The 69,102-nt window shown below is 49.6% G+C and overlaps 4 protein-coding genes across 4 annotated transcripts in view; all 4 read left to right on the forward strand.

The window, feature by feature from the left end:
• LOC140706430 (papilin) overlaps positions 1-6,067 on the forward strand; it is a 10,131-nt gene extending 4,064 nt beyond the window's left edge. Inside the window, exons 5-10 of the mRNA XM_078391735.1 lie at positions 955-1,101; positions 1,647-1,880; positions 3,737-3,874; positions 4,036-4,218; positions 5,519-5,686; positions 5,904-6,067. Of these exons, the coding sequence (XP_078247861.1) occupies positions 955-1,101; positions 1,647-1,880; positions 3,737-3,874; positions 4,036-4,218; positions 5,519-5,686; positions 5,904-5,923 (890 nt within the window). The 3' untranslated portion in view covers positions 5,924-6,067. The remainder of the gene's footprint in view (positions 1-954; positions 1,102-1,646; positions 1,881-3,736; positions 3,875-4,035; positions 4,219-5,518; positions 5,687-5,903) is intronic.
• A 23,446-nt stretch (positions 6,068-29,513) lies between these two features.
• Positions 29,514-34,618, forward strand: LOC144588626 (uncharacterized). The gene is made up of 7 exons (XM_078391736.1): positions 29,514-29,701; positions 29,836-29,973; positions 30,590-30,733; positions 31,896-32,039; positions 32,174-32,311; positions 33,495-33,638; positions 34,569-34,618. The coding sequence occupies exons 1-7, from the start codon at positions 29,686-29,688 to the stop codon at positions 34,616-34,618; spliced, it is 774 nt and encodes a 257-aa protein (XP_078247862.1). The 5' UTR covers positions 29,514-29,685.
• Positions 34,502-53,011, forward strand: LOC140706432 (uncharacterized). The gene is made up of 12 exons (XM_078391737.1): positions 34,502-34,689; positions 34,824-34,961; positions 35,578-35,721; positions 36,884-37,027; positions 37,162-37,299; positions 38,483-38,626; positions 39,534-39,677; positions 39,812-39,949; positions 43,088-43,231; positions 48,186-48,329; positions 48,464-48,601; positions 52,531-53,011. Exons 1-12 carry the CDS (start codon positions 34,674-34,676, stop codon positions 52,797-52,799), a joined length of 1,701 nt encoding a protein of 566 aa, XP_078247863.1. The 5' UTR covers positions 34,502-34,673; the 3' UTR covers positions 52,800-53,011.
• Positions 53,012-60,665: 7,654 nt separating this feature from the next.
• LOC140706453 (papilin) overlaps positions 60,666-69,102 on the forward strand; it is a 19,184-nt gene continuing 10,747 nt past the window's right edge. The window contains exons 1-9 of the mRNA XM_078391738.1: positions 60,666-60,768; positions 60,957-61,100; positions 61,235-61,372; positions 62,614-62,757; positions 63,436-63,579; positions 63,706-63,873; positions 65,428-65,595; positions 67,198-67,365; positions 67,583-67,750. Coding sequence (XP_078247864.1) covers positions 60,666-60,768; positions 60,957-61,100; positions 61,235-61,372; positions 62,614-62,757; positions 63,436-63,579; positions 63,706-63,873; positions 65,428-65,595; positions 67,198-67,365; positions 67,583-67,750 — 1,345 coding nt within the window. The remainder of the gene's footprint in view (positions 60,769-60,956; positions 61,101-61,234; positions 61,373-62,613; positions 62,758-63,435; positions 63,580-63,705; positions 63,874-65,427; positions 65,596-67,197; positions 67,366-67,582; positions 67,751-69,102) is intronic.

The following is a 69,102-nucleotide window of genomic DNA, read 5'->3' on the forward strand; positions in this document are numbered from 1 at the left end:
CCCCCCGTTGAACCGCTCTTAGCATCAGGAAGGTCTTCTTCAGCCCACCAAGCACAGAACCCATGGCCAGCAGAACCAATGCTCACAAAGCCCCCAAGCGTGGCTTGACTGAGCAGGGCTGGAGGTCTTGCTCATCTGTCCTCGCTCATCTACAGGGATGAGCCACAGTCGGTCATTATATCACCATTTGAGCGGGAGGGGAAGGAACTGCCTTAATCACCAAAATCTTGCTTCAGCTACATCATTTCTCAAAATTCATTATTATTATTTTATTTTCTTGTATCCTATGAAGGCCAGAGAGGGGAGCCAAGGCATCTAAGAGTCCTAGCAGTTCTTTAGGCAAATGGTTTGGCAGCCACAGGTAGGACCCCAGGCTTGTGTGTGCTAGGATGCTGCCTCTGTTGCACAGATGACAATGTCCAAAAACCAACTGAGAGTCCCAAATGCAGTGGACCCACTGAATCAAGGGGAAGCTTAAGTAGGAGCAACTGACTCAATGGGTCTACTTTGGCTGGGACTAACAATTGGATTGAAGCAGATGCAATTGAAAACGAGAGCACCAGAGGGTGGGAGTTTGATTCCCCACTGTGCCTCCTTGATGGGGCTGGACTTGATGATCCGTAAGGTCCCCCTTTCCAGCTCTGCTGTTCCAAGAATATCCAAAAGGAACGAGGGCCATTAAGAACTCAGTAAGGGCAGAGAGTCCATGCCTGGAGTGAGTCTCCCATCAGCAACAGGTGGAAAAGAGAGGAGAGAAGGACAACCAAGAGAAGAAAACCGGTTCTCCCGGCTGCTCTTGGGCATGTGTGACTCACCCTTCCAGAGAATTGACCATTGCGTGTCAGGAGGTGCCAGGGTCCTGCCGTCTCATCTGCGGAGAGGAGCCGATCTAACCTCTCCTTCTTGGAGATCAGTGGAAGGCTCAGCCTGTCCGAGGTGTGCTTTGTGTTTCAGCCCAAGTCAAACCTGGCACGTGTCCCATCCTGCTTCAACGCGACAGGCGGCTGTGCGGCCAGTTCTGCTCCTCCGACAACAGCTGCCCGGGGGCCGAGCGCTGCTGCAAGAGCAGCTGTGGCCAACGGTGCCTCCTCCCTTTAGAAGGTAAGAGGAGGAGGAGGAGGTGGTGGGAGGGAAAAGGCCGGCCTGGGACCTCCTTGAGACTCTGCCTCTTGGCCGAAGCATCTCTTCTCAAACAACAGCTTTTCCTCCAGCCCTGGAGCCTCCAGCTGCTCCTGAGGTGCAACCTTGGCCTGCAAAATGGGTTGGTTCTGGAAGAGGACCAGTCCAGGACAGAAGGAAACCACCCAACAGACAGGCTTCAGGACGTAGTGAGACCGAATAACAAAAAGTATGCTGTTACTATTCCTCTGATGATGGGCTTCTGATGATCCCATGGCAGATATTTATCCTGTCCACTCTGGAAACAACCCGTCATGCTGTGGTTTTGGCATAACACCACCTTGAAGTCACGGCTATTGGATAGCTTGGTGGTTTAGATCCTTGGCTGAAGAGCCAGAGTTTGGGACTTCAATTCCCCACTTTAGATCACAGGAGAGCCAGCCTGGGTGGCCTTGGGCCGGTTGCACCGTCCCGGGGCACCCCAGAAGAAGGGAAGGGGGAACCCCTTCTGAGTCCTCGCTGCTTAGAACAATCCCCCAAAGGCTCACCCAAAGTCAGTGGACTCTCCTTCATCCTGACCGTCTCCTTTCTCTCCGCAGTCAAGAGGGGATACTGCCCGAGGCCAGAGGTCAGGCCTGGCTCAGGACAGCGCTGCCTGTCCTCTTGCGACAGTGACGGGGACTGTGGCTGGGGCCTCCGAATCCCCAGGAGGAAGTGCTGCCGAGTCGGGTGCCAGCAGATCTGCCTGGAGGCTGAGGAAGGTATGGCTTCCCACGGAGGCTGCAGGAGGCTGTGCCATGGAAGGCGACGACAGCCCTCCAAGGAAGGAGGGCCCCAGAAACCCAGCTTTGGCAGGACTCTGCCTTCCAAACTCCCAACCTCTGCACCCAAAGTTATGGCATGGCTGGGTGGGTTTGCCCAAGAGGAGGGGGAAAGAAACTGCCCCCCCCCAGCCACCGAGAACTGGCAGCTCTGGTTTTGGGGTGGTCATAGACCTGCCCTGGCTTTCCATTTTTGAGGGGAATTGGGTCCAGTTCCTTGGACAGCATCTGTAGACAGCAAGCCAGTTTTTGGGGTGGAGGCATGAGGGCTAAACATGGTCCCCATCACTCTCTGGATGGAGAGATGCTGTCCGACTTACATGTGTCATTATTGCTGATGGACTCCTTGAGCTGAATTTAGCCTTGAGCCCTGATTTGGGTGATGCTTTTGGAATGACATGCATGCACGCACGTCTCTCTCTCTCTCTCTCTCTCTCTCTCTCTCACACACACACACACACACACACACACACACACACACACACACACACACACACACACACACACAGAAAGAGAGAGAGAGAGAGAGAGAGAGAGAGAGAGAGAGAGAGAGTTGTGGGAGTACAGGAACTGCAATAGCCATCATTTCAAAACCACTTCAGTTGCAACAACGCTGGATCTTCTGCCCTGTCTTGAAAGGATCACAGAATGGCTCCTTTCCTTTCCCTGGGCAAAAGATCAACTGGAGATTGATTTACTACAAGGATTTCTATATTTCATCTTTTGGGCATCTCGAGGAAACTTTTCCAGGCAACCTTTTAAAGAAAGCTATGGGAAAAAATACTGAGATACCGAGTATGGTGTTGGGCAGCCATGCTTGAGGGGGGGGACATATCGTGGGGGGGGGGGGAGGCTGACACATTTGAAGGGGGACCACAGACTGGAAATCAGTTCCTTTAGACACCACTTTATAAGGTTTGTGATGTGATTTATACAATCCTGATTTGACCATATTTCTTTTATACTTTGTTTATGGTGGTGGCCAAAAACAAGAGGCTGAGAATACCTGGTGTAGCGAATAGAATAATGGATGAGGGTGCTAGAGGCCTGGGTTCAAATCCCTTGCTCCTTCACAGAAGCTCATTGGGTGTGTAGAGTGGGTAAAACCACTCTTTAAACCTCTCGTTTACTTTAAAAGCCCTGTTAGGGTGGCTACAAGGTTGGTTCCAACTTGGAGGCACATAGAAAAACAAAAAAACAGAGCCTACAAGAGTCAGGATGGAATGAGTCACCACCACCAGGCTGGTCGTCGAGCCACCAGGTGAGGTGTAGAAAAACTCCAGCCGGGTCCCTCCCTGGGTTCTTCTCTGCCTGCCCGTTTGACCCCATGGCCGGAATGGGAGCCTTCTCCTGCTCGGGCCAAAATCAGAGGCGTGTGTGTGTGTGTCTTGAATGCTGCCTTCAAACAGCTGGGGATGGAAGGACTCAGGGAGGGGTCCACACACCAAGTGGGTGGGGCACAGAGCTTTCAGATGCACCCCAACCTTTTGAGGAGAAGAGTTTCCTGTGCCCCTTACCCATCAAACGGGTTTGGGAGATTCTTTGAGGTTCCACCGGGACAAGGGGCTTTCTCCAAGTTCCATTGGGGGTCAGACCTCATTTTTCCCCGCATGGGCCTTTCCTCACTGCCTTTGCAAAGGACATGAGCGAGCCCCAGCGGAGCCCCTTCACAGGCAGCAAACCAGGGTTCAGTCTGCTCAGCCGTCCAACTTCTGTACCAAACCGTCCACCAAACAGAAAGGGAGCCGGGCCTTTCCTTGTCTTTCCTTCTTCTCCTTCTCCTCCCTTTCCCCCAGAACATCCCGGTGTGTGCCCAAAGAGGGAAGTGGTGCTGACATTTGTGCCCTGCAATGACACCTGCGCCGATGACAGGGACTGCCCGCTCCACCAAAAGTGCTGCTTCACTGGCTGCAGTCTAGGCTGCCTGAATTCAGGTATGAGCAAAGCACCCTGATTCCCCGTGGCTCGGCATGGCCTGCTTCTCCCCCAGCTGCTCTCCTCTCCGTGTGAGGATTGGGCTCTGGGAGCATGAGCACCACCAGCAGCCCAGCCTGAGCCGGGAAGAACTCAACGGACTCCCTTCTCCTCCCAACAGTCCGCAGTGACCAGTGCCAACTGCCGCCTGAGAAGGGGCCATGCCGGGCCAGAATTCGACGTTTCTACTACAGCCCCTCCCAGAAGAAATGCCTGCAGTTTTATTATGGGGGCTGTGAGGGCAACAGCAACAACTTCAAGGCAAAAAAGGAGTGTGAAGATGCTTGCGGGAAACTTAGCCCCAGTAGGTCACCCTTCCTCCATCAGTGAACCCACTGGCATAGAAGGCTTTCGGGGATAAACCGATGGGCCAGGGAAGGTTGGGGGAAGGTCCTTGGAGATGAGCCCATGGGCTTCTTGAGCCTGGCCAGGCACTGCAAGTATGAGAGATCAGGGAATGAAGCTACTCTGTCAGTATAAAAAGTTGCCTTCTCAGATTAAAACAGACCCCCAGTTAATTGAGTTTAAAACTACAGTACATAAAACAAGAACAGCAACAACATGTTCTATGCCTTTAAAAGGCACAGTTGGCAAAGGCCTGCCCACACTGGCATATGACATATGGATCGCTGATGGCATGGTTTGCATCAGAAAAAAAAGTCCTTATTCACAAGTGTTTCTACTGAGAGTGATCCATCTTTTCCCTTTAAGAGCTGTCCCATACCTTTCTGGCCCAGTGGTAGGGCATGCACTCTTTTTTTCTCATGCTCGTTGTTCAACCAGTTTAGCCAGCAGATGGCAGCCTCCAGCAACCTGCCTGTAGATTGAGGGAGAAGCAGGGACTGAGAGGAAGAGATAAAATGGAATGGCACCAACAGAGGGAGAAAGGAGTGATGTAAAAAAAAAATAATTTCACTTTCCTTGACCCACCGCAGACAATCAGGGGAAGCACTTAATTGAGCTACAAAGGGTCGTTTGCTGTTCGGATGGAAGGAAGTGCCAAATGGCACATCGCTCCTCCCCATGACTTCAACAGACCGTTTGTAGCCTGATCCACCATACACCCAAAACAGCTACTCTACACAGACTCTAAGATGTCTTGGGCTGATGATGGAAGGACTTCAAGGAGGAGCCACTCTAGCCTTTCTCAACAGGAAGATCCGGGGCCTGGGTGCAGCCACCAAGAAGGCCCTTCATTTCACCTTGAACATAAAATAAATGTTCTTGCTTTCCATAAAGTAATCCAGAAGTGACGCAATCTGTTCTAAAGCTGTACTTTAGGAAAGAGCAATAAAGCTGGGATAAAACACGGGGCACATACATGAGGCATAGTCAACTTGGAGCCGGTGGATGGGATGGATTGGAAGCTCCCCCAACCCCAACCCCACAACCACTTACAGTGTTCCATTTAAGGTCCAGATTAATAGAGTTAGAAGTCTGCTTTATTGCAAGAATTATTCCAGAATGGGCTCTTTTCTTAGAACAAAAGCAGCAAATAGTTTTCTGGTCCTTGGAGAGTTTTCTGTCACCCTCATTTCCTCAACCGACTTCCTCCTTTCTCTTCTCTGATTCTCCTCACCCTTTCTTGTTCTCTCCCCACACAGACATTTGCAAGCAGCCTGTCGAAAACGGCAAATGTCTGGCTTACTCGGAATTCTTCTACTACAATGCCAGCAGCAGGAGCTGCGAGACGACCACTTACTGTGGCTGCAAGGACAACGCCAACCGGTTCGACACCAAGCTGGAGTGCCTGATGGTTTGTGGAAACTCAAGTAAGAGACAAGAAGTGTGTCTGAAAGGGTAACCCTGTCTTGTCTTCTGGGGCTGTGAGAAGGGGGCAAAGCGGAAGGGGAGAAAGCTTGCCCAGCAGTCTCTGCAAGCTACATTGTGGGCATCAGCCACTCCTGCTCACATGCCAGCTTGAGGAAGGGGTGCTATTCCTACCTACCCTGAGCCCTGCGTTACCTTTACTCTCTTCTCTCTCCACAGCAAAAACTAGTGAGGATTGAGACCCTCCTCATCCTCATTGGAGGACAGCAGGACTCTCCCACCCAGCCCTGAAACCTGGAGGTCACGCTGCCTCTTCCTTTGCCCTGTGAACTGGGCTTCCCTGAACCTCTTGCCCTCTCCAAAATAAAGACAAGAGTCTTATCTGCGCCTTCCATGTCTGGTTGAATCTCTCTCCAGCCTCTTGCCAGGAATCGGCCTGCTGTCGCCAGCGCGCTTCAGACTGCTCTGATGACGACCTCATCCAGACCAATCCAACCCAGCCATCTGGTCCAGTGGGTCCCCAGTCTGGATCAGTCTCACCATGGGACTGTACTGGGGGGGGGGATGTGGAAAATGCTATGAGCTTTGAGGCAAGCTAATTAGCATTTTTCCATCGACTACATGATATGAAGAGTTTCTCCCTCAAAACTATTTTCCTGTATATTGCCTCAAATGAGTTTATTTGCATCGGTTCAGACCATGTGATTGCTTGAACTAATGCAGAAGAATCAGCATGCCAGCACATATACATAAGGATAGCAAGCAAGGCCCATCTGCAAGATTTTGTTTTATTTTACTTACTTTGAACAGCTAAGGATGAGTCAAGTTTCTCTCTCTCTCCTTACAAGACTTTTCTTTTTTTAAAAAATGAACTGTTTGGTTCCAGTGCTATTGCCTTAAGGGATCTAGACAGCCCCTCCTCCCCAAAAAAGCTAACAAGAGGAGGAAGCCTTTATTTACAGCTTGTTAGGTCTTTCCCTCTTAACTGTGCACCCTACAGGGCTTTGATAGAACTACAAACAAGTTGCAAACAAGGCTTTTCTCCTCTTTCCCTGTGGCCAGCTCATGCCAACAAACCCTGGGAACACCAGAATTACTTCGTGCAATTTCACAGAGGCTGAATGTGGAAGAACTGGCATTTCCCTTGCGGTCTTGTTGTACCTGGAATCAATCTGATTCCATTCTGGCTTTATCTACATTTATTTCATTGCCCTAACTCACACTGGAGTTTGATGACTCACCCAGTGAAGGACTAGGATCTTTCACACGCCTGGTCACAAAAGAGAACATCAGCACCTTTCATGGAAATATTATCCCTTTACATCTAAACCTTTCAGAAACTGGATTAGCAGCTCTAGAATCCTGGCCTTGCTCAGCAAAACAGGAACAGCCAAAAGTGATCCTAAATGTTGTGTCATGACCAAAGGTTGCAGAAAAGCTCAGAACCAGTCCTCTCTCTCTCTCTCTCTCTCTCTCTCTCTCTCTCTCTCTCTCTCTCTCTCACACACACACACACACACACACACACACACACACACACACATTTTAGTATTTTTGGGGCTACATTTTCAAAGTTCTGCACACACACGTCTGTCTACTCAGAGACAGATGCTATGTCTAATTGTTCCGTGGCCACAACGAGATCCCAATTAGTGGCACATAAATCCTACTGTCTCTGTGAAGCAATCAATAGTTTTGTACAGGATCAAAGCTGCTTCCAGAACAATGGAAGAACTTTCAGGATCTGGGCAAAACCAGGTTGGAAAATGCTGCAAGTCAAGTGGAAAATAGCTCCTGCTTGTTTGACCCTTCTCAGAAAACCACAGCAACCATTTGACTAGCACAGACCTCAAGGAGGGCAGGAGTCGGTTTCATCCTCACAGAAAAGCTGCAGTCTTGGGCACTCCGTGCACATGGCCCCCCCGGGGAGATTAGAAATATCCACAGACATTAACCCAATCCCCTACCTCACAATGCAGTCCTGAGCAGTGAGTCACCGAACAGCAATGTAGGAAGGGGTCAACTAGTCCTACCTGATGTCCATGGAAGGAAGCCCACCCCCTGTGCCTCAATGACAGACGGCCGTCCTCTGCTTAGGAATAGCCAAGGTAGTGGAGCCCTCCGTCCTGCACGGCAATCCAATCTCCCTCAAACTTCTCTTGACATCAGGAGGCTCCTCTGAATATTTAGTCAGAGGCTGAAATCTTACTGCACAACTCCACATGTGCAGAGCACGTGATGATGCAACCACAGTGCAAATCACCACTGTTTTCCTACTGAGCCGATGCAAGTGCCATTTTCTCCAGCCAGCTAAATTGTGGGCCTTTGTTTGTCTTTTTATTTCTTGATTTATTAATTAGAATATCTATAGCTTGCCCTATGTCACGAAAACCCAGAACAGCACCCAATAAGAACAGTGGAAATAGTTCAAATCGCATACCATGATTTAATAATGTAAACTATTTAAAAGCAGAGCCTCGTGGCGCAGTGGTTAAACTGTAGTACTGCAGCCATAACTCTGCTCACAATCCAGGTTCAATCTCAGATAGCTAGCTCGAGGTTCACTCAGCCTTCCATCCTTCTGAGGTTGGTAAACTGAGGACACAGCTTGCTGGCAGGGCAATGTGTAGCCTACACAACTGAATTGTAAACCACCGAGAGAGTGCTTGAAGCGCTATGGAGCGGTATATAAGCAGAACACTTTGCTTTGCTTTTGCTTTGAAACAGTTCCAGCAATTGTGTATGTCCCAGGAGAGGTGGGTGGTGAACGGGCAGTACTCTGAACTAAGCCAGGGAGTGAGTGGGGGGCCTTCCTTGGCAGGGCAGCCTCCTCACCAGAGACGCTAAGGGAAGATCCACCACATGCCTAGAGTTGGCAGTCTTGTGCAGGGCTCCCCAGCCCAGGCCATTATTCTGTAACTATTTTCCACATTTGAGGTGGGTTTTTAAAATTACTTCATTCATTCATACGCATCCTTCAGTCTCGAGAAACTATGGTATCGTGCTCTGCATGGAGGACTTGGAACAGCGTCTAGTGTGGCTGAGAAGGCCAACTCAAGAGGGACCATCCCTTCCACACTGAGGACAAATACAATCTGTGTCCTGTCTAGCTCCCTGAAATTTGCTGTTGTTGGGACTGCCTCTTGGCCTCGGCCTGCTGGACAAGGGTCTCTTCGAATTGGGAGAGGCCATGATGCACCGCCTGCCTCCAGGCTGAATGCTCAAATGTCAAGGTTTCCCATCTGTTGATGAGCCTCATGGTGCAGTAGTTAAACTGCTGTCCTGCAGCCAAAACTGTGCTCACGACCTGGGGTTCAATCCCAGGTAGCCGGCTCAAGGTTGACTCAGCCTTCTATCCTTCCGAGGTCGGCAAAATGAGTACCCAGCTTGCTGGGGGGGGGGGGCAATGTGTAACCTGCATAATTAACTTGTAAACCACCCAGAGAGTGCTTGAAGCACTATGGGCAGTATATAAGCAGCACAAAATTACTTACCCAATCAAAAAACCTACAAATATCTACAGAAACTAAGAATGCATTAGTTCAGCGCTCCTCCAGATCAGCTCGGGGGAAGTTGGTTCCAATTTGTATGGCAAATATTTGAACTCAGATCCAATTCCTGGCTCAGATTTCAGGAGCCATAAATCTGATTTGGATTCCTGCCTTGAGCATCCCAATAGCATCCACCCAAATATACAATTCACCATGGAAAAAGAAATAGAGGACCCACTTCCTTTCTTAGATGTCATGGTCATGCGCAAACCTTACCTCCTATTGGGACGCAAGGTCCACAGAAAACCCACCAACACAGACTGGTATCTACACAAAACTCCAACCACCACCCACAACAAAAAAAGAGGCATAATCAAAACATTGGTGCACCGTGCAAATCGGAACTGTGAAGCTCACTTTCTCAGCCCCAAACTCAACGATGTGAATTGGGCTCTGCAGGCAAATGACTACTCCAAAAATGAAATCACAAGAGCCATCAAACCAAGAAAACAACACCACATTGAAAAGGAAAAACAACCACCCACAAATAAAGTATTTCTGCCATACATCCAAGGGGTCATGGACCGCATGGGGAAACTTTTGAAAAAACACAACTTACAAACAGTATTCAGGCCCATCACAAAACAACAACAACAAATGTTATGGTAAGCAAAGGACAAAAGGGACCCCTCTCACCACTGCAGGAGTATATCAGATACCTTGCAGTTGTGGCCAGGTATATATTGGAACCACAACACACAGCATCCACACCAGAATCAAAGAACATGAGAGACACTGCAGACTAAAATCAGCAGAACATGCCCTAAAACAAGCTGGACATGAAATTCTATTTCAAAATACTGAAGTACTGGACAGCACCAGCAATCATTATGTTAGACTGCACAAGGAAGCCATTGAAATCCACAAACACCAGCAGAGTTCCAACAAAAGAAGAAGAAAGTCTAAAACTCGACAAAGCCTGGCTTCCAGCACTGAAAAATAGAGCCTGCAAAAAGTCAACAAACTCTACCCAGCCACAACAACCAGTGACTGCGCACAAAAGACCAGCTAAAGACACCCATCAATAACAGTGACATATCATCTTTCCCCCTTATCACAACAATGAACCAACAAAAAAAAAACCACCCTGATCACCCACAGCTAAAAATATTCAACTATCCCACAAAAGAGCACCAGAGCACAGACAGAGTTCTGACTCCTGTCCTCTGAAGATGCCGGCCACAGAGACTGGTGAAACGTTAGGAAGATAAACCTCAAGAACATGACCAGACAGCCCGAAAAACCTACAACAATCAGCCATAAATCTCTTTGCTGCTCTTGAATTTGAGGCTTCCTGTAGAGCCACTTTTGGCAGGAATGATTCCCAGAACTAGGGACAGTTTTGAGGTTCTGAATCCTTTCTCCACCCCTTCTAATACTGGCCTGCTGCTCTATCTTGGAAAAGTTGATGCTCCGGGCCCTGAAATCCCAACCCCCCCCCCTCAGTCCTAGAAGGTTTGTTGTGTGGCTGTTAATAAATACACAGCATGACTACAAGGAAACACACACATGCAATGGAACCCATGACGTTGGGAGGTGGTGAGCGCTCCAACGCAGGAGGCATTGAACAGAAGTTTAGACAATCCTTTGTCAGATCTGCTTTGATTGGGATTCCTGCCTTGACCATGCCTTGACCAAAGAGTGGGACTCAATGGCCTTATGGGCTCCTTTCAACTCAACCATCCTATGATTCTGTGTCCTTACACAGTGGGGGGGGGGGGGGTACTGAATTCAGCCAGGTGTGGTCCTTGGAGGCCTGGTACCTCATAAATGGTACCCTCTGTCTCAGGGCAGAGGGAACTACCTTAACCTGGACAGTCAAAGGGTCTTTATACCTTTAACCTCCATAGATTATAAAGCAAGTAAGAATGAGAGATGCTTCCCTTCCAAGGAAGGAAAAAAATAGCTGCTCTGAGACTGCCGCTTACAGCCTCAATAACTCACTTTGAGGCATTCGTAGGAGAAAGAACAAGAGCATTTCATTACAGTACTTGCAGTTGCCAACAGATCAACAGCAAATAGCAACCAACAAATAACTGACTTCAACAGACTTCTAACACCAGGCTAAAGAGAAGGAATAAGAAGAGAAGCTCTCTTTGAAATCAGAGGCGGGAGGGAATGATTGGCTAAGCGCTTGACTGATTGACAGTCACCCCATCCCAGAAAAGTTCCTCCCAATCACTCAAACCAGGGACAGCATGCGAGGTTGTAAAAAGTCCAAGACAAACACCTTCTGGGTCAGGACGTGGCCGCCTTCTTCAGAAGAGCTACTCTTAGAATCGGAGGTTTGTCTGTTCAGGAAGGATTCTGCTTGGGCTTTCTATTTATGCTCAGAGCCCCCAGTTAACTAGTGACAGTTGTGAGGCTGTGCAATTGCGTTTTATGCAGGAAATTCTCCATTCAATGCATGGGAACTGTATTCCCAAAGAGGGACTTTCTGGGCTCCGTCTGCTGTGTGTGCAAGAACCCAAGAGGAGCCCAGACGGCTCAGTTCCTCGTCACAATCCAGGCCCCCAACCTGATGTCATTTCCAAAAGGGCTTTCTTTGTTCCTCGGAATTACGTCTCTTCCATTGTAACGGGAGAACGGGCTTGTGTTCAGCGTGCGATCATTCTTCTAGAGCACTGGATCAGAACACCCATCTTCATGGAGAAGAGCCAGTTCTCCAAATGGAGCTGGGAGCCACGCACCCGGCTGGCAACAAACGGGGGGGGGGGGATGGCATTTACAGCCGTGGATGCGCTCCATTGTCTCAGAGCCCTCTTGCCTTTTGGATGCCTTCCCGCGGGCTCAGTTCCATCTCTCCGACAGCTCTCCTCCTGTTCGTCAGCAGAAGCCCAGCTTAGCTCAGAGGGAGGTTACAGCTTGCCCGATGAAAAGAGACGTGCCAGATAGCAACAATGGCAAAAATGGAGGTAAAAACACCCCAAATTAAACCCAGCCACATTTTGCCTCAGATTCGACCCGGCTATGACCCTGCACCCCAATCTCAATCGCGGGGAAGTTTTCCGTCCCCTCAATGATTTGGTGGACCTGCTCTCAGCTGGGGAGGGGGGGAACCCTGGCCCTCTCCATGTGGTGGGACTCTAGCAGCCCCAGACAGGAAAAGCCAATGGTGAGGCATGATGCTTTTGAATTAGTGATTAAAATTCTCCTTTTGACTCACAGCAGAAGGACAGGGACTCAGAAGAGAACAGCTTCGAGTTCCTCCGATGGGACATGCTGGAGGCGGCTCATTCATAGTGTCGCCATTAAGTCAGGTGTGTGTGTGACTGGACGGCGTGTGACCGCTGCAAACGTCTGCTACTACCTTCACCAGTATTACTATCTGCTCTAAGCAGGAGTTTTGGGGCCAAAATCATGCCGCCACCCCTGACTTTTTCCCCCAGGGATGTTGGCAAGTCTGAGTCTTTGGTACCAAGTCCCAAGGGCCAAACCCCAAGTCGGGTCCCTCTTAAAAACAAGCTTTCCCCCCCCCCAGAAAACATGAGGAGGGGTGGGTGGGTTCTGAGTCCTGCAGCAAGTCCAGCTCATTGGAAAAAGAAGACGGGGCTGAGGCTGAGTCGGGTCCCATGTGCGACTTAAGTCTGGCTTGAGAGCAAGTCCCACGACTCAGGTCCCCCTCCCTGCTTTTTTCGCCCAGTTGCCTCTCCTTGTTCCGGACTTTTGGGTGCACCGAGGTTGGGCCTGTCCTCCCGTCTGGGGCAAGGCAAGGTGAGTGGAGCGGAGCAGAGCAGAGCCACTGTGTTGTCATGCGCAACCCCTTCTCCCTGGAGAAGCCTCAGCTGCTGTGGCTAAGTGCCTACAACCTGTCCTTTGAAACAGCCCCTCTCCCCTCTCCATCCTTGTCTGCTCCGTCTCCATGGCCTCCGAAGGGTCCCCCCAGCTGGTCCCAGGTGATGAGGACTCCTCTGCAACTCCATCCATCCATCGCAGGAGGGGAGGCCGGTTCTCCTTCCAGCCAGGGTGGGGCCAGCTGGTTGCTGGGCGCTTCTCCCCTTCCTCCTCCACGCCTGCTCCTTCTGACGTAAAAGTGTAAAACAAAAGGGCTCTGCCAGCTGCCAGCTGCCTGCCAAAAGTTCCCCGGGGAGATGAGGGGGAGACGTCCGATCCTCCTGCTGGCCCTCGTGGCCTTCTGGGCTGGGGGGCTGCCTGCATCTGCCCAGAGGCACAGAGGTAAGCCTATTTCTGCAGGACCCCACTTGATGTACCTCCTGGGAGAAAGCCCATTTTGTTGTGCTTTGTGGAAATGCAAACAGATAACGGAATTGCAGCATTCAGGGAGGGGATGCGCGGGTGTTAATCCAGCCTCCCTCTCCCATTTCTGTACGGGGTGGGGCACGGCACTGCTCTTATGTCCTCTTTTAATACCAGTCCATCTGCAACCCACTTCCAGCCCACAACTTGGAAGAGTTACTTTTTCCAGTGCAACTCCCAGAATCTCAGGGCCATCTCTGACCACGTTGGCTGGGTTTTTCCTTTCCTTTCCTTTCCTTTCCTTTCCTTTCCTTTCCTTTCCTTTCCTTTCCTTTCCTTTCCTTTCTTTTCTTTCTTTCTTTCTTTCTTTTGTGGTAGACAATGATAGTCCAGTAAAGGAACTTTTCCCGGAACTGGCTCTTTTCCCTCCCACTGCCACCGATTTAGGGATGTTCTGTCCCATGTCCTGGAGCAAACAGGTACAGCTGCCTCTTCAGGTTCAGGGGGTCTGCAAAAACCCCTCCGGCTGTTTTAACCGTGAGATGGTCAGTCCTGGGGCTGGCTCTTTGCCACATGGAACTTCCATATGCAAAGGTACCCTGCTTTTCCCTGTTGGCAGCTAAGGACAAACAAAGATGGGTGAGTGGCAATTATTGATGTACCTTGGATGCTTACAAGAAGCACCTCAGCTGATCTTCTAGCCCTGGGTATAGACTCCTAGAATGGGTTGGAAGGGGCCTCGAAGGCCATCAAGTCCAACCCCCCTGCTCGAGGCAGGAATACAATTCAAAGGAGATCCTCCAGGGTTCTCTTGAAGGCCTCCAGTGTTGGAACCCTCACCACCACCTCCTGAGGTCACGGGTTCCGTTGCTGTACTGCTCTAACAGTTAAGAAGTTTTTCCTGACATTCAAAGGAAATCTTGCTTGAGCCCACTCTGTACAAGAGCCCACTCTTGTCCTGCACTCTGGGATGATGAACAATAGCTTCTGCTCCTCCTCTGTAGGACTGCCTTTCAAGTCTTTGAAAAGTGCTATCCTATCTCCTGCTGGTCTTCTTTTCTCAAAATTATACATGCATAGGTCTTTCAGTCCTTCCCTATAGGGCTTAGTTTCCAGTCCTGTGATCATCCTTCTTGCTTTCCTCCGAACTTGTTCCAAATTGTTAGCATCCTTCTTGAAATGTGGTGTCCAGAACTGGACACAAGACTCATGGGGAGTCCTAACCAGTGCTGAATGGGGCAGGGGGGGGGCTAACACATTGCAGGAGTTGCTAGAGTCCAGCTCCTGAACAGCACAGAACCAAGGTGGAGCCCGCAGTGGATTCTTCCGCATCAGTGCCAAACTCAAGGGAAAAGAAAGGCACCCAGTCGAAGCAGGCTTCCCTTTGGGTGACAGAATCATCCACCAGCATGGCCACCTGTCAGCCTTAGAGATGTCCTGCTTTTTGAAAAGCAAAAGTATGTTTGATTGAAAGTCTTCCGGTTCTGCACTTTGCCCACAGAGTTCTTCTCCTCCTCCTCCTCATCGTCTGAGGAACATCTGCTGATACGTCCTGGTACGTCTTCCTGACCTCCCCTCCCAGGTCCACAGGCTGGCTCATGATGTTCAGGGACACGAGCATCGACACCCACCTACACCCCAATGAACTGAACCACCAAGGACCCTTTCCTCTTTCTTTTCCAGCCAGGAAATGCCCCCGACACGTGAAAGGCAGAGTCCGGCAGTGCGGTAACATGTGCTCCTCAAACGCCAATTGCCCAGGCAGTGAACTTTGCTGTAAATATGGCTGCCGACGGGAGTGTTTGCTCCCCATTGATGGTAAGGCCCCTTCTTGGCCCCAGCTCTCCCCTCCCCCCCACACCTGTTAATAAAGGCCCCTTCCTGCTTCGTGGTGGCTTCACAAGGATGTATTAAGAATTGGCTCACTATTGATGAGCTTTCTTGGAGATGTCCCTCCAAAAACTCTTTGAGAATTCTCTGCTGACTTGGAAGAAACATCACATGTACAGATGATGAGATGCTTCTACATTTTATGGTGTTACTCCATGAGAATTGTACCCTATTCCCACTCCCACCCCCTGAAACGACATCCCTGGGGAATAAGTGGAGTTTCTCTGGAAAGGGGCAGCCACATGAAATGACAATGCAAGAAAGCAGGAGAAACAGTGCTGTCTTCACAGGCCATATTTGCTAGTCTGGCTTGCCTGAGTATGTAGTTTCCCAGTGATCAAGTGAGGTTCAAACCAGACGTCAAAGAGGGGATGGCATTTCCACTGATTGGCATCTGCGACCAGTTTTCCCTCCCAAAATGGGGTTTCCTCAGAGGCAGAAACTTCAGCACGCGGGCCTGCAAATCAAACCTGTGTTTAACTTCGGGTAACCAAGCAAGGACACTAAATGCAAGATTTGCATATGAGGAACATTGCATGCTGTGACACCTTTTGCCACAAGGAGGAGCAGGCTGAGAAAATAATAATTTTAAAAAGATGATCTATGTGAGAGTTTGTTCATCCCATTGGGAGAGCGTTGCTGCCTCAAGAGAATTTGTAGTGTGTGGGATAGTTGAGTATTTGTAGCTGTGGGATCGGCTTTTCGTCCTTTTCAGGAGACTGGGTGAATATGGTGATCAGGGAGTTTTTTCTTATGGGTGTATTGTTGTGATAAGTGGCGAAGATCATCCGGGGGTCACTGCACACACAAGACTAGCTAACGATACCCATCAATCACAGTGACAGATCATCTCACTCACTTATCACAACAATACACCCATAACAAAAAACTCCCTGATCACCATCATCACCCAATCTCCTGAAAAGGACAAAAAGCTGATCCCACAGCTACAAATAGCTATCCCACACATGACACTAGAACACATACAGAGTTCTAACTCCTGTCCTCTGAAGATGCTGGCCACAGAGGCTGGTGAAACTTTAGGAAGGAAAACCTCCAGAATACGACCAAACAGCCCAAAAAACCTACAACAACCATCGGATCCCGGCTATGAAAGCCTTCAAGAATACAACATGGTGATAAGGTGTTAACGATCTCTAATTACCAATGGGGCTTTTGAAGTGTCACTGGTTAGTGAGGAAACACATATAGCTGGGAATTACAGTAGATACAATATTTTACATTTGTTAATGGCCTAAGAAAGCTTGGCTTATATTGAGTCTCCTGAGGTAGGTATTAAGCATATGTATATATTTTATCTCAGCTGTCCCTCTCTGGATTCTTGTGCTGTGGTTTTTTTTCTCTAGCATGGTATCTTTCACATCTTGTGCAGAGTGTCCAGGTAAATTAAAGGATTTGCCCACGAAAGCTCATATTAAAATACAGCAGTTAGTCTTTATGGAACCACAACATTTTTGTCTTCTTTATTTATTTTCTTTTCTTTTGGTTTTGCCTGATGTGCTAGCACAGACTGACACAGCGGCCTCTGCTAAAATTATAGCACTTGTGTACAATCAGGAAACTGAGTGGTATTGCTCTGAGCTTAGAGGAGGAGCCACCCTGATGATGGTTGTGGTGGTTGTGATGCTGCAGCATGGCTGAATAAGCTGGTCTTTGGTTTTGTGCCTCATTCCCAGTCCAACACCCTGCTTCCTGGGTGCAGAAAGGCACACGTCGGATCCCTGGGGCTGTCCACTGCCTCTGGGGTATGGCTTTGTAGGTTAGTTTGCTGACCCACGGAGTCAGTATGATGCTCTCTCTTTGCCCCCTCCTCCAGTGAACCCTGGCTACTGCCCCAAAGCCAACCCCACCGCCGTCATAGGCTGCGCAATCAACTGCACCACCGATGTTCAGTGTGGGAAGCGGAAGAAGTGCTGCCAGTGGGGCTGCTACTCCACCTGTGTTGACCCAGAGCCAGGTAAGCTGGATCCGAGAGAAGACCCAGAGGAGGAACAGGAAGGGCATGGAATACATTGGCACCATGCAGAAGCTGAGCAGGGAGGGGCGGACAGAAGCAAAACAGGTTGTCTGAAAGTGCCAGGAAAGGCTTTCTCTGGAAGGACTATGTGAGAATGGGGGAATTACCCTGGAACCAGATCAGCCTAAAAGCCAATATACTCCTCCAGCATTCACTTCCAGCCACGGCCCCTTCTTCCCAAGGCAGGGAAAACTTCCGCTTCTGCCAACAGCAAGCTGAACGGGTGGGAGCCATTCTCTTTGGACTACACATCCCAGAATTCTCCAGCCTACATGAAAACACAACCAGTTTTTCCTTTCCAACACCAGCTGCAAACAAACCAGCATTCCCACCGCCCACAGATGAGCCTGTGCTTGGTGTGGAAAGGATTCCTTCTTCAGTCTTGTTGCAAATATTTTGAGGTTCATTGTCCTCTGGCAGCTCCTAGTGGGGGGTGGGGGTGGGAAGCGTACTAGAGGGAGAGAGAGAAAGGCGCACAACAGAGCAAAAAAGTTTTTAAAGTCCCATTTATTGAAATACTCTGCAGATTGGGTGACAGATGGGGTACAGAACCCAAAGCAGTTGGTCTCCTTGAATCTGGACCAATTGGGTTCTAAACTGGGATTCCCCTCTGGATTTAGTAGGACATTTTTAAAAAATGGCACTGTAAATCCTCTGAGGGTCAGAGCATGACTGCATAGTGGGTGGTACATGTTTTGGCCAAAACAGCCTGCAAACAAAATCCTTTGGGGTTGCAAAAATTGAATGTCACGGCACCGCTGTTCCCTGTGTGCTTGGAGAAGACTTTTTATCAAAGTGGGATGAAGCTGAAGTCCACTGGCCTCCCAAGATTGTCAGGCCCGAGTGCATTTATAAACAGATTTACACTCCATCCATGTTTGTATCATATTCAGATTGCATCAATTCAAGATCCTTTGGGGCCTGTTTGTTTCTTGGCCCTTACGTTTATATAATGTCGCCCCCTGGGACCAAGGTGGTCTGGAAACGAGGCAAACAAATAACGTCATTGTTCCGAAGCAGCCTTTACCTTTGGTGCTGCAAAATAAACAGAAAGGCCATAGGTTACAGAAAGGGAAGAGAAGGGATTGAGTCCAGGTGATGGTGCCCAATGACACCAGGTGGCATGGCTACAGGCTGGGTACGATCCAGGAAACTGGGAAATAGGGCAGCCCCATCCGTGGCAAGGATTGACTTTCTGGCCTGCATCTCCCAGACCGACATGGCCACAGCAGAGCGAGTGTGTGTGTGTGTGTGTGTGCGCACGCGCACGCGTGCGTGCACATGCGTGCGTGTGTGAGTGTGTGTGTGTGTGTGTGTAAACCTGTGGAGGCCATAATTCTGAACCTACAAAGGCTCAAATAAATAAGTACATCTTGACTTGGCACTGAAATGATGCCGATTCTTCCAAGGGGAGGACATTCCACATCCTGTAGAAAAAGCCCTCCTCCACATTCCCTCCCTAATGGACTGTTCTCGGTGGTGGGACACGAAAGAAGGCAGCCCCACAGATCTTAGTAATCAGGCAGGCTTGCACGGGGAGAGGCGGACCTTCAGATGTCCAGGTCCCAAGCGGTTTAGGGCTTCAGAATTCATCAGTCCACACCTTGAACTCAGACCAGAAGAGTTATGGCAACCAGTGCCAAACCCTTCAGGACTGGTGCCATGTGGGCTCTCATTAGGATGCTCCTATTAGCAGTCCAGCTGCTTCATACTCCAGCTGCTGCACCATCAGTGGCATCTTCAAGGGCAGTCCCTGCATTGCAGCAGTCTAACCCAGAGGTTACCAGGGAATAGACTGCTGTGGCTAGGTTATCCCTGTCCAGGAACGTCCATAACTGGTGGAACAGTCAAAGCTGGCCCCAGGCGCTCGGAGCCACTGAGCTCACGTGAGCCTCCAACGACAAAGATGAATCTAGGGGTTCCCCCCGCCCCCCCCCCCCCAGGGATGCATCTGCTCCTTCAGAGGGATTTGCAACTCCCTCCAGAAGAGATCTCCTACCCAACTCATCCAAGATTGGACATGTTTTTATAGGTTCTGATGGGCTCTTCCCCTCTGGAAGAGAGAAACCAACAAAACTAACTGGCCTTCTCTTCCCAGCTCACCCTGGGGTTTGTCCGAAGAGGAACGTCCGACGCAGGTCTGAGCCATGTCGGAGCTCATGCAAGAACGACCTGGACTGTCTCCCGCACCAGAAGTGCTGCTTCACCGGCTGCAGCTTGGAATGCACAGACCTCGAGAAAGGTACCAGGAAACGCGCACACATGCCCAGACAGCATCTTCTCCAGAGCTGGGCCTGATCCACCTGATTGGGACCCTTTGAAAAACAACATGCCTTCCTGTTCAGGGGGCAGTCCTCAGTCTGAAGCATCCCTTATTTGAAGTTTTGTCCTGCTCAAGTCTGGATTAAAAAGACAGCGAGCCCTCAGGGAGAGCCGGCGCACAAAGCCCTCCATCACAGTCTTCTTCCCAACCTTGGTGGTGTAGTTTATGTTTTGATTAAAGTAATTATTTCTTTTTTCAGCACCCATATACAGTATGCAAATGGTGTTTTCCTGTGGAAGTTGCAATTGTGTGTGTGTGTGTGTGAGAGAGAGAGAGAGAGAGACAGACAGACAGACAGACAGACAGACAGACAGACAGACAGACAGACAGACAGACAGACAGACAGAAGAGCTAGAATGTCCAAGGTCCTGATCCAATGCCTTCTCCACCAGGGTCGGTGCACAGACTGTGATGAATGTAAAGGCTCCGGCGTGAACTTCACTAATAGCAGTTCTAGAGCATGCAGAGGAAAGAGATGGCCCGGGGTGCTTCTGAGCATGTCTTGAAGCCATGCGAACACATCCTAAAATCTCATGTTCACCAAATGCCTGTCTGGGAAATCTGAAAAAAGCAACAAGAGAAACGTGGTGACCACATGAGACAAGAACAGAAAGGGAGGAGTACATCCACTCAAGCTGTCAAGCAGGGAGAGACGATAGTCCCCAGGATGTAAAATGGGTATCCCTTCATTATTTAAAGATGCCAGCCCAACGCGTTCCGGCTCATGTATTTTTAGCCTTCTTCGGGGGCTATCGTCTGTAAAATGTCTGTTTTCTGTTTTATTTTGCATATGACAGCCCCCGAAGAAGGCTAAAAATACGTGAGCCGGAACGCGATGAGCTCGCATCTTTAAATATCTTTAAATCCCCATCCTGGGGACTATCGTCTCTCCTTGCTTTTCAATGTAATCCTGCCGACAGCAAACCTAAATGTGAAAGGAAAGCGGGCGGAGAGAAGTTGGCCATGGCCGTTCCTTCGGGGCAGGGAGCACCTGCTCCGGTGGCCGCTTCACGGGGGCGCCCTGGACGGGTTCGCCCCTCCTGCCACCCGCGCGCGCGGGGGCTCCGGTCTTCCAACCCGGGCCGTCCTCCGGCGGCGGTGCCTCTGCTTCGTTCCAGATCTCTGCGCCCTCCCCAAGGAGCCCGGCTCCTGCACCTTGTCGGTGGACTCCTTCTACTACGACTCCTCCACCAGGAGCTGCGAGCGGTTCCAGTTCAGCGGCTGCAAAGGGAACGCCAACCGGTTCTACACCCAAGAGGAGTGCCGGCAAGTCTGCGGAGCGACCGGTGGGTGCGCGCAAGGGAGGGCGACCGGGGGGGGGGGGGAGCCACCCAGTTAGGGTTTGGCGCGGCTGCGGTGCCTTCCCCGGCAAAAAGGGTCGGGGAAATGGCAGCGTTGCATCCCCGAAGGCAGGGAACCGGATGGGAATTCTCTGCTACATTCATTGGTTAAAACATAATATATATTTTTTAAAAAAACCCACTTCTCGGTTTGGGTCAATTCCGTTTCCTGTTTGTTCCGTTCTTTTCTTGCTGTTTGCTGCTGCTTCCTCCTGACCACCACCTATGCCATGGGCCGGTGGGTGGGTGTGATCTTTTGTAAATGTGAACATTGATTTTCCCTTGCAAGTGGGAAGCTGGGCAACTGAAAGGGATTTGGAAGAAAGACGGCTGGGCTGGTTTTTCCCCCTTTTTTCTTTTAAGGACCCCATGCCTCCTTCTGGCGGCAACACCATCCCATCCAAAATTGGGGACAAAGAGCCCTTAGGGTTCAAGAAGGGCCAGTTCTCTGCTGGCCAAGACTGCAAGAGTTTTTGTGTCTTGTATGAATTCTGAGATTTGTATTCGCGAAGGCTTTCACGTCCGGGATCTAATGGTTGTTGTGGGTTTTTCGGGCTCATTGACCGTGTTCTGAAGGTTGCTCTTCCTAACGTTTCGCCAGTCTCTGTGGCCATGGGCATCTTCAGAGGACAGCACTCTTCAGAACACGGCCAAAGAGCCCGAAAAACCCACAACAACCAATTCTGAGATTTATTTAGTGCAAAAGAAGCTCTTGTGTTTGGCACAAATGATGAGTTTTGCTCAAAATAAAGCAAAGCATGCTGCTTGCATATCACTGCGTAGCATTTAATGCACTGGCTGGCTGGTATGCCGTTTAGTTATGCGGGCTACCCCTTGCCCCTCCTGCCCTGAACAAGCTGGGGAGTCAATTGAACCATCTTCGAAGACTGAGTCAACCTACCTGAACCCCTTTTGTATTGTACTCAGGTCGTGAGCAGAGGTTTGACTGCAGTGCTGTAATTTAACCACGTGAGGCTCTGAAATACAAGAGGTTTTGTACAAAGCCCTGGCTTTGTTTCGCTTTGTTTGGTTTCTGCTGGAGCTGCCACTGATAGAAAAAAGAAAAGGGAAAGGGAAAAGAAGCCCTGATTGATAACTCTGCCCGGGCAGCAGCAACCGGCTCATTTTAGAATAGGGCTCCCTCCTTGGCATGCGGCATAGATCCCTGCACCTTTTTTGGTCACTGCTCATATGCTACCAGATGTTCAGACAAGCCTCTTTAAGACCAGACATCCGCTGGTCACTCAAAGGAATTAGGCACTCTTACAGTGGCCTGGAAATGGTTAACTGGGATTGGCCCACTCGCGACACAGGAAGGGCTCCAGTGCACAAGGGAGCCGACTTGGTTGTGAATGACTTGGTTGTGAACGAGCCAATTGCTGAAACATTCTCCGTGTTCTGTTTCCAATGGGGAAGACACATCTTTCTTCAAGCAATCTGTATTTGTTCAAGTGTCTGCGCATTTTTTTAAAAAAAGCAAAATCAATCTTCAAGGGAGATAGAGAAAAATAATCAAATCCCAAATACTTTCCAGAGCAACTTCTTTAAAAAGGGTTTACTTGCTTCTTCATGCTGCTGCACTTTTAATGCTGGAGCGAGAGAAGGCAGGATTGGGGGAAGCTGCCCCCTGCCGTCAAACAAGCAGGTTGGCATGACAGTTTCACACCTTGAACTGACATGTCTCACTGCATCATTTCTTGCCTTACATATATCGGTTACTTGGCAAATTCTCTCTCTCTTTCTCTCTCTCTCGTTCTCTGTGTTTGTATCGGTGTGTGTATGTAGTCTTGGAGTCCCATGAAATGGAATGCTGGAAATGCCCAACTGGTTATTCCTGGTTTCCCTTCCAGGCAAGAACCGGACGTGTCCAGAGTGCTCGGAGACCTCCAGAAAGTGTGCCGCGCTCTGCTCCACCGACGACCAGTGCCCGGGGGAAGAGCGCTGCTGCAGCTGTGGGTGCATCCAGAAGTGCACGCTCCCCGTCGAAGGTGAGGGTTGACTCGAGACCTGCAGAATGGCCATAGTGCCACAGGGGCCGAAGGTGCCCTTCTCCCAAGAGATTTTGAGAGTATGTTTCGTGCCAGGAAGTCGGGAGGAGGACGTTTCTTCCTGCAATCTGCACAAACAGCAATTGTCACAAAAACACAAGGAATCAATTTGTGTGCTTGAAGATAATAAATAAACTGAGGGTATTGGAATTTAACAAGCAACCCTCTCCTTCCCTCACATTCTTTGGACACTCATATATATGAAGGCAAATTTCCTCTCTTTACAAGGGAACACTAATTTAATTCTCTTTTGAAGATCAAGAACCATAAGTTAGAAAGAGACAGCATAACATATATCAAAATTTACTTTTACCTTCCACTTGACTCTGCCCTCTATTCTTCCCTCGGTGCCTTCTCTCCCGCAGCTCAACCCGGGTACTGCCCAGCACCCAGCTCTCCTGGCCAGACCACCAACTGCCTGGCCAACTGCACCACCGACACAGAATGCGGGTCGGGAGAGAAGTGTTGCAGCAATGGCTGTCAGGCCACCTGCGTCCCTGCTGAGCCAGGTAAGGCCCATCCTGGGAGGGGGGATCCAGGTGGGAAACCAGGGGGTGGGAGAGACTTTTTGCCTACAAGGAAGCCAAAGAAAGTATAAAGCGAGGTTTCCAGCAAATGCCTTTCTTTGACAAGCTAGCTCAGACCTTTCCGATATGTACATACAACACAAGCAAGGCATAAAAGGAAAACTCCAAAGAAGCAAAAATGCGTAGAAGCTACAAGAAAAAGTCCATAAAAGCGAATTGAAATTTGTATTATTTATTTATTTATTTATTTATTTATTTTATTTATATCCCGCCTATCTAGTCAATAGACCACTCTAGGCGGCCACTCTTAATTGGAGCTTCATGTGGCACAAGTCAATCTGGCTAGTAGGATGGAAGGTCTGGCCCCAACGCTTTGCCCTTGGTTGCCCCCAAACCCAGCTTGTGGCCCCACAGCCTTTGTGCACAATTGGGCCCCTGGGCGGAAGGAGGTTCCCCACCCTGGCCTTTCGGGAGAAGAGAGAAGAGGGGTGTACCAGGGCCTTTTTTTTAAAAAAAAGAGTTCTTCATCCTGATTTCCCACCTCAAAAACAGGGGGTTTCCCAGATGGAGCATCTGGGTGTGGCCATGGGGGAACTGTTGCCATGGGCGCTTGTCCTCCATCCCTTCGGTCATTGATATCTCCTCAGTTCTCTCTGTGATGACTCTCAGTCATCCACGTGTGGCTTTCTGGAAGCTGAGTCATGGCAATTAGACTTTTTTATTGCCCAGTTGAGATGTTTCGCTGCTCATCTCATGAAGCGACTTTGATGAGTAGCGAAATGTTTCAACCTAAGATAAAACAAAGCCCAGTTGCCATGAATCCACTTCCAGGTCTCCAGAGCTGGGTGCCTGCCCAGTGCTGGAGAGGTCCACAGGGAAGTCATATGGAGCGGCTTTTCTCTGGGCTCTTCACAGGCCACTGAATACCTCAAGGCCAGGATGACCCTTGGCTCCCTTCTCTTTGTCCTCAGATCACCCCGGCGTCTGTCCCCAGAAGGAAGTCCTGGAGAAAGAGGGGCCCTGCAACAGTTCCTGCACGGATGACCGGGACTGCCCTGAGAGCCAGAAGTGCTGCTTCTCCGGCTGTGGCCTCCAGTGCATGGCCCCGGATAACGGTAGCCCTTCTCTGACCCCTGCAATCCCCCGAAGGGCCCTGCGCCTTCTGTCGTTTTCCTCCCTGCCTGCTGACCCTCTGGGAGGCTGGGACTGCAGGAAAGGCCTCCTTGGTCATTCCCGGTTTTCCTTCCAGGCAAGAGCCGGACGTGTCCGGAGTGCTCGGAGCCTTCCGGGAAGTGTGTCACCCTCTGCTCCACCGACGACCAGTGCCCGGGGGAAGAGCGCTGCTGCAGCTGTGGGTGCAGCCACAAGTGCATGCTCCCCGTCGAAGGTGAGGGACGACACAAGACCCAGAAAAGAAGCACGCTGCCCCAGTAGCCGAGAGTCCCCCTTTCCAAAGGGTGTTTCAGAGTATTCTTACAGCCAGCAGTTGGGGAGGAGGACAAAGCTTTGTAGTGATATGATCTTGGAATTTGAACAATCAGTGATTGCCAAAAGAAGAGGAGGAGTCCATTTGAGGGGGGTGGAAAGGAATATAATAGGAGCATTGTATCCACAGGATCAGTACCAGCGGTTTAGACGCCCAGAGTGGTAGATTCTACCAGATGGGCGGGATATAAATCAAACAAACAAACAAACAAACAAATAAATGCTGCCAGAAAGTGTTTAAAAAAACAAAACCCAACAACCCAGAAGTATTCTTTTCCAGGGGTTATTACCAGAAATGGTCTCAAGAGGGAATCAAAGACTATGAAATATATATGAGTTCCCAGAATTTTCTCTTTCTGTTTTCCTTTTCTTTTTCCTTTTCTTTTTCTTCCAAAATATTTGAAATCTGGTGTTCTGGTGCCAGGACCAGAAGGCGTCAATAAAAGTTAGAGAATGCAGGCTGCCTGCTCCCCTTAACTCTGCCCTTCTTTCTTCCCTCGGTGCCTTCTCTCCCCCAGCTCACCCCAGGTACTGCCCAGTGCCCAGCTCTCCTGGCAAGACCACCGACTGCCTGGCCAACTGCACCACCGACACGGAATGCGGGTCGGGAGAGAAGTGTTGCAGCAGTGGCTGCCTGACCACCTGCGTCCCTGCTGAGCCAGGTAAGGCCCATCCTGGGAGGGAGGGATCCAGGTGGGAAACTGGTGGGAGAGACTTTTTGCCTAAGATGAGGTTTCCAGCAAAAGCCTTTGTTTGGCAAGCTAGCTGAGATCTTTCAGATATATACATACAACACAAGCAAGGTGTGTAAGGAGAAGTCTGAAGATGCGAGTAAATAGTAAATACGTAGAAGTTGCAAGAAAAGGTCCAAAAAAGCTAATTTAAATTGGTCTTAATGGTAGGACGGAAGATCTGGTCACACAGTTTGGCCCTTGGCTGTCCCCATATCTGGGTTGTGGTTGCAAAGAGGTTTTGTGCAATTTTCTGTTCGGCTGAAAATTCCCAACCTTTGGCTTTCGGAAAAGACAGTAGACAGGTTTCTGGAGTCTGGTTTTCCTAATGGAGCCATGGATCTTGCTGTTGCCTCTCAAACATACAGTGGGGTCTTGACTTGAGAACTTAATCCATATTGGAAGGCGGTTCTCAAGTCAAAAAGTTCTCAGGTCAAATCTGCATTTCCCATAGGAATGCATTGAAAACCATTTGATCCGTATCTGCTCTTTTCCGTCCATAGAAACTAATGGGAAGCTGCTATTCTGACTTCGACCACTAGAGGGGGATATTTTGTTTCTTTTTTTCTTAGGTCAAGAAAGGTTCAGGGAAGGCAGGGAAAATACAGTCCAGGCAGTACCAGGCAGTCCGAAGACTGTCTCCCAATCCACTCTCTAAACGCTGGGAGGAGTGAGGAAGCAGACAGGCACCCTTTTCACTGGCCAACAGTGTTCAAATTTTGCACTTTCCCTGCCTCCCACGTGGTTTTTTTTCAGTTCTTAACTCAAATCTAAGTATGTAAGTCAAATCAGTATTTTCCTATGAGAGTGGTTCTTAAGTCAAAATGTTCTTAACTCGAGCCGTTCTTAAGTCAAGACCCCACTGTAGTGTTGTTCCCAATTGGGGCATCTGGTTGTAGCTGCACATGAAATGTTGCCATCAGCGCTGGTCCTCCGTCCCTGTGGGCTCTCATGTCTCCCGAGTTGCGTGGCTCCTCGGTGCTGAAAATGTCCCCGGGAAAGTCATATGGAGTGGCTTTTCTCTGGGCTTTTCACAGGCCACTGAATACCTCAAGGCCAGGATGACCCTTGGCTCTGTTCTCTTGGTCCTCAGATCACCCCGGCGTCTGTCCCCAGAAGGAAGTCCTGGAAAAAGAGGGGCCCTGCAATAGTTCCTGCACGGATGACCGGAACTGCCCTGAGAGCCAGAAGTGCTGCTTCTCCGGCTGTGGCCTCCAGTGCATGGCCCCGGATAACGGTAGCCCTTCTCTGACCCCTGCAATCCCCTGAAGGGCCCTGCGCCTTCTGTCATTTTCCTCCCTGTCTGCTGACCCTCTGGGAGGCTGGGACTGCAGGAAAGGCCCCTTTGGTCATTCCCGGTTTTCCTTCCAGGCAAGAGCGGGACCTGTCCGGAGTGCTCGGAGCCGTCCGGGAAGTGTGTCACCCTCTGCTCCACCGACGACCAGTGCCCGGGGGAAGAGCGCTGCTGCAGCTGTGGGTGCAGCCGCAAGTGCATGCTCCCCGTCGAAGGTGAGACCTGCAGAATGGCCGTAGTGCCACAGGGGCCGAAGGTGCCCCTTTCCCAAGAGATTTTAGGGGTCTGTTTCCTGCCAGGAAGGGTGGAGGGGGACCAAGTGACCTGGACCTTTGCTCCTCTGAGCTGCACGCTTAGTGATCGTCAAAAGAACAGGAGGCATCCATTTGAGGGGGTGAAAAGAATGAATTAGTACCACTGTATACTGGAGATCAGTATGCAGGTTTAGTTGTCTGCTGCCAGTAAATGTTTATTTTTGAAACAAACAAAACAACCCAGAAATAAGAATTTCTAAGGGGGATTATCAGAACTAGCAACTAGAGGGGATCAGAAGTTATGCTGCAACACACAGTGATCTTCAGGGATCCTCAGAGGAATTAGTTCCAAGCTTCCTGCCCCTACAGATGCCGGGAATTACCATGATAGAAACACTATAAATAGTCTCTGATTCCATCTAGTGGCCTGTTCTAGTAGTAGCACTTGGAAACTTGTATTTCTGGCAGATTTTGTTTTTAATGTTTTCAGTCAGCAGATATTTGACCACGGAGATAATCTACCATGAATATGGCGGTCCTCCGTTATAGAGTTTTTCTTTCCATGGTTTTTGTCATTGTTTCCGTCTCCTTCAATCTGATTCCCTCTGCAGACCGTTGCCTTACCGTACATGACTTTAGGATAGGGGGCAGGAGAGCAAGCGCTCCTTGAAGGGCAAAGTTGTTTAGATTGGAAGGGTGAATCCAGTTCTCATCAGGTTTGAAGATCGAGGCTCATAGATTGGAGAATCTCAGTGTAACTTGGTTCAGGAGGGTCTTCAGTTTTTTTGCAGACTCCGGAGGTTGCCTGTTGCAGGCTGCACACCTCCTCCTCCTCATTCTTTTTATTTGCCAGCTCTTCCCCAAACTTTTCTAGTTCGTGGCAATGTCTTGCTGCCAGCATGAAGCTCTTTCTCTACAACCGGCCCAATTTCAAGTTGTCACATGTAGAAGAATTCGGGGGAGAAGTCACATTTCTTTTTCTTTTTCTCTTTCTCTTTTTCCTTTTCTTTTTCTTCCAATATATATGAAATCTGGTGGTTCTGCTGGCAGGACTGGAAGGCATCACTAAAAGTTAGAAAATGCAGGCTGTCTGCTCCCCTTGACTCTGCCCTTCTTTCTTCCCTCGGTGCCTTCTCTCCCCCAGCTCACCCCGGGTCCTGCCCAGCACCCAGCTCTCCTGGCAAGACCACCGACTGCCTGGCCAACTGTACCACCGACACGGAATGCGGGTCGGGAGAGAAGTGTTGCAGCAATGGCTGTCAGACCACCTGCGTCCCTGCTGAGCCAGGTAAGGCCCATCCTGGGAGGGGGGATCCAGGTGGGAAACCAGGGGGTGGGAGAGACTTTTTGCCTACAAGGAAGCCAAAGAAAGTATAAAGCGAGGTTTCCAGCAAATGCCTTTCTTTGACAAGCTAGCTCAGACCTTTCCGATATGTACATACAACACAAGCAAGGCGTAAAAGGAAAACTCCAAAGAAGCAACAATGCGTAGAAGCTACAAGAAAAAGTCCATAAAAGCGAATTGAAATTTGTATTAATTGGAGCTTCATGAGGCACCAGGCAATCCGGCTAGTAGGATGGAAGGTCTGGTACCAACGCTTTGCCCTTAGTTGTCCCCAAACCGGGCTTGTGGTCCCGCAGCCTTTGTGCACAGTTGGGCCCCTGGGCGGAAGGAGGTTCCCCACCCGGCCCTTTGGGAGAAGAGAGAAGAGGGGTGTACCAGGGTCTTTTTTTTTTTAAGAGTTCTTCATCCTGATTTCCCACCTCAAAAACAGGGGGTTTCCCAGATGGAGCATCTGGGTGTGGCCATGGGGGAACTGTTGCCATGGGCGCTTGTCCTCCATCCCTTCGGTCATTGATATCTCCTCAGTTCTCTCTGTGATGACTCTCAGTCATCCACGTGTGGCTTTCTGGAAGCTGAGTCATGGCAATTAGACTTTTTCCATTGCCCAGTTGAGATGTTTCGCTGCTCATCTGATGAAGCGACTTTGATGAGTAGCAAAATGTTTCAACCTAAGATAAAACAAAGTCCAGTTGCCATGAATCCACTTCCAGGTCTCCAGAGCTGGGTGCCTGCCCAGTGCTGGAGAGGTCCACAGGGAAGTCATATGGAGCGACTTTTCTCTGGGCTCTTCACAGGCCACTGAATACCTCAAGGCCAGGATGACCCTTGGCTCCCTTCTCTTTGTCCTCAGATCACCCCGGCGTCTGTCCCCAGAAGGAAGTCCTGGAGAAAGAGGGGCCCTGCAACAGTTCCTGCACGGATGACCGGGACTGCCCTGAGAGCCAGAAGTGCTGCTTCTCCGGCTGTGGCCTCCAGTGCATGGCCCCGGATAACGGTAGCCCTTCTCTGACCCCTGCAATCCCCCGAAGGGCCCTGCGCCTTCTGTCGTTTTCCTCCCTGCCTGCTGACCCTCTGGGAGGCTGGGACTGCAGGAAAGGCCTCCTTGGTCATTCCCGGTTTTCCTTCCAGGCAAGAGCCGGACGTGTCCGGAGTGCTCGGAGCCTTCCGGGAAGTGTGTCACCCTCTGCTCCACCGACGACCAGTGCCCGGGGGAAGAGCGCTGCTGCAGCTGTGGGTGCAGCCACAAGTGCATGCTCCCCGTCGAAGGTGAGGGACGACACAAGACCCAGAAAAGAAGCACGCTGCCCCAGTAGCCGAGAGTCCCCCTTTCCAAAGGGTGTTTCAGAGTATTCTTACAGCCAGCAGTTGGGGAGGAGGACAAAGCTTTGTAGTGATATGATCTTGGAATTTGAACAATCAGTGATTGCCAAAAGAAGAGGAGGAGTCCATTTGAGGGGGGTGGAAAGGAATATAATAGGAGCATTGTATCCACAGGATCAGTACCAGCGGTTCAGACGCCCAGAGTGGTAGATTCTACCAGATGGGCGGGATATAAATCAAACAAATAAACAAACAAACAAATAAATGCTGCCAGAAAGTGTTTAAAAAAACAAAACCCAACAACCCAGAAGTATTCTTTTCCAGGGGATATTACCAGAAATGGTCTCAAGAGGGAATCAGAGACTATGAAATATATATGAGTTCCCAGAATTTTCTCTTTCTGTTTTCCTTTTCTTTTTCCTTTTCTTTTTCTTCCAAAATATTTGAAATCTGGTGTTCTGGTGCCAGGACCAGAAGGCGTCAATAAAAGTTAGAGAATGCAGGCTGCCTGCTCCCCTTAACTCTGCCCTTCTTTCTTCCCTCGGTGCCTTCTCTCCCCCAGCTCACCCCGGGTACTGCCCAGTGCCCAGCTCTCCTGGCAAGACCACCGACTGCCTGGCCAACTGCACCACCGACACGGAATGCGGGTCGGGAGAGAAGTGTTGCAGCAGTGGCTGCCTGACCACCTGCGTCCCTGCTGAGCCAGGTAAGGCCCATCCTGGGAGGGAGGGATCCAGGTGGGAAACTGGTGGGAGAGACTTTTTGCCTAAGATGAGGTTTCCAGCAAAAGCCTTTGTTTGGCAAGCTAGCTGAGATCTTTCAGATATATACATACAACACAAGCAAGGTGTGTAAGGAGAAGTCTGAAGATGCGAGTAAATAGTAAATACGTAGAAGTTGCAAGAAAAGGTCCAAAAAAGCTAATTTAAATTGGTCTTAATGGTAGGACGGAAGATCTGGTCACACAGTTTGGCCCTTGGCTGTCCCCATATCTGGGTTGTGGTTGCAAAGAGGTTTTGTGCAATTTTCTGTTCGGCTGAAAATTCCCAACCTTTGGCTTTCGGAAAAGACAGTAGACAGGTTTCTGGAGTCTGGTTTTCCTAATGGAGCCATGGATCTTGCTGTTGCCTCTCAAACATACAGTGGGGTCTTGACTTGAGAACTTAATCCGTATTGGAAGGCGGTTCTCAAGTCAAAAAGTTCTCAGGTCAAATCTGCATTTCCCATAGGAATGCATTGAAAACCATTTGATCCGTATCTGCTCTTTTCCGTCCATAGAAACTAATGGGAAGCTGCTATTCTGACTTCGACCACTAGAGGGGGATATTTTGTTTCTTTTTTTCTTAGGTCAAGAAAGGTTCAGGGAAGGCAGGGAAAATACAGTCCAGGCAGTACCAGGCAGTCCGAAGACTGTCTCCCAATCCACTCTCTAAACGCTGGGAGGAGTGAGGAAGCAGACAGGCACCCTTTTCACTGGCCAACAGTGTTCAAATTTTGCACTTTCCCTGCCTCCCACGTGGTTTTTTTTCAGTTCTTATCTCAAATCTAAGTATGTAAGTCAAATCAGTATTTTCCTATGAGAGTGGTTCTTAAGTCAAAATGTTCTTAACTCGAGCCGTTCTTAAGTCAAGACCCCACTGTAGTGTTGTTCCCAATTGGGGCATCTGGTTGTAGCTGCACATGAAATGTTGCCATCAGCGCTGGTCCTCCGTCCCTGTGGGCTCTCATGTCTCCCGAGTTGCGTGGCTCCTCGGTGCTGAAAATGTCCCCGGGAAAGTCATATGGAGTGGCTTTTCTCTGGGCTTTTCACAGGCCACTGAATACCTCAAGGCCAGGATGACCCTTGGCTCTGTTCTCTTGGTCCTCAGATCACCCCGGCGTCTGTCCCCAGAAGGAAGTCCTGGAAAAAGAGGGGCCCTGCAATAGTTCCTGCACGGATGACCGGAACTGCCCTGAGAGCCAGAAGTGCTGCTTCTCCGGCTGTGGCCTCCAGTGCATGGCCCCGGATAACGGTAGCCCTTCTCTGACCCCTGCAATCCCCTGAAGGGCCCTGCGCCTTCTGTCATTTTCCTCCCTGTCTGCTGACCCTCTGGGAGGCTGGGACTGCAGGAAAGGCCCCTTTGGTCATTCCCGGTTTTCCTTCCAGGCAAGAGCGGGACCTGTCCGGAGTGCTCGGAGCCGTCCGGGAAGTGTGTCACCCTCTGCTCCACCGACGACCAGTGCCCGGGGGAAGAGCGCTGCTGCAGCTGTGGGTGCAGCCGCAAGTGCATGCTCCCCGTCGAAGGTGAGACCTGCAGAATGGCCGTAGTGCCACAGGGGCCGAAGGTGCCCCTTTCCCAAGAGATTTTAGGGGTCTGTTTCCTGCCAGGAAGGGTGGAGGGGGACCAAGTGACCTGGACCTTTGCTCCTCTGAGCTGCACGCTTAGTGATCGTCAAAAGAACAGGAGGCATCCATTTGAGGGGGTGAAAAGAATGAATTAGTACCACTGTATACTGGAGATCAGTATGCAGGTTTAGTTGTCTGCTGCCAGTAAATGTTTATTTTTGAAACAAACAAAACAACCCAGAAATAAGAATTTCTAAGGGGGATTATCAGAACTAGCAACTAGAGGGGATCAGAAGTTATGCTGCAACACACAGTGATCTTCAGGGATCCTCAGAGGAATTAGTTCCAAGCTTCCTGCCCCTACAGATGCCGGGAATTACCATGATAGAAACACTATAAATAGTCTCTGATTCCATCTAGTGGCCTGTTCTAGTAGTAGCACTTGGAAACTTGTATTTCTGGCAGATTTTGTTTTTAATGTTTTCAGTCAGCAGATATTTGACCACGGAGATAATCTACCATGAATATGGCGGTCCTCCGTTATAGAGTTTTTCTTTCCATGGTTTTTGTCATTGTTTCCGTCTCCTTCAATCTGATTCCCTCTGCAGACCGTTGCCTTACCGTACATGACTTTAGGATAGGGGGCAGGAGAGCAAGCGCTCCTTGAAGGGCAAAGTTGTTTAGATTGGAAGGGTGAATCCAGTTCTCATCAGGTTTGAAGATCGAGGCTCATAGATTGGAGAATCTCAGTGTAACTTGGTTCAGGAGGGTCTTCAGTTTTTTTGCAGACTCCGGAGGTTGCCTGTTGCAGGCTGCACACCTCCTCCTCCTCATTCTTTTTATTTGCCAGCTCTTCCCCAAACTTTTCTAGTTCGTGGCAATGTCTTGCTGCCAGCATGAAGCTCTTTCTCTACAACCGGCCCAATTTCAAGTTGTCACATGTAGAAGAATTCGGGGGAGAAGTCACATTTCTTTTTCTTTTTCTCTTTCTCTTTTTCCTTTTCTTTTTCTTCCAATATATATGAAATCTGGTGGTTCTGCTGGCAGGACTGGAAGGCATCACTAAAAGTTAGAAAATGCAGGCTGTCTGCTCCCCTTGACTCTGCCCTTCTTTCTTCCCTCGGTGCCTTCTCTCCCCCAGCTCACCCCGGGTCCTGCCCAGCACCCAGCTCTCCTGGCAAGACCACCGACTGCCTGGCCAACTGTACCACCGACACGGAATGCGGGTCGGGAGAGAAGTGTTGCAGCAATGGCTGTCAGACCACCTGCGTCCCTGCTGAGCCAGGTAAGGCCCATCCTGGGAGGGGGGATCCAGGTGGGAAACCAGGGGGTGGGAGAGACTTTTTGCCTACAAGGAAGCCAAAGAAAGTATAAAGCGAGGTTTCCAGCAAATGCCTTTCTTTGACAAGCTAGCTCAGACCTTTCCGATATGTACATACAACACAAGCAAGGCGTAAAAGGAAAACTCCAAAGAAGCAACAATGCGTAGAAGCTACAAGAAAAAGTCCATAAAAGCGAATTGAAATTTGTATTAATTGGAGCTTCATGAGGCACCAGGCAATCCGGCTAGTAGGATGGAAGGTCTGGTACCAACGCTTTGCCCTTAGTTGTCCCCAAACCGGGCTTGTGGTCCCGCAGCCTTTGTGCACAGTTGGGCCCCTGGGCGGAAGGAGGTTCCCCACCCGGCCCTTTGGGAGAAGAGAGAAGAGGGGTGTACCAGGGTCTTTTTTTTTTTAAGAGTTCTTCATCCTGATTTCCCACCTCAAAAACAGGGGGTTTCCCAGATGGAGCATCTGGGTGTGGCCATGGGGGAACTGTTGCCATGGGCGCTTGTCCTCCATCCCTTCGGTCATTGATATCTCCTCAGTTCTCTCTGTGATGACTCTCAGTCATCCACGTGTGGCTTTCTGGAAGCTGAGTCATGGCAATTAGACTTTTTCCATTGCCCAGTTGAGATGTTTCGCTGCTCATCTGATGAAGCGACTTTGATGAGTAGCAAAATGTTTCAACCTAAGATAAAACAAAGTCCAGTTGCCATGAATCCACTTCCAGGTCTCCAGAGCTGGGTGCCTGCCCAGTGCTGGAGAGGTCCACAGGGAAGTCATATGGAGCGACTTTTCTCTGGGCTCTTCACAGGCCACTGAATACCTCAAGGCCAGGATGACCCTTGGCTCCCTTCTCTTTGTCCTCAGATCACCCCGGCGTCTGTCCCCAGAAGGAAGTCCTGGAGAAAGAGGGGCCCTGCAACAGTTCCTGCACGGATGACCGGGACTGCCCTGAGAGCCAGAAGTGCTGCTTCTCCGGCTGTGGCCTCCAGTGCATGGCCCCGGATAACGGTAGCCCTTCTCTGACCCCTGCAATCCCCCGAAGGGCCCTGCGCCTTCTGTCGTTTTCCTCCCTGCCTGCTGACCCTCTGGGAGGCTGGGACTGCAGGAAAGGCCTCCTTGGTCATTCCCGGTTTTCCTTCCAGGCAAGAGCCGGACGTGTCCGGAGTGCTCGGAGCCTTCCGGGAAGTGTGTCACCCTCTGCTCCACCGACGACCAGTGCCCGGGGGAAGAGCGCTGCTGCAGCTGTGGGTGCAGCCACAAGTGCATGCTCCCCGTCGAAGGTGAGGGACGACACAAGACCCAGAAAAGAAGCACGCTGCCCCAGTAGCCGAGAGTCCCCCTTTCCAAAGGGTGTTTCAGAGTATTCTTACAGCCAGCAGTTGGGGAGGAGGACAAAGCTTTGTAGTGATATGATCTTGGAATTTGAACAATCAGTGATTGCCAAAAGAAGAGGAGGAGTCCATTTGAGGGGGGTGGAAAGGAATATAATAGGAGCATTGTATCCACAGGATCAGTACCAGCGGTTTAGACGCCCAGAGTGGTAGATTCTACCAGATGGGCGGGATATAAATCAAACAAATAAACAAACAAACAAATAAATGCTGCCAGAAAGTGTTTAAAAAAACAAAACCCAACAACCCAGAAGTATTCTTTTCCAGGGGATATTACCAGAAATGGTCTCAAGAGGGAATCAGAGACTATGAAATATATATGAGTTCCCAGAATTTTCTCTTTCTGTTTTCCTTTTCTTTTTCCTTTTCTTTTTCTTCCAAAATATTTGAAATCTGGTGTTCTGGTGCCAGGACCAGAAGGCGTCAATAAAAGTTAGAGAATGCAGGCTGCCTGCTCCCCTTAACTCTGCCCTTCTTTCTTCCCTCGGTGCCTTCTCTCCCCCAGCTCACCCCGGGTACTGCCCAGTGCCCAGCTCTCCTGGCAAGACCACCGACTGCCTGGCCAACTGCACCACCGACACGGAATGCGGGTCGGGAGAGAAGTGTTGCAGCAGTGGCTGCCTGACCACCTGCGTCCCTGCTGAGCCAGGTAAGGCCCATCCTGGGAGGGAGGGATCCAGGTGGGAAACTGGTGGGAGAGACTTTTTGCCTAAGATGAGGTTTCCAGCAAAAGCCTTTGTTTGGCAAGCTAGCTGAGATCTTTCAGATATATACATACAACACAAGCAAGGTGTGTAAGGAGAAGTCTGAAGATGCGAGTAAATAGTAAATACGTAGAAGTTGCAAGAAAAGGTCCAAAAAAGCTAATTTAAATTGGTCTTAATGGTAGGACGGAAGATCTGGTCACACAGTTTGGCCCTTGGCTGTCCCCATATCTGGGTTGTGGTTGCAAAGAGGTTTTGTGCAATTTTCTGTTCGGCTGAAAATTCCCAACCTTTGGCTTTCGGAAAAGACAGTAGACAGGTTTCTGGAGTCTGGTTTTCCTAATGGAGCCATGGATCTTGCTGTTGCCTCTCAAACATACAGTGGGGTCTTGACTTGAGAACTTAATCCGTATTGGAAGGCGGTTCTCAAGTCAAAAAGTTCTCAGGTCAAATCTGCATTTCCCATAGGAATGCATTGAAAACCATTTGATCCGTATCTGCTCTTTTCCGTCCATAGAAACTAATGGGAAGCTGCTATTCTGACTTCGACCACTAGAGGGGGATATTTTGTTTCTTTTTTTCTTAGGTCAAGAAAGGTTCAGGGAAGGCAGGGAAAATACAGTCCAGGCAGTACCAGGCAGTCCGAAGACTGTCTCCCAATCCACTCTCTAAACGCTGGGAGGAGTGAGGAAGCAGACAGGCACCCTTTTCACTGGCCAACAGTGTTCAAATTTTGCACTTTCCCTGCCTCCCACGTGGTTTTTTTTCAGTTCTTATCTCAAATCTAAGTATGTAAGTCAAATCAGTATTTTCCTATGAGAGTGGTTCTTAAGTCAAAATGTTCTTAACTCGAGCCGTTCTTAAGTCAAGACCCCACTGTAGTGTTGTTCCCAATTGGGGCATCTGGTTGTAGCTGCACATGAAATGTTGCCATCAGCGCTGGTCCTCCGTCCCTGTGGGCTCTCATGTCTCCCGAGTTGCGTGGCTCCTCGGTGCTGAAAATGTCCCCGGGAAAGTCATATGGAGTGGCTTTTCTCTGGGCTTTTCACAGGCCACTGAATACCTCAAGGCCAGGATGACCCTTGGCTCTGTTCTCTTGGTCCTCAGATCACCCCGGCGTCTGTCCCCAGAAGGAAGTCCTGGAAAAAGAGGGGCCCTGCAATAGTTCCTGCACGGATGACCGGAACTGCCCTGAGAGCCAGAAGTGCTGCTTCTCCGGCTGTGGCCTCCAGTGCATGGCCCCGGATAACGGTAGCCCTTCTCTGACCCCTGCAATCCCCTGAAGGGCCCTGCGCCTTCTGTCATTTTCCTCCCTGTCTGCTGACCCTCTGGGAGGCTGGGACTGCAGGAAAGGCCCCTTTGGTCATTCCCGGTTTTCCTTCCAGGCAAGAGCGGGACCTGTCCGGAGTGCTCGGAGCCGTCCGGGAAGTGTGTCACCCTCTGCTCCACCGACGACCAGTGCCCGGGGGAAGAGCGCTGCTGCAGCTGTGGGTGCAGCCGCAAGTGCATGCTCCCCGTCGAAGGTGAGACCTGCAGAATGGCCGTAGTGCCACAGGGGCCGAAGGTGCCCCTTTCCCAAGAGATTTTAGGGGTCTGTTTCCTGCCAGGAAGGGTGGAGGGGGACCAAGTGACCTGGACCTTTGCTCCTCTGAGCTGCACGCTTAGTGATCGTCAAAAGAACAGGAGGCATCCATTTGAGGGGGTGAAAAGAATGAATTAGTACCACTGTATACTGGAGATCAGTATGCAGGTTTAGTTGTCTGCTGCCAGTAAATGTTTATTTTTGAAACAAACAAAACAACCCAGAAATAAGAATTTCTAAGGGGGATTATCAGAACTAGCAACTAGAGGGGATCAGAAGTTATGCTGCAACACACAGTGATCTTCAGGGATCCTCAGAGGAATTAGTTCCAAGCTTCCTGCCCCTACAGATGCCGGGAATTACCATGATAGAAACACTATAAATAGTCTCTGATTCCATCTAGTGGCCTGTTCTAGTAGTAGCACTTGGAAACTTGTATTTCTGGCAGATTTTGTTTTTAATGTTTTCAGTCAGCAGATATTTGACCACGGAGATAATCTACCATGAATATGGCGGTCCTCCGTTATAGAGTTTTTCTTTCCATGGTTTTTGTCATTGTTTCCGTCTCCTTCAATCTGATTCCCTCTGCAGACCGTTGCCTTACCGTACATGACTTTAGGATAGGGGGCAGGAGAGCAAGCGCTCCTTGAAGGGCAAAGTTGTTTAGATTGGAAGGGTGAATCCAGTTCTCATCAGGTTTGAAGATCGAGGCTCATAGATTGGAGAATCTCAGTGTAACTTGGTTCAGGAGGGTCTTCAGTTTTTTTGCAGACTCCGGAGGTTGCCTGTTGCAGGCTGCACACCTCCTCCTCCTCATTCTTTTTATTTGCCAGCTCTTCCCCAAACTTTTCTAGTTCGTGGCAATGTCTTGCTGCCAGCATGAAGCTCTTTCTCTACAACCGGCCCAATTTCAAGTTGTCACATGTAGAAGAATTCGGGGGAGAAGTCACATTTCTTTTTCTTTTTCTCTTTCTCTTTTTCCTTTTCTTTTTCTTCCAATATATATGAAATCTGGTGGTTCTGCTGGCAGGACTGGAAGGCATCACTAAAAGTTAGAAAATGCAGGCTGTCTGCTCCCCTTGACTCTGCCCTTCTTTCTTCCCTCGGTGCCTTCTCTCCCCCAGCTCACCCCGGGTCCTGCCCAGCACCCAGCTCTCCTGGCAAGACCACCGACTGCCTGGCCAACTGTACCACCGACACGGAATGCGGGTCGGGAGAGAAGTGTTGCAGCAATGGCTGTCAGACCACCTGTGTCCCTGCTGAGCCAGGTAAGGCCCATCCTGGGAGGGGGGATCCAGGTGGGAAACCAGGGGGTGGGAGAGACTTTTTGCCTACAAGGAAGCCAAAGAAAGTATAAAGCGAGGTTTCCAGCAAATGCCTTTCTTTGACAAGCTAGCTCAGACCTTTCCGATATGTACATACAACACAAGCAAGGCGTAAAAGGAAAACTCCAAAGAAGCAACAATGCGTAGAAGCTACAAGAAAAAGTCCATAAAAGCGAATTGAAATTTGTATTAATTGGAGCTTCATGAGGCACCAGGCAATCCGGCTAGTAGGATGGAAGGTCTGGTACCAACGCTTTGCCCTTAGTTGTCCCCAAACCGGGCTTGTGGTCCCGCAGCCTTTGTGCACAGTTGGGCCCCTGGGCGGAAGGAGGTTCCCCACCCGGCCCTTTGGGAGAAGAGAGAAGAGGGGTGTACCAGGGTCTTTTTTTTTTTAAGAGTTCTTCATCCTGATTTCCCACCTCAAAAACAGGGGGTTTCCCAGATGGAGCATCTGGGTGTGGCCATGGGGGAACTGTTGCCATGGGCGCTTGTCCTCCATCCCTTCGGTCATTGATATCTCCTCAGTTCTCTCTGTGATGACTCTCAGTCATCCACGTGTGGCTTTCTGGAAGCTGAGTCATGGCAATTAGACTTTTTCCATTGCCCAGTTGAGATGTTTCGCTGCTCATCTGATGAAGCGACTTTGATGAGTAGCAAAATGTTTCAACCTAAGATAAAACAAAGTCCAGTTGCCATGAATCCACTTCCAGGTCTCCAGAGTTGGGTGCCTGCCCAGTGCTGGAGAGGTCCACAGGGAAGTCATATGGAGCGACTTTTCTCTGGGCTTTTCACAGGCCACTGAATACCTCAAGGCCAGGATGACTCTTGGCTCCCTTCTCTTTGTCCTCAGATCACCCCGGTGTCTGTCCCCAGAAGGAAGTCCTGGAAAAAGAGGGGCCCTGCAACAGTTCCTGCAGTGATGACCGGGACTGCCCTGAGAGCCAGAAGTGCTGCTTCTCCGGCTGTGGCCTCCAGTGCATGGCCCCGGATAACGGTAGCCCTTCTCTGACCCCTGCAATCCCCTGAAGGGCCCTGCGCCTTCTGTCGTTTTCCTCCCTGTCTGCTGACCCTCTGGGAGGCTGGGACTGCAGGAAAGGCCTCCTTGGTCATTCCCGGTTTCCCTTCCAGGCAAGAACCGGATGTGTCCGGAGTGCTCGCATCCTTCCGAGAAGTGTGTCACGCTCTGCTCCACCGACGACCAGTGCCCGGGGGAAGAGCGCTGCTGCAGCTGTGGGTGCAGCCACAAGTGCATGCTCCCCGTCGAAGGTGAGGGTTGACTCGAGACCTGCAGAACGGCCGTAATGCCACAGGGGCCGAAGGTGCCCCTTTCCCGAGAGATTTTAGGGGTCTGTTTCCTGCCAGGAAGGGGTGGAGGAGGACCAATTGACCTGGACCTTTGCTCCTGTGATCTGCACTCTTAATGATTAGCAAAAGAACAAGAGGTATCCATTTGAGAGGGTGAAAAGAATGCATTAATACCATTGTATGCACAGGATCAGTATGCAGGTTTAGTTGTCTGCTGCCAATAAATGTTTATTTTTGAAAAAATAAAACAACTAGAAATAAGAATTTCCAAGGGCTACTATGCTACCACACTCAGGGTTCCTAAGGAAAATTGGTTCCAAGCTCCCTGCCCCTACAGATGCCAGAAATCAGTAAAGGTAAAGGTAAAGGTTCCCCTTGACATTTTCAGTCCAGTCGTGTCCGACTTTAGGGGGCAGTGCTCATGCCGTTTTCAAGCCGTAGAGCCAGCGCTTCTCCGAAGACAGTTTCCATTGTCACGTGGCCAGCGTGACTAGGGAACGCTGTTTTTACCTTCCTACTGAGGTGGTACCTATTTAGCTACTCACATTTACATGCTTTCGAACTGCTAGGTTGGCGAGGAGCTGGGACAAAGTGATGGGAGCTCACTCCGTTGCGTAGATTCAATCTTACGACTGCTGGTCTTCTGACCCTGCAGCACAGGCTTCTGTGGTTTAGCCCACAGCACCACCACATCCCTACGCAAGAAATTACCATGATAGAAATTACTATAGATAGTGCCTGGTTCCATCTAGTGGCCTGTTCTAGTAGTACAACTCAGAAAATTGTATTTCTGGCACATATTGTTTTTAATGTTTTCAAGCAGGAGATATTTGACCACGGAGATGCTGATCCCGTGAATATAGTGGTCCTCCTGTATAGAGTTTTCTTTCCATGTTTCTTATCATTGTTTCCATCCCCTTGAATCTGATTCCCTCTGGAAACCATTGCCTTACCCTACATGACTTTAGGATATGGGGCAGGAGAGCAAGCCCTCTTTGAACGGCATAGGCATCCTTCAGTCTCAAGAGACTATGGTTACATGCTCTGAATCGAGGAGTGTCCTCTCCAGAACATGAAGCCCGGGTAAGGTAATGTGGAGGATAGGCTGTTACCCAAGCAGCAGATCCCCCCTCTCCACATTGCTGAAATGATCCAATGGAAAGGCAAGAGCCAATACAACTGGTTCCAGCAACGTCGCAGGAGTTGGCAGAACGACACATGCTGCCTTCGGGACTCCAGCTCCGGATTTTGCCTCGAGGTTAACTCCTGAAGCCTTCTCCATGAGTGGATATAGCCACAAGGCAGTGGAGGTTTGAAATTGGAGTTTTCCTTCTCCTAGATGGGCTGCCTTCCATGGCTGACGAGCCCCACCTACCTGGCCTGCTCTTTAATAGTGCAAAAGTACAATCTGATCCTTAAAACGTTCCAGACTCCCAGGCTTATGCAAATCTAATTGGCTTCCTATTTACCATATTGAGGCCAGATACAAAATTTGAGAATTTCGCGCACCGTTAGGTGTGCGGTCCTGGGACACGCTCTTTTAAAGCAGGAAGTCCCACCCCTAGGCCCCACCCCCAGGCCATGTGGTCAGGAGACAAAAAGAAAGCCCAGGAAAAAAAAAACTCAGCAAGGCATCCATGCAAACAGACCTGGCCTTCGCCCTCAGCCCAGCTTCCTAGGGAAAAGGGTCCTAGGTCCTGGGACACGTTCTTTTAAAGCAGGAAGTCCCACCCCTAGGCCCCACTCCCAGGCCATGTGGTCAGGAGACAAAAAGAAAGCCCAGGAAAAAAAACTCAGCAAGACATCCATGCAAACAGACCTGGCCTTCGCCCTCAGCCCAGCTTCTTAGGGAAAAGGGTCCTAGGTCCTGGGACATGCTCTTTTAAAACAGGAAGTCCCACCCCTAGGCCCCACCCTAGGCCATGTGGTCAGGAGACAAAAAGAAAGCACAGGAAAAAAAACTCAGCAAGGCATCCATGCAAACAGACCTGGCCTTCGCCCTCAGCCCAGCTTCCTAGGGAAAAGGGTCCTAGGTCCTGGGACACGCTCTTTTAAAGCAGGAAGTCCCACCCCTAGGCCCCACCCCCAGGCCATGTGGTCAGGAGACAAAAAGAAAGCCCAGGGAAAAAAACTCAGCAAGGCATCCATGCAAACAGACCTGGCCTTCGCCCTCAGCCCAGCTTCCTAGGGAAAAGGGTCCTAGGTCCTGGGACATGCTCTTTTAAAGCAGGAAGTCCCACCCCTAGGACCCACCCCCAGGCCATGTGGTCAGGAGACAAAAAGAAAGCCCAGGGGAAAAAAAAACTCAGCAAGGCATCCATGCAAACAGACCTGGCCTTCGCCCTCAGCCCAGCTTCCTAGGAACGGCAAAGGTTCCTAGATTGGAAGGGAGAGATCAGTTCTCATCAGGTTTGAAGATCGAGACCCAGAGGTTGGAGAGTCTGGAGTGCTAAGAGCCCTATGAGAAGTGCACCACGTTCTGCTCCATGGAAGGCCAGTGCCCAGAGGAACAGCGCTGCTGCAGCTGTGGTTGCAGCCAGAAGTGCACACTCCTTGTCAAAGCTGAGGGATGACACAAGACCCATAAAAGGAGCACGCTAACCCAGTGGCCAAGAGTCCCCTTGTCCAAAGGGTGTTTGGGTAAATTTTTACAGCCGGGAGTTGGGGAGGAGGACCAGGCTTTGTGGTGATATGATCCTGCAATTTGAACAATCAGTGATTACCAAAAGAAGAGGAGGAGTCCATTCGAGGGGTGGAAAGGAAGATAATAGGAGCACTGTGTCCACAGGATCACTACCAGCGGTTTAGTTACCTGCTGCCAGAAACTTAAAAAACAAAACCCAACAACCCAGAAGTACGTGTTTCCAGGGATTATTACCAGAAATTGTCTCACGAGGGAATCTGAGACAATGTAAGATATATGACTTCCCAGAATTTTCTCTTTCTCTTTTCCTTTTCTTTTTCTTTTTATTCAAAATATATGAAAACTGGTGTTCTGGTGGCAGGAGTGGAAGGTATCAACAAAAGTAAAAGAATGCAGGCTGCCTGCTCCCCTTAACTCTGCCCTTCTTTCTTCCCTCGGTGCCTTCTCTTGCCCAGCTCACCCTGGGTACTGCCCAGCACCCAGCTCTCCTGGCAAGACCACCAACTGCCTGGCCAACTGCACCACCGACATGGAATGCGTTTCGGGAGAGAAGTGTTGCAGCAGTGGCTGCCTGACCACCTGCATCCCTGCTGAGCCAGGTAACCCCGATCCTTGGAGGGAGGGATCCAGGTGGGAAAATGGTGGGGCAGACTTTTTGCCTACAAGGAAGCCAAAGAAAGTGTAAGATGAAGTTTCCAGCAAAAGCCTTTGTTTGACAAGCTAGCTGAGATCTTTCAGATATATACATACAACACAAGCACAACCCTTTTAAATGTGTTTTCTAGGGGAATCTTAAACGGTATTAATTCAGCTGTAGAATCTTCTCCTCCCATCAGCTCTGTATCAATTTCGCCTTTATCCTTTGCTTCCTCTTCTTCTTTCTGCTGGGAGCGAGTCTGCACTAAAACACTTTTGCCATGCTCAGTGAGATCGATTCCAATTAAACAGGGTGCAGGCAATCGATCAGCTATGCTTATTCTCCATAATCCTTTCCACTCTTGATATCTTATAGGTACCTTAGCTACCTTTCAATATGTACTCTGGGGGGATTATGTCTGGATGGCACAAAGTAACTTGAGAGCAAGAGTCTTTCAGCACTATAAATTTTGTCTTATTTATTTAAATGCTGTCCCCAGAACTTTTTAAAAGCTCCTGGTTGGTTTCAATCAAATAGAAATGGAGGATCTCTACTTCAGGCAGCTGTTCCTGACTCTCTGCCCTGGCTGTATTTGTATCAGGAGTTACTGTTTTGCACTTCTCTGAGGTAACTTTGTTTTGCTGCAAGCAGTACACTGACTTAGACTTGATTAAATTTGCTTTTCGACCCCCTTCTTTCACTTTAACACATTGTGAAGTGAAATGGCCTTTCTCTCTGCATCCAAAATAAGATTTGAAGTTTCTCTGTTCTGAACTAAGGGTTTTATCTTCCTTCCCTTCCCAGTTCTTGTTTTTATGCTGGCTCAGTTCTGTGGGCTTGCCTACAAAATGGCCACCACTTGCCTGATGATTCTTGAAGTAACCATTAGGATCTTTTTTACTATCATCCCAGGTTTTTCTTCCCACTTTTGCCTTAGAAAAATTTGGGTTTTGAATATGTGAAATAAAATCTGCGACCCCTCCAGCTTCCTGAACGTATTTGGGCATTTAATCTCTCACTAGGTACCTCAAGTCTCCAGGTGGAAGTGAATAGAACTGCTCTAACCCCATGATGTTCTTAATATCTTGTACAGTTTCAACTCCTTCCTGCTGAAGCCATTTGTCAAGATATTTGATCAAGTTTGCTCCCAAATGAGAGTAGGATTCTTCAGGGGTTTTTTGTCAGTGCCCTGAACCTCCACCTCAAATATTTAGCATTGATACCAAACCATGAGAATACCAACTTTTTAAATTCTTCGAAATCTCTCACTAAATCCAATGGCATCTGGGCGTATATATCCGCTAACTTGCCACTTATCTGGGAGCTCATTACAACCATATTCTGATCCCCTCACTTCAAAATCTTCACATGCATGCTCAAACCGAATAATGAACAATTCGGGATCATCGCCCTTTCTAAATATTGGGAATCTTTTAAAGTCTGCTTTGGACAAATGTCTTTCTCCTGAATTAGGCTGGCCAATATTATTGTTGTTGTTGTTGTTGTTGTTGTTGTTGTTGTTGTTGTTGTTGTTGTTGTTGTTGTTGTTGTTGTTGTTGTTGTTGTTGTTGTTGTTGTTGTTGTTGGCCTGAACTGTCAGCTCCAACCTCTTTTCCTTCTCTATTTCCTTCTCTATTTCCTGCTATCTTTCCTCAGCCTGGGCCTGAATTTCTAGTTGTCTTAGCTTGAGTTCCCTTTCTTGCTCTTTCTCTAATTTCCATTTTTGGAATTCTATAGAGGCTTCCCCCCTTGAAGTCTCCATTTGTCTCTCTGAGGTAATTCCTCCCAGAGTTCCTTCCCCCTCTTGATCTGAAGCATCTGCAACCTCAGGAGGCACCTCTGCCGCCTTTTTCCCCGTGTGGAAGGCATGTTTATTTATTTGGGCTTCTGCTTCAATTTACAGGCCTCAGATTTAAAAGGTACACTTTGTGTGCAATAAAGTTCCTTTCCCATCGATTGTTAAGATACTCTGTTTGACTCTCTGGCTCCCAGTCAGGCCTTTAGCATGAGACGAAGTTTCTCCCTGCCTCTAGCCACCGAAATAAATAGAAAAATCAGCTTTAACTCTTTCCAGCTTTTGCTGATTTGAGTCACCTCAGCTTCTCTGACCTTAGCCTCCGCTTTGTCCCCTCAGAACTATCTCCTTTGAGCTCAGAACAAGCCAGCCCACTGGTCCTTTCCTTGCTTGAGGTAACCTTACGCAAAGGCCTATCCCTATCTTAGCCCCCCATGATCTCAGCTTAGGAGCCTCCCCACTAAGCTTTTCTCCCTGAAAAACTCTAGGAAGTTACCCACTCCGTCCATTTTAGATCCTCTGACTAAAATATATTTTTCTGCTCTGGGAACCTTTCTATTTTTAGGCGCCAATGGATTACATTTGATCCGGCCGCTGGTCACCAATTTGTGGCTATATCCTCTGAAGTCTCTATCCCCCCCAGACCTTCATGAGGTTCTCGCTCCCCTTTCTTGTTTGCTGCTACCAGATATTAATGCTTTAATATCAATTACTTATAGAGACAAGTATGCTGCTAAAACTTAAGTTTTTTATTTGATCAGGGAACTTATTAGATGATTAATATTCATTAGACCAATCACAGGCTGTCAGTCACTTATATTTGAATTTAATGAGATACAATTTCAAAACTCTTTTAACTCTCTGTTCCAATCACCGTTCTTACAGATCTCTAACTCACTTTCCAGGCACTTTCAAGTTACACACAGTCTCTCTCTCTCCCAGATTCTCTCTCAAACTCGATCCACTAGTCTTTATATCCAGCTCCCTCTCCCCTTGGCTCCGCCTTCTGTTCACTCATTGGCTCCTTCTTCAATGTTCTGCAGTGACAGACAGGTGAGGGAAGGACTGTTCACTACAGAGGGATCTGGAAGGGAAACAAAGCTGAGACATTTCCACTAGAAGTAGACCAAAGAATGAGTAAGGCTAGGTTTCAAGAAAATGCTTTTGTTTGACAAGATAGCTGAGACATCTCAGATATACATGTACAACACAAGCAAGGTGTGAAAGGAAAATTCTGAAGAAACAACAGAGTACAGAGTAAATACCTAGAAGCTACAAGAAAATGTCCATAAAAGCTAATTGAAATTGGTCTTAATTGGAACTTCATGTGGCACAAGCCAATCCGGCTAGTAGAATGGAAGGTCTGGCCCCAAAGCTTTGCCCTTGGTTGCCCCCAAACCCAGCTTGTGGCCCCACAGCCTTTGTGCACAATTGGGCCCCTGAGCGGAAAGAGGTTCCCCACCCTGGCCTTTCAGAGAAGAGAGAAGAGGGGTGTACCAGGGCCTTTTTTAAAAAAAGAGTTCTTAACCCTGATTTCCCACCTCAAAAACAGGGGGTTTCCCAGATGGAGCATCTAGGTGTGGCCATGGGGGAACTGTTGCCATGGGCGCATGTCCTCCATCCCTTCGGTCACTGATATCTCCTGAGTTCTCTCTGTGATGACTCTCAGTCATCCACGTGTGGCTTTCTGGAAGCTGAGTCATGGCAATTAGACTTTTTTCATTGCCCAGTTGAGATGTTTCGCTGCTCATCTGATGAAGCAACTTTGATGAGTAGCGAAATGTTTCAACCTAAGATAAAACAAAGTCCAGTTGCCATGAATCCACTTCCAGGTCTCCAGAGTTGGGTGCCTGCCCAGTGCTGGAGAGGTCCACGGGAAATTCATCTGCAGTGGCTTTTCTCTGGGCTTTTCACAGGCCACTGAATACCTCAAGGCCAGGATGATGGGCAAAGCTCAGGGCAAGTATTTACAATCAGAGGTCACATGCTATCTCGCTCCAAAATCTAAACACTGACTATATTGGGATCAAATCAATCAACCACATAGAAATTGCTTTTAAAAAATTCTACAGATGGCATTTTAAAACTGGGAAATACTTTGTTTGGTGGTGGCATGCATAGGGAAATATTAAATATATGTGATTATGAGGCCAATTCCGGCTGGATGACACTGGAGCTGACAAATAGAAACTAGAAAGGGGGAAGGTACTTGCTGAATAAATAATAGAAGTCAAATGTTTTAAGATAGATATAATTAATAGATAAAGCAAGATGATCAATATACTATAAGCAAATCTGGCCAAATATGAAATTTAAGATTAGATAAGTGTATGTGGTTTATAGATTTTAGAAATGATGATGAATAATAATGTTGGATGTTGGTTTTAAGGCATGTATATGCATAAAAGCATACAAGAACTATAAGAATGACTATGCTGAAAATACTATAAGCAAATTTGGCCAAATATGAAATTTAAGATTAGATAAGTGTATGTGGTTTATAGATCTTTTTTATTAGACATTTAATTAGATCTTAGAAATGATGATGAATAATAATGTTGGATGTTGGTCTTAAGGCATGTATATGCATACAAGCATACAAGAACTATAAGAATGACTATGCTGAAAATATTAGATACATAGTTTACTGTATATAAGAATGGAGATTATCAAGGAATGAATAGGCCTGGGTGGATTTTATGCTGGATAAGAAAATTTAAAGAGAACATGAGAATGTGATACATGAGAAATGTAAATGATAAGAGACAGATGGATGGAAATGCAGATGAGAGAATTCAAAAAATTATTATAAATTTAGGATATTAGATAATTATATATATGTAACAGCAATGTGGAATATAACATGTGCAGATGCACATGAATATATTATCTCTGTAGTCAGAATTTACATAATAGATAAGGTGGTATGAGAAACGCCTCCCCGCCTATATGTTAGTTTTGTCACTTGTGTATGTCTTTTTAGTTTTACATGTTATTGCTTTGTAGGTATTCCTGTTGTTGTTTGTTGTAGGTATGTATGTTATAAAAATAATAAAATGTAAATTAAAAAAAAATACCTCAAGGCCAGGATGACCCTTGGCTCCCTTCTCTTTGTCCTCAGATCACCCCGGCGTCTGTCCCCAGAAGGAAGTCCTGGAGAAAGAGGGGCCCTGCAATAGTTCCTGCACGGATGACCGGGACTGCCCTGAGAGCCAGAAGTGCTGCTTCTCCGGCTGTGGCCTCCAGTGCATGGCCCCGGATAACGGTAGCCCTTCTCTGACCCCTGAAAGCCCCCGAAGGGCCCTGCGCCTTCTGTCGTTTTCCTCCCTGCCTGCTGACCCTCAGGGAGGCTGGGACTGCAGGAAAGGCCTCTTTGGTCATTCCTGGTTTCCCTTCCAGGCAAGAGCGGGACGTGTCCGGAGTGCTCGGAGCCTTCCGGGAAGTGTGTCACCCTCTGCTCCACCGACGACCAGTGCCCGGGGGAACAGTGCTGCTGCAGCTGTGGGTGCAGCCGGACGTGCATGCTCCCCGTCGAAGGTGAGGGTTGACTCGAGACCTGCAGAATGGCCATAGTGCCACAGGGGCCCAAGGTGCCCCTTTCCCGAGAGATTTTAGGGGTCTGTTTCCTGCCCAGAAGGGGTGGAGGAGGACCAAGTGACCTGGACCTTTGCTCCTCTGAGCTGCACGCTTAGTGATTTTCAAAAGAACAGGAGGAATCAATTCGAGGGGTTGAAAAGAATGCAGCATTACCACTGTATCCTATAGATCGGTATGCAGGTTTAGTTGTCTGCAGCAAGTAAATGTTTATTTTTGAACAATAAATAAATAAAACAACCAGAAATAAGAATTTCCAAGGGGTATTACCGGAACTCGCAACTAGAGGGGATCAGGATATATGCTACAACACTCAGGGATTCTCAAGGTTCCTAAGGGTAGAAACACTAGAGAAAGTCTCTGTTTCCATCTAGTGGCCTGTTCTAGTAATACAACTTGGAAACTTGTATTTCTGGCACATTTTCTTTTTAATGTTTTCATGCAGCAGATATTTATGACAGAAATACTGATCCAGTGAAAACGGTGATCCTCCTGTATAGAGTTTTTCTTTCCATGGTTTTTCTCATTGTTTCTGTGCCCTTGAATCTGATTCCCTCTGGAAACCGTTGCCTTACCCTACATGAATTTAGGATATGGGGCAGGAGATCAAGCCCTCTTTGAAGGGCAAAGGTCCCTGGATTGGAAGGGAGAGTTCAGTTCTCATCAGCTTTGAAGATCGAGACCCAGAGGTTGGAGAGTCTGGAGTGCTAAGAGCCCTATGAGAAGCGCACCACATTCTGCCCCATGGATGCCCAGTGCCCATAGGAACAGCGCTGTGGCAGCTGTGGTTGCAGCTGGAGGTGCACATTCCTCATCAAAGGGGAGGGACGACACACGACCCAGAGAAGGAGCATGCTGCCCCAGTGGTCGAGAGTCCCTTGTCATAAAGGTGTTTCAGAGGATTTTTACAGCCAGGAGTTGGGGAGGAGGACCAAGCTTTGTGGTGATATGATCTTGGAATTAAAACAATGATCGCCAAAAGAACAGGAGGAGTCCATTTGGGGCTTGAAATGAATATAATAGGAGCAGTGTATCCACAGGATCAGTACCAGCAGTTTAGTTACCTGCTGCCAGAAAGTGTTAAAAAAAACACAACCCAACAACCCAGAAGTATGTGTTTCCAGGGAGTATTACCAGAAATGGACTCAAGAGGGAACCAGAGACTATGAAATATATATGAGTCCCCAGAATTTTCTTTTTCGCTTTTCCTTTCCTTTTTTCTTTTCTTTTTCTTCCAAAGTATATGACATCTGGTGTTCTTGTGGCAGGATTGGAAGGCATCAGCAGAAGGAAGAGAATGCAAGCTGCCTGCTCCCCTTAACTCTGCCCTTCTTTCTTCCCTCGGTGCCGTCTCTCCCCCAGCTCACCCCGGGTACTGCCCAGCACCCAGCTCTCCTGGCCAGACCACTGACTGCCTGACCAACTGCACGATGGACACGGAATGCGGGTCAGAAGAGAAGTGTTGCAGCAGTGGCTGTATGACCACCTGCATCCCTGCTGAGCCAGGTAAGGCCCATCCTGGGAGGGAGGGATCTGGGAGGGAAACCGATGGGAGAGGCTTTTTGCCTACAAGGAAGCCAAAGGAAGTGTAAAGCAAGGTTACCAGCAAAAGCATTCATTTGACTAGTTAGCAGAGCCCTTTCAGATCTATACACACTGCACAATCAAGGTGTGTAAGGAAAAGACTGAAGAGGTAACAGAATGAAGAGTAAGTACCTAGAAGCTGAAGGAAAAGGTCCAGAAAAGGTAATTCAAATTTGTCTTAACTGGAACTTAATCAGGCACAGGGCTAGAGGCTAATAGGATGGAAGATCCGGTCACACAGTTTGGCCCTTGATTTTCCCCATATCTGGGTTGTGGCTGCAAAGAATTATTGGGCAATTGGACCACTCAGCTGAAAATTCCCCGCCCTTCGCTTTGGGAAAACACAGAAGATGGGGGTCCGGAGTCTGGTTTTTCTAATGGAGGCACAGGTCCTGCTGTTGCCCCTCGAACAAAGAGGGGTTCCCATTGGGAGCATCTGGGTGTGGCCGGAGGTGAAAGGTTTCCATCAGCGCTGGTCCTCCATCCCTGTGGGCTCTCATGTCTCCCGAGTTGCGTGCCTCCCCGGTGCTGAAGATGTCCCCGGGAAAGTCATATGGAGTGGCTTTTCTCTGGGCTCTTCACTGGACACTGAGCACTGTAACATGAGGACGACTCTTGGCTCCCTTCTCTTTATCCTCAGATCACCCCGGCGTCTGTCCCGAGAAGGAAGTCCTGGAGAAAGAGGGGCCCTGCAATAGTTCCTGCACGGATGACCGGGACTGCCCTGAGAGCCAGAAGTGCTGCTTCTCCGGCTGTGGCCTCCAGTGCATTGCCCCGGATAACGGTAGCCCTTCTCTGACCCCTGAAAGCCCCCGAAGGGCCCTGCGCCTTCTGTCGTTTTCCTCCCTGCCTGCTGACCCTCTGGGAGGCTGGGACTGCAGGAAAGGCCTCCTTGGTCATTCCCGGTTTCCCTTCCAGGCAAGAGCGGGACGTGTCCGGAGTGCTCGGATCCTTCCGGGAAGTGTGTCACCCTCTGCTCCACCGACGACCAGTGCCCAGGGGAAGAGCGCTGCTGCAGCTGTGGGTGCAGCCGCAAGTGCATGCTCCCTGTTGAAGGTGAGGGTTGACTTCAGACCTGCAGAACGGTCGTAATGCCATAGTGGCCAAAGGTGCCCTTCTCCCAAAAGATTTTGGGGGTCTGTTTCCTGCCAGGAAGTGGGGAGGAGGACCATATTAGCTGGACCTTTGTTCCTCTGATCTGCACGTTTATTGATCGTGAAAAGAGCAGGAGGAATCAATTTGAGGGATTGAAAAGAATGCATTATTACCACGGTATGCGCAGGATCAGTATCCGGGTTTAATTATCTGCTGCCAGTAATTTTTTTCAAAAATTGTTTTGAAAAAACAACAACCCAAAAATAAGCATTTCCAAGGGCTATTACCAGAACTGGTGACTACAGGGGATCAGAAATTATACTACAAGACTCAAATATCCTCCAGGGAATTGGTTCTCAGCTCCCTGCCCCGACAGATGCTGGAATATACCAAGATAGAAACACTACAGGTAGTCTCTGGTTCCATCTAGTGGCCTGTTCTAGTAGTACAGCTTGGAAACTTCTATTTCTGGAAAATATTTTTTAATATATTCAGACAGCAGATATTTGGCCTTGGAGATTTTGATTCCATAAATACGTCGGTCCTCCTGTATAGAGTTTTTCTTTTCATGGTTTTTGTCATTGTTTCCATCCCCTTGAATCTGATTCACTCTGGTGACCTTTTGTCTTACTGTACATGACTTTAGGATATGGGGCAGGAGAGCAAGCCCTCTTTGAAGGGCAAAGTTGTTTAGATTGGAAGGGAGAGTCCAGTTCTCATCAGGTTTGAAGATCGATGGCCATAGATTGGAGAATGTCAGTGTGGCCTGGTCCAGGAGCATTTTTCATTGGCTGAAGTCTCCAGAGGGTGCCTCTTGCAGACTGCACACCTTCCCCACCCCCATTCTCTTGATTTGCCAGCTTTTCCCCAACCCCTTCATCCTGGGAGGTGCTGCAGAGCCACTCCTGACCACCTTTCACTTCTGGTTCACTGCAATATCTTGCATGAGCATGAAGATCTTTCTCTACAAATGGCCAAAGTCTCAATTTGTCACACGTAGAAGAAGTCGGGAGAAAAGTCATGTTTCTTTTTCTCTTTCTCCTTTCCTTTCCTTTCCTTCTTCTTCGAATGGGTATGGAATATGGTGTTCTGGTGCCAGGACGAGAAGGCATCAGCAGAAATAAGCAAATGAAGGAAGACAGATCCCCTTAACTCTGCCCTCCTTTCTTCCCTCGGTGCCTTCTCTCCCCCAGCTCACCCCGGGTCCTGCCCAGCGCCCAGCTCTCCTGGCCAGACCACCGACTGCCTGGCCAACTGCACCACCGACACAGAATGCAGGTCGGGAGAGAAGTGTTGCAGCAGTGGCTGTATGACTACCTGCGTCCCTGCTGAGCCAGGTAAGCCTGATAATAGGAGGAAGGATTCCGGGTGGGAAACCATCGGGGGAGATGTTTCACCTACAAGGAAGCCAAAGAATTCGTCAGGCAAAGTTTCCAGCAAAGGCCTTCATTGGGCTTGTTAGCTGAGCCCTTTTGGGTCTATACACACACAGCACTATCAAGGCGTGCAAGGAAAAGTCTGAAGCGGTAGCAGAGTAAAGAGTAAATACCTCTAGGCTGCAGAAAAGGTCCATAAAAGCTACTTTAAATTGGTCTTAATAGGAATTTCATGAAGCACAGGGCTAGCAGGCTAGTAGGATGGAAGATCTTGTCACATAGTTTGGCCCTTAGTTGTCCCCATATCTGGGTTGTGGCTGCAAAGAATTATTGGGCAATCGGACCACTCAGCTGAAAATTCCCCGCCCTTCGCTTCGGGAAAACACAGAAGATGGGGGTCCGGAGTCTGGTTTTTCTAATGGAGGCACAGGTCCTGCTGTTGCCCCTCAAACAAAGAGGGGTTCGCCTTTGGGAGCATCTGGGTGTGGCCGGAGGTGAAAGGTTTCCATCAGCGCTGGTCCTCCATCCCTGTGGGCTCTCATTTCTCCCGAGTTGCGTGCCTCCCCGGTGCTGAAGATGTCCCCGGGAAAGTCATATGGAGTGGCTTTTCTCTGGGCTCTTCACAGGCCACTGAGCACCGTAACATGAGGACGACTCTTGGCTCCCTTCTCTTTGTCCTCAGATCACCCCGGCGTCTGTCCCGAGAAGGAAGTCCTGGAGAAAGAGGGGCCCTGCAATAGTTCCTGCAGTGATGACCGGGACTGCCCTGAGAGCCAGAAGTGCTGCTTCTCCGGCTGTGGCCTCCAGTGCATGGCCCCGGATAACGGTAGCCCTTCTCTGACCCCTGAAAGCCCCCGAAGGGCCCTGCGCCTTCTGTCGTTTTCCTCCCTGCCTGCTGACCCTCTGGGAGGCTGGGACTGCAGGAAAGGCCTCCTTGGTCATTCCCGGTTTCCCTTCCAGGCAAGAGCGGGACGTGTCCGGAGTGCTCGGATCCTTCCGGGAAGTGTGTCACCCTCTGCTCCACCGACGACCAGTGCCCGGGGGAACAGTGCTGCTGCAGCTGTGGGTGCAGCCGCAAGTGCATGCTCCCTGTTGAAGGTGAGGGTTGACTCGAGACCTGCAGAACGGTCGTAATGCCATAGTGGCCAAAGGTGCCCTTCTCCCAAAAGATTTTGGGGGTCTGTTTCCTGCCAGGAAGTGGGGAGGAGGACCATATTAGCTGGACCTTTGTTCCTCTGATCTGCACGTTTATTGATCGTGAAAAGAGCAGGAGGAATCAATTTGAGGGATTGAAAAGAATGCATTATTACCACGGTATGCGCAGGATCAGTATCCGGGTTTAATTATCTGCTGCCAGTAATTTTTTTCAAAAATTGTTTTGAAAAAACAACAACCCAAAAATAAGCATTTCCAAGGGCTATTACCAGAACTGGTGACTACAGGGGATCAGAAATTATACTACAAGACTCAAATATCCTCCAGGGAATTGGTTCTCAGCTCCCTGCCCCGACAGATGCTGGAATATACCAAGATAGAAACACTACAGGTAGTCTCTGGTTCCATCTAGTGGCCTGCTCTAGTAGTACAGCTTGGAAACTTCTATTTCTGGAAAATATTTTTTTAATATATTCAGACAGCAGATATTTGGCCTTGGAGATTTTGATTCCATAAATACGTCGGTCCTCCTGTATAGAGTTTTTCTTTTCATGGTTTTTGTCATTGTTTCCATCCCCTTGAATCTGATTCACTCTGGTGACCTTTTGTCTTACTGTACATGACTTTAGGATATGGGGCAGGAGAGCAAGCCCTCTTTGAAGGGCAAAGTTGTTTAGATTGGAAGGGAGAGTCCAGTTCTCATCAGGTTTGAAGATCGATGGCCATAGATTGGAGAGTGCCAGTGTGGCCTGGTCCAGGAGCATTTTTCATTGGCTGAAGTCTCCAGAGGGTGCCTCTTGCAGACTGCACACCTTCCCCACCCCCATTCTCTTGATTTGCCAGCTTTTCCCCAACCCCTTCATCCTGGGAGGTGCTGCAGAGCCACTCCTGACCACCTTTCACTTCTGGTTCACTGCAATATCTTGCATGAGCATGAAGATCTTTCTCTACAAATGGCCAAAGTCTCAATTTGTCACACGTAGAAGAAGTCGGGAGAAAAGTCATGTTTCTTTTTCTCTTTCTCCTTTCCTTTCCTTTCCTTCTTCTTCGAATAGGTATGGAATATGGTGTTCTGGTGCCAGGACGAGAAGGCATCAGCAGAAATAAGCAAATGAAGGAAGACAGATCCCCTTAACTCTGCCCTCCTTTCTTCCCTCGGTGCCTTCTCTCCCCCAGCTCACCCCGGGTCCTGCCCAGCGCCCAGCTCTTCTGGCCAGACCACCGACTGCCTGGCCAACTGCACCACCGACACAGAATGCAGGTCGGGAGAGAAGTGTTGCAGCAGTGGCTGTATGACTACCTGCGTCCCTGCTGAGCCAGGTAAGCCTGATAATAGGAGGAAGGATTCACGGTGGGAAACCGTCGGGGGAGATGTTTTGCCTACAAGGAAGCCAAAGAATTTGTCAGGCAAAGTTTCCAGCAAAGGCCTTCATTGGGCTTGTTAGCTGAGCCCTTTTGGGTCTATACACACACAGCACTATCAAGGTGTGTAAGGAAAAGTCTGAAGCGGTAGCAGAGTAAAGAGTAAATACCTCTAGGCTGCAGAAAAGGTCCATAAAAGCTACTTTAAATTGGTCTTAATAGGAATTTCATGAAGCACAGGGCTAGCAGGCTAGTAGGATGGAAGATCTTGTCACATAGTTGGCCCTTAGTTGTCCCCATATCTGGGTTGTGGCTGCAAAGAATTATTGGGCAATTGGACCACTCAGCTGAAAATTCCCCGCCCTTCGCTTCGGGAAAACACAGAAGATGGGGGTCCGGAGTCTGGTTTTTCTAATGGAGGCACAGGTCCTGCTGTTGCCCCTCAAACAAAGAGGGGTTCGCCTTTGGGAGCATCTGGGTGTGACCGGAGGTGAAAGGTTGCCATCAGCTCTGGTCCTCCATCCCTGTGGGCTCTCATGTCTGCCGAGTTGCATGCCTCCTCGGTGCTGAAGATGTCCCCGGGAAAGTCATATGGAGTGGCTTTTCTCTGGGCTCTTCACAGGCCACTGAGCACCGTAACATGAGGACGACTCTTGGCTCCCTTCTCTTTGTCCTCAGATCACCCCGGCGTCTGTCCCGAGAAGGAAGTCCTGGAGAAAGAGGGGCCCTGCAATAGTTCCTGCACGGATGACCGGGACTGCCCTGAGAGCCAGAAGTGCTGCTTCTCCGGCTGTGGCCTCCAGTGCATTGCCCCGGATAACGGTAGCCCTTCTCTGACCCCTGAAAGCCCCCGAAGGGCCCTGCGCCTTCTGTCGTTTTCCTCCCTGCCTGCTGACCCTCTGGGAGGCTGGGACTGCAGGAAAGGCCTCCTTGGTCATTCCCGGTTTCCCTTCCAGGCAAGAGCGGGACGTGTCCGGAGTGCTCGGATCCTTCCGGGAAGTGTGTCACCCTCTGCTCCACCGACGACCAGTGCCCAGGGGAAGAGCGCTGCTGCAGCTGTGGGTGCAGCCGCAAGTGCATGCTCCCTGTTGAAGGTGAGGGTTGACTTCAGACCTGCAGAACGGTCGTAATGCCATAGTGGCCAAAGGTGCCCTTCTCCCAAAAGATTTTGGGGGTCTGTTTCCTGCCAGGAAGTGGGGAGGAGGACCATATTAGCTGGACCTTTGTTCCTCTGATCTGCACGTTTATTGATCGTGAAAAGAGCAGGAGGAATCAATTTGAGGGATTGAAAAGAATGCATTATTACCACGGTATGCGCAGGATCAGTATCCGGGTTTAATTATCTGCTGCCAGTAATTTTTTTCAAAAATTGTTTTGAAAAAACAACAACCCAAATATAAGCATTTCCAAGGGCTATTACCAGAACTGGTGACTACAGGGGATCAGAAATTATACTACAAGACTCAAATATCCTCCAGGGAATTGGTTCTCAGCTCCCTGCCCCTACAGATGCTGGAATATACCAAGATAGAAACACTACAGGTAGTCTCTGGTTCCATCTAGTGGCCTGCTCTAGTAGTACAGCTTGGAAACTTCTATTTCTGGAAAATATTTTTTTAATATATTCAGACAGCAGATATTTGGCCTTGGAGATTTTGATTCCATAAATACGTCGGTCCTCCTGTATAGAGTTTTTCTTTTCTTTTCTTTTTCTTTTCTTTGTCATTGTTTCCATCCCCTTGAATCTGATTCACTCTGGTGACCTTATGTCTTACTGTACATGACTTTAGGATATGGGGCAGGAGAGCAAGCCCTCTTTGAATGGCAAAGTTGTTTAGATTGGAAGGGAGAGTCCAGTTCTCATCAGGTTTGAAGATCGATGGCCATAGATTGGAGAGTGCCAGTGTGGCCTGGTCCAGGAGCATTTTTCATTGGCTGAAGTCTCCAGAGGGTGCCTCTTGCAGACTGCACACCTTCCCCACCCCCATTCTCTTGATTTGCCAGCTTTTCCCCAACCCCTTCATCCTGGGAGGTGCTGCAGAGCCACTCCTGACCACCTTTCACTTCTGGTTCACTGCAATATCTTGCATGAGCATGAAGATCTTTCTCTACAAATGGCCAAAGTCTCAATTTGTCACACGTAGAAGAAGTCGGGAGAAAAGTCATGTTTCTTTTTCTCTTTCTCCTTTCCTTTCCTTTCCTTCTTCTTCGAATGGGTATGGAATATGGTGTTCTGGTGCCAGGACGAGAAGGCATCAGCAGAAATAAGCAAATGAAGGAAGACAGATCCCCTTAACTCTGCCCTCCTTTCTTCCCTCGGTGCCTTCTCTCCCCCAGCTCACCCCGGGTCCTGCCCAGCGCCCAGCTCTTCTGGCCAGACCACCGACTGCCTGGCCAACTGCACCACCGACACAGAATGCAGGTCGGGAGAGAAGTGTTGCAGCAGTGGCTGTATGACTACCTGCGTCCCTGCTGAGCCAGGTAAGCCTGATAATAGGAGGAAGGATTCCGGGTGGGAAACCATCGGGGGAGATGTTTTGCCTACAAGGAAGCCAAAGAATTCGTCAGGCAAAGTTTCCAGCAAAGGCCTTCATTGGGCTTGTTAGCTGAGCCCTTTTGGGTCTATACACACACAGCACTATCAAGGTGTGCAAGGAAAAGTCTGAAGCGGTAGCAGAGTAAAGAGTAAATACCTCTAGGCTGCAGAAAAGGTCCATAAAAGCTACTTTAAATTGGTCTTAATAGGAATTTCATGAAGCACAGGGCTAGCAGGCTAGTAGGATGGAAGATCTTGTCACATAGTTTGGCCCTTAGTTGTCCCCATATCTGGGTTGTGGCTGCAAAGAATTATTGGGCAATTGGACCACTCAGCTGAAAATTCCCCGCCCTTCGCTTCGGGAAAACACAGAAGATGGGGGTCCGGAGTCTGGTTTTTGTAATGGAGGCACAGGTCCTGCTGTTGCCCCTCAAACAAAGATGGGTTCCCCTTTGGGAGCATCTGGGTGTGGCCGGAGGTGAAAGGTTTCCATCAGCGCTGGTCCTCCATCCCTGTGGGCTCTCATGTCTCCCGAGTTGCGTGCCTCCCCGGTGCTGAAGATGTCCCCGGGAAAGTCATATGGAGTGGCTTTTCTCTGGGCTCTTCACTGGACACTGAGCACTGTAACATGAGGACGACTCTTGGCTCCGTTCTCTTTATCCTCAGATCACCCCGGCGTCTGTCCCGAGAAGGAAGTCCTGGAGAAAGAGGGGCCCTGCAATAGTTCCTGCAGTGATGACCGGGACTGCCCTGAGAGCCAGAAGTGCTGCTTCTCCGGCTGTGGCCTCCAGTGCATGGCCCCGGATAACGGTAGCCCTTCTCTGACCCCTGAAATCCCCTGAAGGGCCCTGCGCCTTCTGTCATTTTCCTCCCTGCCTGCTGACCCTCAGGGAGGCTGGGACTGCAGGAAAGGCCTCTTTGGTCATTCCCGGTTTCCCTTCCAGGCAAGAGCGGGACGTGTCCGGAGTGCTCGGATCCTTCCGGGAAGTGTGTCACCCTCTGCTCCACCGACGACCAGTGCCCGGGGGAACAGTGCTGCTGCAGCTGTGGGTGCAGCCGCAAGTGCATGCTCCCTGTTGAAGGTGAGGGTTGACTTCAGACCTGCAGAACGGTCGTAATGCCATAGTGGCCAAAGGTGCCCTTCTCCCAAAAGATTTTGGGGGTCTGTTTCCTGCCAGGAAGTGGGGAGGAGGACCATATTAGCTGGACCTTTGTTCCTCTGATCTGCACGTTTATTGATCGTGAAAAGAGCAGGAGGAATCAATTTGAGGGATTGAAAAGAATGCATTATTACCACGGTATGCGCAGGATCAGTATCCGGGTTTAATTATCTGCTGCCAGTAATTTTTTTCAAAAATTGTTTTGAAAAAACAACAACCCAAAAATAAGCATTTCCAAGGGCTATTACCAGAACTGGTGACTACAGGGGATCAGAAATTATACTACAAGACTCAAATATCCTCCAGGGAATTGGTTCTCAGCTCCCTGCCCCTACAGATGCTGGAATATACCAAGATAGAAACACTACAGGTAGTCTCTGGTTCCATCTAGTGGCCTGCTCTAGTAGTACAGCTTGGAAACTTCTATTTCTGGAAAATATTTTTTTAATATATTCAGACAGCAGATATTTGGCCTTGGAGATTTTGATTCCATAAATACGTCGGTCCTCCTGTATAGAGTTTTTCTTTTCTTTTCTTTTTCTTTTCTTTGTCATTGTTTCCATCCCCTTGAATCTGATTCACTCTGGTGACCTTATGTCTTACTGTACATGACTTTAGGATATGGGGCAGGAGAGCAAGCCCTCTTTGAATGGCAAAGTTGTTTAGATTGGAAGGGAGAGTCCAGTTCTCATCAGGTTTGAAGATCGATGGCCATAGATTGGAGAGTGCCAGTGTGGCCTGGTCCAGGAGCATTTTTCATTGGCTGAAGTCTCCAGAGGGTGCCTCTTGCAGACTGCACACCTTCCCCACCCCCATTCTCTTGATTTGCCAGCTTTTCCCCAACCCCTTCATCCTGGGAGGTGCTGCAGAGCCACTCCTGACCACCTTTCACTTCTGGTTCACTGCAATATCTTGCATGAGCATGAAGATCTTTCTCTACAAATGGCCAAAGTCTCAATTTGTCACACGTAGAAGAAGTCGGGAGAAAAGTCATGTTTCTTTTTCTCTTTCTCCTTTCCTTTCCTTTCCTTCTTCTTCGAATGGGTATGGAATATGGTGTTCTGGTGCCAGGACGAGAAGGCATCAGCAGAAATAAGCAAATGAAGGAAGACAGATCCCCTTAACTCTGCCCTCCTTTCTTCCCTCGGTGCCTTCTCTCCCCCAGCTCACCCCGGGTCCTGCCCAGCGCCCAGCTCTTCTGGCCAGACCACCGACTGCCTGGCCAACTGCACCACCAACACAGAATGCAGGTCGGGAGAGAAGTGTTGCAGCAGTGGCTGTATGACTACCTGCGTCCCTGCTGAGCCAGGTAAGCCTGATAATAGGAGGAAGGATTCCGGGTGGGAAATCATCGGGGGAGATGTTTCACCTACAAGGAAGCCAAAGAATTCGTCAGGCAAAGTTTCCAGCAAAGGCCTTCATTGGGCTTGTTAGCTGAGCCCTTTTGGGTCTATACACACACAGCACTATCAAGGTGTGCAAGGAAAAGTCTGAAGCGGTAGCAGAGTAAAGAGTAAATACCTCTAGGCTGCAGAAAAGGTCCATAAAAGCTACTTTAAATTGGTCTTAATAGGAATTTCATGAAGCACAGGGCTAGCAGGCTAGTAGGATGGAAGATCTTGTCACATAGTTTGGCCCTTAGTTGTCCCCATATCTGGGTTGTGGCTGCAAAGAATTATTGGGCAATTGGACCACTCAGCTGAAAATTCCCCGCCCTTCGCTTCGGGAAAACACAGAAGATGGGGGTCCGGAGTCTGGTTTTTGTAATGGAGGCACAGGTCCTGCTGTTGCCCCTCAAACAAAGATGGGTTCCCCTTTGGGAGCATCTGGGTGTGGCCGGAGGTGAAAGGTTTCCATCAGCGCTGGTCCTCCATCCCTGTGGGCTCTCATTTCTCCCGAGTTGCGTGCCTCCCCGGTGCTGAAGATGTCCCCGGGAAAGTCATATGGAGTGGCTTTTTTCCGGGCTCTTCACAGGCCACTGAGCACCGTAACATGAGGACGACCCTTGGCTCCCTTCTCTTTGTCCTCAGATCACCCCGGCGTCTGTCCCCAGAAGGAAGTCCTGGAGAAAGAGGGGCCCTGCAATAGTTCCTGCACGGATGACCGGGACTGCCCTGAGAGCCAGAAGTGCTGCTTCTCCGGCTGTGGCCTCCAGTGCATGGCCCCGGATAACGGTAGCCCTTCTCTGACCCCTGAAATGCCCTGAAGGGTCCTGCGCCTTCTGTCCTGTTCCTCCCTGCCTCCTGACCCTCTGGGAGGCTGGGACTGCAGGAAAGGCCACCTTGGTCATTCCCAGTTTCCCTTCCAGGCAAGAGCAGGACGTGTCCAGAGTGTTTGGATCCTTCCGGGAAGTGTGTCACCCTCTGCTCCACCGACGACCAGTGCCCGGGGGAAGAGCGCTGCTGCAGCTGTGGGTGCAGCCAGAAGTGCATGCTCCCTGTTGAAGGTGAGGGTTGACTCGAGACCTGCAGAATGGCTGTAGTGCCACAGGGGCCGAAGGGGCCCTTCTCCCAAGAAATATTGGGGATTTGTTTCCTGCCAGGAAGTGGGGAGGAGGACTATATTAGCTGGACTTTTCTTCCTGTGATCTGCACGCTTAGTGATTGTCAAAAGAACAAGAGGAATCAATTTGAGGGGTTGAAAAGAATGCAGCATTACCACTGTATCCAGTAGATCAGTATGCAGGTTTAGTTGTCTGCTGCCAGGAAATGTTCAATTTTGAAACAAAAATAACACAACGAGAAATAAGAATTTCCAAGGGGTATTACCGGAACTGGCGACTAGAGGGGATCGGAAATTATGCTACAACACGCAGTGATCTTCAGGGATCCTCAGAGGAATTAGTTCTAAGCTCCTTGCCCCTACAGATGCCAAAAATTCCCATGATAGAAACACTATAGAATTAGTCTCTGGTTCCATCTAGTGGCCTATTCTAGTAGTACAACTGGGAAACTTGTTTTTCTGGCACATTTTCTTTTTAATGTTTTCAATCAGCAGATATTTGACCACGGAGATGCTCTACCGTGAATACGGTGGTCCTCCTGTATAGAGTTTTTCTATCCATGATTTTTGTCATTGTTTCCGTCCCTTGAATGTGATTCCCTCTGGAGACCATTCCCTCACCGTTCATGACTTTAGGATATGGTGCAGGAGAGCAAGCCCTCTTTGAAGGGCAAAGTTGTTTAGATTGGAAGGGAGAGTCCAGTCCTCTCATGCTTGAGAGCCATAGTTTGGAGAGCGTCAGCACGACCTGGTCCAGGAGGGTCTTCGATTGGTTGAAGACTCCGGAGGGCGGCTCTTCCACTCTGCACACCTCCTCCCCATTCTCTTGATTTGCCAGCTCTTCCCCAAGCCTTCCACCCTGGGAGGCACTGCAGAGTCATTCCTAACCCTGTTCTGGTTCACTGCAATGCTTTGCAAGCACATGAAGCTGTTTCTCTGCATCTAAGCAAGGTCTCAAGTTGTCCTATATAGAAGACGTAGGGGGAAAAGTCACTTTTCTTTTTCTCTTTCTCTTTTTCCTATTCATCTTCCTTTTTCTTTCTATTTTTGCTTTTTATAATGTATATGGAATTGGGTGTTCTGGTGCCAGGACCGGAAGGCATCGGCAGAAGGAAGAGAATGCAGGCTGCCTGCTCCCCTTGACTCTGCCCTTCTTTCTTCCCTCGGTGCCTTCTCTTCCCCCAGCTCACCCCGGGTCCTGCCCAGCGCCCAGCTCTCCTGGCCAGACCACCGACTGCCTGGCCAACTGCACCACCGACACGGAATGCGGGTCGGGAGAGAAGTGTTGCAGCAGCGGCTGCCGGACCACCTGCGTCCCTGCTGAGCCAGGTAAGGCCCATCCTGGGAGGGAGGGATCCAGGTGGGAAACCGGGGGAATGGGGGGAAGAGATGTTTCTCCTACAAGGAAGCCAAAGAAAGTGTGAGGTTTCCAGCAAAAGCATTCATTTGACTAGTTAGCAGAGCCCTTTCAGATCTATACACACTGCACAATCAAGGTGTGTAAGAAGAAATCTGAAGAGGTAATAGAGTAAAGAATAATTACATAGAAACTACTTGAAAATGTTCAGAAAAGCTAATTGAAATTGGTTTTAATTGGAACATCAAAAGGCAGGAGGCTGGCCAAATAGTAGGATAGAAGATCTCGTTCTACCAATTTGTCCTTGGTTGTCCCCAACCCTGGGTTTTTGCACACTGCATTTGTGCACAATTTGGTCTCTGGGCTGAAAGATATCCCTCACCCTTTCCTTCAGGCAAATACAGAAGATGCGTGCACTGAGGTCTTGTTTTTCTAAAGGAGCCAATGATCCTAAAATGGAGCATCTGGGCATGGCCGCCCATGAAATTTTGCCATAAATGCTGCTCTTCCTTCCCTGTGGTCACCATGCCTCCTGAGTTGTGTGCATGCCACTGGAAAGTCATGTGTGGTGGCATTTGTCTGGGCTTTTCACAGGCCCGTGGGCACCTGAAGGCAAGGATGACCCTTGGCTCCCTTCTCTTTGTCCTCAGATCACCCCGGCGTCTGTCCCGAGAAGGAAGTCCTGGAAAAAGAGGGGCCCTGCAATAGTTCCTGCACGGATGACCGGGACTGCTCTGAGAGCCAGAAGCGCTGCTTCTCCGGCTGTGGCCTCCAGTGCATGGATATGGAAACCGGTAGCTCTCCTCTGACCCCTGAAATGTCTCAGGCTCTCCGCCTTTTGTCCTCTGTCATCCTTTTTCCTGAGTCCCAGCCTTCCACTGTCAGTTCCATTTTAATCTCTGTTTTTTTTCTTTGTACAGATATCTGCAAACTTCCTGCTGAAGCCGGCCCGTGCAAAGCTTACATGCCCATGTTTTACTATTCACCGAAGACCAAAATGTGTGAGGTGTTCATTTATGGTGGCTGTGGAGGAAACGAGAACCGTTTTTCCACGATGCAGGAATGTCTCTGGAACTGCAGGTATCGAGGTGAGGGAAGAGGAAGTATCTGCCGAAATCACAGGGTCAGGCAAACCCTCTCCTCAATCCTGGCCCCACATTTACTTCCCTTGCCACCAAGGTTCTTCTCCTTTCACATTTCAGTCAGAGCTGGGTAGAAACTGGGGAAACGGTGTTTTGTGAGAGTTCGTGGTGTTTGCTAACAGCCAGGAACCACCACGACCCTATGGAAAAATGAACTGGTTCATGGTTTGTTTTTCCAGTTCCTGTCTGAGGGGGAACCTTGGGTCTCCTGCCCTCTGCGTCCTCTGCCCCCTGCCCTGCCCCTTCCCACCTGCCCCATAGGCTGGTGCCTGGTCCTGCCTCCTCCTCCTCCTCCTCCTCCTCCTCCTCCTCCTCCTCCTCCTCCTCCTCCTCCTCCTCCTCCTCCTCCTCCTCCTCCTCCTCCTCCAGGGCTGTTACCACTGCCGCTGCTGCTGCCACCCTCCTCAGAGACAGCGGGTCCTTCTTCCCTCCCAGGTGCCAGGCCCGCTGGCTCTGCGTGGGCACCTGCCGCCCATCTGAGAGGTGGGTGCATGCACAGAGGCAGCCGGCATGGTGCACGGACCTGCCCATCAGCTGGGCGGTGGCCAGACCAGGCAGGGAGGCCATAGGGCAAGGGGAAGCGAGAGTGGGTGGGTGGGCATCCATTCTGCTGAAGCCCAATGAGAGGCTGAAGGGGATGCTTGGCACTGCATTTTGCTCCAGCAGAACGGAATCTCCGGGGGGAAAAAGTGTGTTTGGAGCAAAAATTTGTACCAGGCATTAAAAACTTTGTATTTCCCATTAAAAGACTTGTATTTCATACAAAATACACAGGTGGGTGGATGGGTGGTTTGGTTTGCAATATCAGGCATTAGTTTATTTTTTGTTTATTTTTACAAATGAAAAACGGTCCAGCAACAAGGAAAAAAATAAGCTAAAAACTCTTGTAATGGAAGAGAAACTTTCTGAAAGAGTTCATTCTCACATGCAAGAGCAATCTCGGTGAAGCGGTATATACGTAGTGGTGGTGGTTAAATGTCATCATCTCGTAAAGTCTGAGGTCGAAGAACAGAACAAATCCATTGCCCGTCTCTTTAGGTATCAAGAGTTCAGGTAAGTTCCATGGAAGCCACGGGAAAAGTCCCCAGCTTCGGTGCGTATTCTTTACACCACGCGCATGGCTGTCGACCAGCTCCTGCCGATAGTCCCCATCATCCGTGTTCCCCCTGCAACTTGCCTCTCTGCCCCCAAAGTCCCCCCCCCGTCTCCCTTTCTCACGGAGGACCCGTGGCCAAAGTTGCACAGCGACAGCAGGAGCCCCAGGTGGGGTGCAGGAAGTGCCGCAGGTTCAGGGCTGAAGCCACTGTGCGCCCTCCTGCCTTTCTGAGGGGACCCCCGTGGCTGTCTGGGGGTCTCAGATGGGGAACGGTGGCCCCCGGCCCCTGCTTGCAGGGGCTTCTCCCTAGGAAGGCAGCCAAGGAGGAAATGTGGGAAGCCAACCTAGCCTTCTTCTGCCTTTCAGCGATCACCTCCTCACCCTCTCCGTCTCCTGTTTTCCAGACATCTGCAAGCTGCCCATGGATCAGGGCCACTGTGACGGCCACAAGATCACCTACTACTATAACCACGCCAACCGGACGTGTGAGCATTTCACATACCACAGCTGTGGTGGCAACGAGAACCGGTTCCGGACTCTGGAGCAATGCCTCACCACCTGCTTCTACCCGGGTAGGAACCACCTCCCTCCCCTCCCACAGGAAAGCTAGGGGGGCAGGGTGGCTCAGGGACCTCTGCCACCTCCAAAGACTGGAGGGGGGCATTTGGGGGGGAATAGGAAGGCAAGGGACGTGGTGGCGCTGCAGGCTAAACAGCAGAATCCTGTGCTGCAGGGTCAGAAGACCAAGCAGTTGTAAGATCGAATCCAGGCGACGGAGTGAGCTCCCGTCGCTTGTCCCAGCTCCCGCCAACCTAGCGGTTCGAAAGCATGCAAATGCAAGTAGATCAATAGGGACCACCTCAGTGGGAAGGTAACAGTGTTCTGTGTCTAAGTCGCACTGGCCATGTGACCACGGAAGATTGTCTTCGGACAAAACGCTGGCTCTATGGCTTGGAAATGGGGATGAGCACCGCCCCCTAGAGTCGGACACGACTGGACAAAAATTGTCAAGGGGAACCTTTACCTTTACCTAGGAAGGCAAGGCCCTTGGCCTTCGTGCTCTGGGGTGACCCTTGCTGGCTCTCCCCCCAGAATGGTGGGCCAAGAGGGGACAATCCCACCCCTGAGCACAATGGGGGGACCCTATATTGCCAAGTCCAAGGTGAAACGTCCAGACTTCACACGCAGGAGATTCTTCCTAGGAGGTTAAAAGAGGGCTAAAGGAGATCGGTGCCTCCTGGATGGAAGCTGATTGTTCCTTTGAGCTTTCCCTTGGAGCTCCGATGCCGTGAGGTTGGCTGAGATGTGGATCCTTAAGAGCTGACCGCTGTGTGTGGCCGGAGGGTCTGTCTTACCTCCACATGGTGGGGTGTCCGTGCTGACGGGCAGCACCACCCGAGCGGTGGCCACCCGGGAGCTGACCCCCTGCCTCCGAAAAGGGCGAGACCAACTCTAATAGAGTGAAGGCCTCTTTTATTTATTTTATTTATACCTTGCCCGTCTGGCAGCCAAGGTTACTCTGGGCAGTTTGCAACAAGTAACATGAAACAGCAAAGTAACAAAATAGCAAATTTATTTATTTATTTATTTATTTATTTATTTAGTTATTTAGTTATTTAGTTATTTAGTTATTTATTTAACTTATATGCCGCCTACTCTACCCAAAGGTCTCTGGGTGGCTTACAACAATTAAAGTACAATTAAAATACAATAAAAGGATAAAACAATTAAAATACAATTAAATAACAACATGCATCCATAGGGTCGAGAATCAGAAGTCATAAAGAGTGGTGAAGATAAAATTACAATACAATAAATACAATTTAAAGCGTAGGAAAAATATTCTTTCCCATCTGAGTCTCGAAGACTGCCCCAGAGCCCAGCCAGAGCTTGACAGCTGGAGGGAAGGCGTCTTTTTGGAACCTGCCTCCCAGCTGAGCCTCCCCACGCATGCGGGCACACACACCTGAGACCCTCCGTCCAGGCCCTTCCCTTCGGAGGCGCCCGGATCACTTTTGCAGAGCAGAAGCAGAGCAGTCCCCGCATGAGACAAGGCATGACCCCCCCCAGGGCTGACCCACCCGGAGGGCCCCGGGTCAGGAGTGGCTACCCCCCCCCACACACACACACACACACCTCAGCGGTCTCCCTTCCTTCCTCTCCTGTGGCTACAGAGGTCTGCAAGCTGCCGGCAGAGTCGGGTCCTTGCCTGGCCTACATCCCCATGTACTACTACGACCACCGCAACCAAACCTGCCGGCGCTTCGTTTACGGCGGCTGCGGCGGCAACGGCAACCGCTTCCCGACCCTGGAGCACTGCAAACAGCGTTGCCGGAACCCAGGTAGCCAAGGGAGCAAGGACATTCCAGCACACCAATGCATGCAATGCCATGGCCTCCTTTCTTGTGGTGTCAGGGTGGGTGCTGTGGCGCTTGATGCTCTCTTATCCCACGGAGGCTTCCCTGGAAACACAGACCCCATCTTCTGAAAAGCAGGGGCTGAAGTCTTTGCCCGGCCGGTTCCTCACACCTCTTTCTCGCCCTCTTCCCGGGCCTCCAGATATCTGCGTGCTGCCCCCAGAGACCGGGCCGTGCAACCACTATTCCAGCATGTACCACTACGCCCCGGCGGAGGAGAGATGCTTGCCGTTCCCCTACGGAGGCTGCAAAGGCAACGCCAACAGGTTTCCCACCCTCAAGGTCTGCACGGAGACCTGCGGCAGCCAAGGTGGGCAAACCCCGGGGGGGGGGGGGCGCCCTCCCGCCCTCCTCTTCAGAAATTGTTCCTTTGAACTGTTTCTGCCTTCTGGTACCCAGATTTAATGACCCAATGTTCGGTTCCTGTTGTTGTTGTTGTTGTTGTTGTTGTTGTTGCTGCTGCTGGTGCTGCTGCTGCTGCTTAATTAGGAGGTTCTAGATCATTTGCTTAAGATAAATGGAAACGAAGTCAATACAGCCAGGATCTGGGAACCCATTCATTATCACTGGCTGCTATGGATGTATTTTGGGCTGAATGCCAAATTCTGAACCCAAGGGGCCAAAATCAGACCGATTTGTATGAGGTTCAGATCAAAAGTGGAAGGGCCGGGTTCAATTCCAGGATGTGGCAAAAGGATCTGGAGAGTTTGAAACCAATGGGGAGATGTGGACATCTAAAAAGGAACAGGGAAAAGTCACACCGGAGGCCTTCAACAAGGTGTTGAGACCAAGAAGGGAGGCGGCTTGGCTTTGACTTGAAATCCGAGGCAGGAATCTCACTACCAGTCACCGAGCTGTTTGGATGAGGTTGCAGGACATTGTGCACTCAATTTCATGTTGTATGTTCCAGTTTCAATGCTCAGGACTCACTAAAGCGATAGAGTAAATGATCTCCCACAGCTCTTCTTTATTCTGTTGTGAAGTCTGCTTTAGCGAGATCAAGAGTCTCTATGAAGACAGTTGTTTCCTTCAGCTGAGTAACACCCCCTCCTCACATTTGTCTTGCTATGCAATGCAAATAGCCTCGTCTCCTCTTTACCTTCTCATGTTATTCAAGTGGTAAGATGTGTGCCTTTTGTGTAGCTCCAGAGGTGTTTTCTCTGTACTGGTGCTTGTAACCTGTCCTGCTCACCCCCCCACCCCCACCCCCGCCTAGTGGTCATGATGCTGTCTTTCAGTGCCGTACTTTAACCTTCATTTCCCCCCCTCCCTTTCTCCTCCTTAAGCTGGCTCTTCTTTGGTGTGGTTTTTGTAGGATTTTGTAAGAGCTGTAGGAAGGTGCTGTGAGGACCCGTGGGAAAAGAGTGAGAGGTCAAAAGCGCTCCATGATGAGGGCACCGCTTTTAAGAATGGCAGGATTTTTTTTTGAGACCCACAAAACTGAACGTTGTGGAGCATCTAAACCTGTGAAACGTAGCCAGCCACCTCTCCCTTTAGGTCCTACGAGGTCTCCGCATTTTTGCATTCCTACTTTGATTGTTCAGTGCCATTCCTGGGTGGGCTGATCAATGTCCAGACCTACCAGGCTGAATCAGCGACGGTCTGTGGGGCCCTTTCCTTTGGATCAGGACAAGCCAGAGCTGCCTCCCAAAGGATCAGCTA

The sequence above is a fragment of the Pogona vitticeps genome, chromosome 4 (genome assembly GCF_051106095.1).
Source record: "Pogona vitticeps strain Pit_001003342236 chromosome 4, PviZW2.1, whole genome shotgun sequence".
NCBI classification, from domain to species: Eukaryota; Metazoa; Chordata; class Lepidosauria; order Squamata; family Agamidae; genus Pogona; species Pogona vitticeps.

Coding starts and splice junctions, on each gene's coding strand:
- LOC144588626 (XM_078391736.1), top strand. Junction 29,974..30,589: donor GTGCATGCTCCCCGTCGAAG/GTGAGGGACGAC, acceptor TCTCTCCCCCAG/CTCACCCCGGGTACTGCCCA. Junction 32,312..33,494: donor GTGCATGCTCCCCGTCGAAG/GTGAGACCTGCA, acceptor TCTCTCCCCCAG/CTCACCCCGGGTCCTGCCCA.
- LOC140706432 (XM_078391737.1), top strand. Junction 37,300..38,482: donor GTGCATGCTCCCCGTCGAAG/GTGAGACCTGCA, acceptor TCTCTCCCCCAG/CTCACCCCGGGTCCTGCCCA. Junction 48,330..48,463: donor GTGCATGGCCCCGGATAACG/GTAGCCCTTCTC, acceptor TTTCCCTTCCAG/GCAAGAGCGGGACGTGTCCG.